At 35.4% G+C, this 67,741-nt stretch overlaps 6 protein-coding genes and 1 non-coding gene across 7 annotated transcripts; 3 read left to right on the top strand and 4 right to left on the bottom strand.

Moving 5' to 3' along the window:
• Positions 1-26,385: 26,385 nt before the first annotated feature.
• LOC116024472 (UDP-glucuronic acid decarboxylase 2) lies at positions 26,386-31,511 on the top strand. Its single transcript, XM_031265366.1, has 7 exons — positions 26,386-27,051; positions 27,153-27,300; positions 29,588-29,667; positions 30,148-30,231; positions 30,515-30,589; positions 30,680-30,772; positions 31,063-31,511. The coding sequence occupies exons 1-7, from the start codon at positions 26,446-26,448 to the stop codon at positions 31,291-31,293; spliced, it is 1,317 nt and encodes a 438-aa protein (XP_031121226.1). The 5' UTR covers positions 26,386-26,445; the 3' UTR covers positions 31,294-31,511.
• Positions 31,512-35,183: 3,672 nt separating this feature from the next.
• Positions 35,184-35,266, bottom strand: TRNAL-UAA. Its single transcript has one exon. It is a non-coding gene; the product is annotated as a tRNA-Leu (tRNA).
• Positions 35,267-36,297: 1,031 nt separating this feature from the next.
• LOC116025705 (small nuclear ribonucleoprotein Sm D2) lies at positions 36,298-38,562 on the bottom strand. Its single transcript, XM_031267039.1, has 7 exons — positions 38,474-38,562; positions 38,313-38,359; positions 37,865-37,889; positions 37,571-37,645; positions 37,242-37,346; positions 37,035-37,154; positions 36,298-36,575 (listed from the first exon to the last, which is right to left on the bottom strand). The coding sequence occupies exons 2-6, from the start codon at positions 38,315-38,317 to the stop codon at positions 37,038-37,040; spliced, it is 327 nt and encodes a 108-aa protein (XP_031122899.1). The 5' UTR covers positions 38,318-38,359; positions 38,474-38,562; the 3' UTR covers positions 36,298-36,575; positions 37,035-37,037.
• A 603-nt stretch (positions 38,563-39,165) lies between these two features.
• LOC116025891 (caffeoylshikimate esterase) lies at positions 39,166-45,124 on the bottom strand. Its single transcript, XM_031267266.1, has 8 exons — positions 44,949-45,124; positions 44,751-44,841; positions 44,206-44,238; positions 41,301-41,447; positions 41,005-41,135; positions 40,518-40,655; positions 39,904-40,002; positions 39,166-39,804 (listed from the first exon to the last, which is right to left on the bottom strand). The coding sequence occupies exons 1-8, from the start codon at positions 44,970-44,972 to the stop codon at positions 39,430-39,432; spliced, it is 1,038 nt and encodes a 345-aa protein (XP_031123126.1). The 5' UTR covers positions 44,973-45,124; the 3' UTR covers positions 39,166-39,429.
• Positions 45,125-53,102: 7,978 nt separating this feature from the next.
• Positions 53,103-56,879, top strand: LOC116024613 (U1 small nuclear ribonucleoprotein A). Its single transcript, XM_031265549.1, has 5 exons — positions 53,103-53,334; positions 53,456-53,628; positions 55,376-55,469; positions 56,087-56,175; positions 56,366-56,879. Exons 1-5 carry the CDS (start codon positions 53,247-53,249, stop codon positions 56,657-56,659), a joined length of 738 nt encoding a protein of 245 aa, XP_031121409.1. The 5' UTR covers positions 53,103-53,246; the 3' UTR covers positions 56,660-56,879.
• Positions 56,880-61,873: 4,994 nt separating this feature from the next.
• LOC116026108 (protein SENESCENCE-ASSOCIATED GENE 21, mitochondrial-like) lies at positions 61,874-63,683 on the top strand. The gene is made up of 2 exons (XM_031267557.1): positions 61,874-62,093; positions 63,270-63,683. The coding sequence occupies exons 1-2, from the start codon at positions 62,017-62,019 to the stop codon at positions 63,493-63,495; spliced, it is 303 nt and encodes a 100-aa protein (XP_031123417.1). The 5' UTR covers positions 61,874-62,016; the 3' UTR covers positions 63,496-63,683.
• A 2,871-nt stretch (positions 63,684-66,554) lies between these two features.
• LOC116024392 lies at positions 66,555-67,688 on the bottom strand. The gene is made up of 3 exons (XM_031265285.1): positions 67,438-67,688; positions 67,179-67,347; positions 66,555-66,980 (listed from the first exon to the last, which is right to left on the bottom strand). Exons 1-3 carry the CDS (start codon positions 67,686-67,688, stop codon positions 66,555-66,557), a joined length of 846 nt encoding a protein of 281 aa, XP_031121145.1.
• Between the last annotated feature and the right edge of the window lie 53 nt (positions 67,689-67,741).

Below are 67,741 nucleotides of genomic sequence, written 5' to 3'. Positions count from 1 at the left end.
AAGAGTGTATGATGCTATGCCTTTCGAAGTTAAGCTTTCTCGTCTTCTCGAGCTTTGCACTCTTCAGATAGTAGGATTACTTTGGCTTCTAACTCACTTACTTTGAGAGTCAGCTCCATGGAGCTGACTCTCAAAGTAAGTGAGTTAGAAGCCAAAGTAATCCTACTATCTGAAGAGTGCAAAGCGAGAGACGAGAGAGCTTAATCTTCGAAAGGTCATAGCATCATACACTAATTCCTCCAAAGCTATGGAGAAAATGGTGGTTGATCACAGACCTACAAGTGATAGAACCGGTCTAGGGTTCCAAGACCATCTCTCGAGAGATAAACAGACCAATGGTTTGGGAACTTCAAGAAATGGAGGATCTCAACCCAAACCAAATAAAGGTCATAAAGGACCAACAGAAAAGACCAGAGTAGCTATTCATAAACCGTCCCTATACACCAGCAATGGAAAGTATAGGAAAGCTACGAAGAATGGCCGGGTAAACAATATCGAGAGATCACCTTGCTATCTCTCGCAAGGCCATTCCAAGTACAAAAAGAGCCATATAATTGGTATGGTTGAGATCCCATTTCTTGAAGTTCCCAACATTGGTCTGTTTATCTCTCGAGAGATGGTCTTGATGGAACCCTAGACCGGTTCTATCACTTGTAGGTCTGTGATCAACCACCATTTTCTCCATAGCTTTGGAGGAATTAGTTATGATGCTATGACCTTCGAAGATTAAGCTCTCTCGTCTCTCGAGCTTTGCACTCTTCAGATAGTAGGATTACTTTGGCTTCTAACTCACTTACTTTGAGAGTCAGCTCCAAATTCTCTTTCGAGACGTTCTTAAGCATATCTCTTTCAGCAGTTAGCTTGCTGTTTTCATCCATCACTCTAGCATGAGTGCTATTGGCGATGTTAAGGTTCCTTCTGAGCGATTCCAACATCTCGAAGGGGTCCTCATCGCTTTTAAATGAAGAACAACGAGAGGTAGAAGTAGAGCAGCGAGATGTAGGAGTAGAGGTTACCTCGTTGTCAATGGCCATTAGGCATTGATTCTCCTCTTCCTCGGTGTATAAGCAGATGAGCCCCCTCTCATCCTCTGAGCTGCTGCTGCTTTCGCTGGAGCTCGACGTCTCGGACTCCTCGATTGTCCTCTCGAATTCTTCAGCAACAAGCGCCTTCCTGCGCTGATACGTCTTTGATGATTTGAAGCCACCTTTGTGTTGGCTTCTCCCTGGATTCCTCTATTCTCTTGGAATCCTTGCCTTCTTGGCCCTGATGCTTGCTTACTAGTGGTAAGGGCATTCGGCCTTGAAATGTCCCGGTCTTCTACAGTTGTAGCATAGACCCTGATTTTCCTCCTCCGTCCTTCTGGATGGATATCTCTCATTTTCCTTCTTGAGGAGGAAGGTGAACTTTTGTTGCTCTCCTGGTTCATCTTCATGTATTTCCTGAACTTTCTCACAAAGAGAGCAAAACTGTTCGTCAGACATAACATTCATAGGATTAGAGTCTGACCTTGAAGATGTGGATGGTTGCTCAGCAACAAGTGCTACGTTTCGTCGATCCACAATGTCCTCATCTCTTGGGAACATCTCGAACTCGAAGGCTTTGAGATCCCGGAAGTTTGTCTGTTGTGGTTTCCTTCAGATCTCGGTGATCTCTCATCGTGATCACCTTTACTTCCCACTCCTTAGTGAGGCCACGTAAGACCTTCTTCAGTGATCTCCAGGCCACGTAAGAGGTGTATAGGGACGGTTTATGAATAGCTACTCTGGTCTTTTCTGTTGTCCTTTATGACCTTTATTTGGTTTGGGTTGAGATCCTCCATTTCTTGAAGTTCCCAAACCATTTGGTCTGTTTATCTCTCGAGAGATGGTCTTGATGGAACCCTAGCCCGGTTCTATCACTTGTAGGTCTGTGATCATTCACCATTTTCTCCATAGCTTTGGAGGAATTAGAGTATGATGCTATAACCTTTCTAAGATCTTTCTGTGTCTCTCGAGTTTTGCACTCTTCAGTAGTTGGATTATTTTAGCTTCTAACTCACTTACTTTGAGAGTTAGCTCCGAGTTCTGTTATTAGACAAATAGGACTTTAGATGGCTAGTTCCCGCCTTAACGATAGATTCCTATTAGGCTGACCAAAGCCAAACAAAAGTTTCTAGGGAATTTAATAGGATATTGATTCATATGTAATGTATCTGGAAATCACTAAATGAACTTAAGGATATGTTCCAAGTGATATCTTTTAGATGAATCAAACTTGTTTCTCTCGCAATCTGTGTTCGAAAGGTAGTTCGAGAGGTCACCCGATCAGTTTGTCTACATACATTATGTCTCGAAGAAGGGTAGTTCGAGAGGTCACTTCGAAAGATAACAAACTGATATCTCTGAAAGGAGGAATAAGGAGGGTTAGGGATCAATGGGAAGATCCCTAACCAGATCAAGATGGAGGAATAAGGAGGGTTAGGGATCAATCACTCAGGGGGAAGATCCTTAACCAGATCAAGACGGAGGAATAAGGAGGTTTAGGGATCAATCACTCAGGGGGAAGATCCTTAAACTCATGAGGAAGATCATTCACCTTCGAAAGGTGAATTTGATAAGCTCAACGGATATATGAGGTGGAACGGCTATCTTTGGACATAAATGCTAGCCACGTGGTCATCGGTTACTGACGGTTTTTCGCACTTAAGGGCATTATCTTGATTAGTGGGAGCATGCTTATTTTAAAATATCAATACTCCACTGTCTCAAAGCTTAAACCGTTCTATACTTTACCGAAATACCCTTACCAAAATACCTTATAAGCTGACCGTTATCAGGGGTATTTCTGACTTCTCACATCTTTTAAATCAACCGGGATCCTTCCACGGGTCAAACTCTCAACCCTACCCATATATCCAACCCGAATCCGCCTAATATAAAAGCAAAATCCTTCTTCTTTACCCGGATTCAAACTCAAAACCATATACCCAAAATCCCCAAATCCTTAGACGCTGTACACATTCCCTCCAAAACACACAAACTTTCTTCAATGGCGTCTGAATCATCATCTTCTTCATCTTCATCTTCATCCTCCAGTGCATACCAGAGAGAGCTAGACCACATACGCTCTCAGATTAAACAAGTCAAGGCGGGAAGCATCCTTGACAAAGATGGCTTCATCACCCACTCGCCAAATCCAACAATGGCGGAGAGAGTCTTGAAGAAATTTGAGAAGGCAGGACTAATGCGGTACATGACGCATGACTACCGAACCATTCATGACCTCGACTACACAGAATGGTTCGCTCATGCCAAGGTCACGAAGGGCAAGATTGAAAGCCGCTTCAACGAAATAGACATAACAATCTCTGTGGGTGATTTACGAGCAGCATTCGACTTTGCTACGTCGGAGGAGGCAGTCAAGCACCTATCGGACTACAACATGGATAAGCAGGAGTTTTGGGACAAAATCCGATTGGAGACTGCACCACCCAGAGCATCCTCTGCCCTCCGCAGATTTCATTTGAAGGAGAGGTTTGCCCTAGCCGCCGAGCTCATCATAAAATTCATCCTCGGCAAGGTGTCCGGAACAGACGAAGTCAATCTGGACACTCTGAAAATCCTCCACGCCATCTGGAACAACAACAAGTTGGACTGGGCTCACATCATCTTCGACTGCCTCAAACACCAAGTGCAGAGCTCAGTTTCCAACTCCGACCTGACAATCTACAAAAAGGTTGGTTTTGGCTTTGTTGTTCAATTTCTATTGAGACTGAAGGGCTTCGAACTGAGGGAAGGGCGAGAGGTTCATCGGAATACCTATATGGGTAGAACGAAACCTCAAGCTAAGGCAAAAGGTGCTAAGGATGCATCTTCACCCTCAAAGCCTAAGGGAAGGGGCAAAAGGAAAGCCCCAGCTAAGGAGAAGCGCTCTGATGACGAGCTTTTGGACACCCTAGTCAAGAGGGTTGAATTGAAAAGGAAGGCCAAGAGGACCAAGACTGCTGCTGTCACCCAGGTTCGAGAGGTGACACCGTCCGTTATACAAGTACCATTTGAGGACAGGGCACAAGCCCAGGGGGAACCTCAGGCTACACTGGCCACTGAGGTTGAGAGAGTGCCCCCTACCAAGTCCCTGTCAGGAACTTTAAGTGTTGATATACTTGCTGTTGATGGTGCTGAGGATGTTGATGAATCTGTTGGTTTGCCTCAAGAGGAGGCTCGAGAAGTTGAAGGTACTGGGATCAGTGATCCAGTACAGGGTATTGTTGAGGAACCACGACAGGTGGTTCGAGAGGTAGATATTCCAGCAGCTGAAGATCTAGACTGTGTGGTGGCTGCTGATGGTCAGGGCACTGTGGTCAGGAACCCAGTGCAAGCTTTTCTGAATGATGGGTTGACACATGATCTCTCGGTTGTTCGAGAGATAACTGAACAAGCTGTGGAGTGTGCATCAGCAACAGAAATCCTACCTGCTGACTCTGATGAGCTGAATGCTGAAATCACATCTCGATTGAATCAAAGTGTTGAGAATGTATCGAGTTTGGACGACTTCTCCAGAGTACTTCGCTGGATCAACTGGAGAACAGGTCCCTTTGATCAATTGATCTCAAGAGCAGCAGAGATGGAGGCTGAGGAACGATTTGCACTAAACTGGTTAGATCTCACTGAAATCCCAGCCGACGAGCTTCAAAACCGTGCCCATGAGATGCAAGTAATCAGGAGTAATCTTGGTCGATCTGACAAAGGAAAGGGCATAGCTGTTGATGCACAAGAAGATGAAGCCGAGCCTGAAGAAGATCCTGAACTAGATGCTCAATTTCGAGAGGATATCGGGCTTGCCACAGCAATATCCTTGGGACAAAGTGTAGAACACACGAGAGGTCCAGGAGAGACCTCTGGGGTTGCTCGAGATGATGCTGACACTCCTACTCCAACTGCAGCAATCCCCTTGTCCCAAGTGAGTGAATCTGCTCTAGAAGACCAGGTAGCTTCGAGAGGTGAATCCGAGACCTCTGAAGCACATGAGGTGGCACCTAACTCTGTCTTACTACTGCCACCACCTGAGTCCACACCCTCGAATGCAACAGATGAAGCTCAGACAGTTCGAGAGGGTGAAATTTTGTTGCTCCAACTCCCAGGCTTTCCCATCGATATGGTTAATAGGGAAAGGTGGAGTGCACCAGTTGCTCCTGAGATAATAGATATTCCAGATTCACCAGAGCATACTGAAGTGCAAACAAGTGAGCAACAAGAGCAGAATGAGGAGAACCCTGCTGGTTCGAGAGTTGAGGTTCAAGAAGGTGGAAACCGGGAAGCACCTGCCGATGAATCAACTCCTCCAGTAGATGATCACGTTCCCAGCACTGGTTCGAGAGGTAGTGTTGAGGGGGAACCTCAATCAGATGGAAACCGGGAAGCATCTGATGCAGAGACTCCCACCTTGGCCAATCCTACCTTACCAGCAGCTGAAGCTGAGGCTCCAGGTTCGAGAGGTGAAGAGCAAGAAGTGATCCATCCCTCAGGTGGAAACCGGGAAGCACCTGATATGGAGCTACCTTCGAGCTCTGATCCCAGTGTCCCTGCTGAACCTCAGGAAGTCAGTCGAGAGGTGGACTCGCAATTGCAAGTCATGGGTGGAAATCTGGAAGCACCCAAGTCCCCTCCAACGAAAGGTACATCTCGATCCTCAACTCCTACTTCTGACTATGATCAACAGGCCGAAGAAGTCTTCATTGGCGAAGTGCGTCAATTCATGGCTGATCAATCTCAGAAGATGGCTCAGCTCGAAAGAATACTCGCTGTGGTCCGCAATGCTGCAATGCCTGCTGATGGCACAAGTGAATCCCAAGGCCGTCATGCCGAACTTCTCGAACAGGCGATATGGGCTGAGGATGCAGCACGGAAAGCCACTGATGAAGCCGCTGTAGCTCGAGCAGAGGCTGCAAGTGCGAGGGCTGAATTAGCCGAGATGCGAGCAGAGCTGCGAGCCTTCCAATATTCCAGTGAACTTCGACAGGATGTGATGAAGGCCATACTCGATGACCTGTCGAACCAAGTCCCTGCCCAACTTCAAGCTATTTTCGAAGGTATGTCCACCCTCCTCTCCCGTACTGATGATGCCAACAAGGGGGAAAATAAAGAGAAAAAGAAGGGGGATACAACGGGCAAGAAAAGGGCAGCAAGTGAACCAGCTGGACCACCTCCAAAAATACCAAGAATCATGAGCAAAGCAGTGGAGGATGCCAAACAGGCAGAAAACCTAAGGGTCCAGCGTACACTGGAAATGGAGAGAAGGAGAGAAGAGGACAGAGAAAGAAGAAGAAAAAGACAAGAACGACAGTCAGAAGAAGAAAGGAAGATAGATCTTCTCATGACAAACTTTAAGTTTGGGAACAGAGAAGACACTGAACAAATTCTGACTCTGGAGATATTCAAGCTTCTGAAAATCACTGGAATATCAACACACAGCAACATGTCTCCAGAAGAATGTATTGCTTGGTGGAAAGATGGAGTAATTGATGGTGAGTTCGTGGGGGAAGCCTACAGGAACTACAGGCATCTAGATGTCACAGATGAATACTTAAGCCTGGTAAATCCGAAAGACCCCATCAAGACACGAGAAGCCATTAACAAGAAAAGGAAAGGCAACAAGAAGTAAGCTCTCGTGGTCCAAACTCCATCTTATTTCAATGTATTGATACTTATGTTGTTCTTGGTCTTACTTCTTTGAATCTTTTCCACTAAACTCTGTTATGTAAACATTCCCTTAATCTTAATACATATATCTTCTGCTGGGGGTGTTGCGTGAGTTTACTTATTCATGTTTAGTAGAATTGTTGTCAAACTTACCATATGCGCTGAAAATAAAATCAATGCTTTTTCTTTTTCAAATCAGCCATATAAGTAAGTATAAGTGTTGGCATCATCAAAAAGGGGGAAATTGTTAGGAACATCATGTAATAGGTTTTGATGATACCAACTGTTAAGTAAGAATCCCCAAGTCTCGATTCATAGGCAAAACAATGTAAGTTCGATAAGTAAACTAAGAGCGAAAATACAACCGGGTAATTTGAGCTCAACTCGGGAAATATTTAAGCTTAAGGTAAACTTGTTTGAACAACTTAGAAGTTTTCGTGTTGTAAGCAAACAGATAGATCAGAAGCAGGCACGAGACAACTCTGGAGGAATAAGGGTCTACGAGACATCAACTAAGTCTCGAGACACAAGCCAAGTTCGAGAGGTAAGGACCTCTCGATATACCTATCGAGTTCGAGACGTAAAGAATATTCGAGAGATAGACCTCTCGATACATGGGATTGAAACATCAAGTGGTCGAGACATCTTTTATGGTCTCGATAAACCGGCACTTCTCCAAGAGGCTGAATGTTAGTCAACATGTGCAGATAAAATACTCTAAGTTTGGAGAAGAAGAATATCATGGAGATAAAATATTGAAGAGGTGCTGAGCGGGAGGTTTCAAAATGGACGGAAGTGGATGACACGTCAGACCTCCACCACAAACGGTCAAGAAGTGCACCAATCCTGAAGTGGTCAGATTCCCCAAACAAGGAATGATGGGAACATAAAAAGAGTAACTTTATCCAAAAGAAGCAAGTGAAGCATGAACTCAAGAAAGTGGAATATGGAATATTCACTACAAAACAAAAGGCTCAAGTTACAAGACCACTACTCCATGAAAAATGCTGAAATTGTGCAAAGACCCATGTTCGGCGTGGGAGACCAATTTCAAACGGAATAGTTTTCCCTCCAACGGAACTATTCTTCTACTCTCATATATAAGGACGTAAAGACACAGAAGAAAAAAGGGTTTTGTTTGAAAAAGGTCAAGAGGTTAACAAGAGGTGTCTGATAAAAACGTTCCAGTGCAAAGTGCTTAACTTGGAATATCATCCTGATATTCAATACAGCGAGAGAACACATCTTAGTGTTCGAAGAGAGTTACAAAGCTAAACTGTCATACATCCAGAAGGTGACCAAAGCTGCTCTACATCAAAGTTGATTCAACGATAGCTTGTGGTCAGATTGGAGATTGTTACATTCAACTGTGACTATCAACAACGTCTTGCTTTGGATTAAGCAAGGGAGGTGGAGTATCCTGGCTGCTGTCCGAGCGAAAGAAACCTGAGGCTTGACGCGGGCTTGGTGATCAAAGGTCAAGTGCTCGAGAGGTGGAGTAACTGGAAGCGGGGAGAAAAACCTGAGGAGAGGCGGAGTAACCTGGCTGCTGTCCGAGCGAAAGAAACCTGAGGCTTGACGCGGGCTTGGTGATCAAAGGTCAAGTGCTCGAGAGGTGGAGTAACTGGAAGCGGGGAGAAAAACCTGAGGAGAGGCGGAGTAACCTGGCTGCTGTCCGAGCGAAAGAAACCTGAGGCTTGACGCGGGCTTGGTGATCAAAGGTCAAGTGCTCGAGAGGTGGAGTAACTGGAAGCGGGGCGAAAAACCTGAGGCTTGAGGCGGGCTTGGTGATCAAAGCTCAAGCGCTCGTTATTGTACTAGAAAGGGAAGTTTTTAGTGCAATCCTTCCAGGGAGTTTCTGGAAGAAGAGTGGAAGTAGGCGGGTTGGCCGAACCACTTAAAAATCTCTCTTGCATTTACTTTCTGTTTTTATCTCTCGCTAACTTCTCGATTGCACTGCATCTAATAACACCTCTCGAACTAACCCAAACTCGTGCTAACTAAAAGGGGATAACATTTCCGCTGCGCATAAAACTTTGTCTTCACCTCGTGAGGTATCGAACCTAAACATCCTAAGTTCAATACACACGAGAGGTTGAAAAGATTTGCAAAATCTTATACAAGTCTATTCACCCCCCCCCTCTAGACTTGTACCCCATCCCCTTGGGACCAACAAAGAGAAGATCGGGGAAACCAGGTCCAGGTCCACATCATTTGGTATCAGAGCACACGGTTGTCTCTTCACGAAGACTCATGAAGCTTTAACGGTACCTGGAACGTGGATTCGAGGACGAATCCCTCTAAAGAAAGAGGGAATGTTGTGGGCACGGGAATCAATAATTGACCGTTCAAATATTTTAGAATTAGTTTTATTAATTAATTAGGAAGATTATCAGTTTTATTAATTATTTAGGAAGATTATCTTAAAATTATTTTATATTTAGTTTGTTGGAATTATATTATTTTTCATATTTTTTTTAGCTTGTTGGTTAGGATTAGTTTATCTTATATTTAATAATTATCTCATTCATGTGGTTGTAATCGGCTTCTTAATAGTTATTTAAGGTCATTGCGTGTCTAATGAAATATAGATTTGAGATGAATTTTTGAGTTAGAAAACTGAATGTTTTCTGCTGGAACTCGGAATGAGTTCGGCCATGAGTTGATCATGGAAAACCTGACTTATCAAGGAATTTATCAGCCTTGTGGCATCATCCCGGTTTTTATCGTTCTATAGCCGAGCGTGGAAAACCACTATACATCAAAATCCAAAAACAATCCTTTACCTAACCTAAATTAAACATACAAATTGAACACACCAAGCCAAATAAATCATTCTGAAAAGTCCTTTTTAAATTAGAGTGTGAAGAGAAGAACGGGGAAACCAAGTCCAGGTTCACATCAACAAAGCTAACATTTTTTTGAACTTTTAGCTAGGTCTCTAATATTCTGAATGATCAAATCAAAAAGAGTAACAACTTTGAGGAGTTGTAATGGCTTCAATAACCAACCAGCTGGCATCAGACTCTATTTGCACTTCCATTCCCGGGTACTTGAGCCATTTTAAAGCTTCACGTATAGCAATACCTTCAGCCAGTTTAGCAGTGAGATAGTCTTTCCCGTGGTTACCTTATCTACGTAGAAGGAAACTTGGGTCTCTTTCTTGATGACAGGCGACAGTTCACCTGTCGCCAGTCACCTTTTGCCTGAAATTTCACATACGGGTTATCATAATCTTAATTACATAGTGATAGCAGGTCATTAATCAATTTTTGAGCTTCATTGCGTCAATATCAATTTTTGATAGGTGTATTTTCACCTTTAAAAAGTTTAGGGGGTTAATTGACTTTTTAACTAAAGTTCGAGGGCGACCTTTTTTCCTTATTATTATTATTATTATTATTATTATTATTATTATTATTATTATTATTATTATTACTAGTATTTCCACCCGTGCGATGCACGGAATAAATTTTTTATAATATATTAAGAATATTTGGATCGATATATAATTATATAAATTATAACATTAAATATCATGGTTGCAGTAGGCGCTAGGCGCTAGTCGGGCGGTAGACTAGCGCCTAGCGCCTAAGCGGTCTAGGCGGCGCCTAGGCGGTACCTAGGCGGCGACCTATAAAAATAAAAAATTAATTCATGTGTGTGCATGTATGTCATATTATATATATATATATATATATATATATATATCTTACTTCTCTTACTTATATAAATAAATAAATTTAAATATATATAAATGTAATAATAAAATTAAAAAGGCCGACTTGCTCGAGTTAACTCGGCTAACTTTGCCGAGTTGGGCGAGTTAACTCGGCAAAATTCAGCCCAGTCGGCCGCCAACTCGGCCGATTGGCGCTAGGCGGCCGGCCACCTAGGCGGACGCCTAGGGAGCAATTCGCCTCGGTCTAGGAGCGCCTAGCGCCTAGGCGGGTGTCTAGGCGGCCTAGGTGGGGATTTTTGCAACAGTGTCAAATATTATATAATACAATTGAAGATATGTTTTGGATCAATTATGTTTTCTGATGTTATCGATCTTTGTTTGAATTCCAGCAAATAATTGCTTAATTAATAGCTAATGTGTAGATGTACGCATGCGGTGCTGGAATTTTAGAGATTTTATATATCATTGTTTAGGATTTTTATAAGTTGGGCAAATATGCTCGTTCTCTAGTAACTCAGTTATAGGAATCAATTGCTATTCTAACTCATATGTATGGAAGATATATTTTTGTGTAGATATATAGCAATTTTTCCATCTTGAAAAAAAAAACATAATATCACTGATTGTATTTACACATTATTGAAAATCTCTTTGTAGACAACATCGATAGTAGCAACACAATCTTGTCTATCCTCGTCTAGAACTAATTAACACTTTCAGACTATCAGGATGGGTGACTCGGGAGAAAGTCATGTACAATTGACTGTGATTAAAAACTGATTTTTCAGCAATAACCTAACGTGAGTTAGTGTTCGGCCCTGACTTTTGTTGATAGTCATTGCATATGCAAGCATCAATGGGAATTATTTATGCTGGAACTTGAAAGACAATCTCGTATCAGAAAGAGTGAGACATTCGAGGGATGAACTTTGGTTCTTTCATGTGTCCCATTAACTATTCTTGCTTCAACAATGTGATCTACCAATCTTGTGATGATGAGGCGCGTACCGTTATAAAGACCAAGAGAATGGTCTATCTTCCGCAATAACATAACAGGTGCACCGACCTTTAATTAATGTCAATGAATGATTAAGAAAATCATACAATCTCAAACTATTTAAGAATTTAGGAGTGTGTACTTCTAATAGATTTTCACCGTCTGGTTCTGCCTTACACAAAGAGTTACAACTTAAATATGTTCGTCCTTTTGCAATATATATGCATGTCGCACATGTACTGATTAATTTGATCAACGACATCTAAAGTCGGCAAACGGATCACTGACCTTCCAGCTGCGACTCATCAAACGTGTCATATCTTGAGCTTGAAATTTTTAAAAATCACTTTTAATGTAATCAAAGCATTGAGTCATAACAATATTGGCACTGAAATTTTAATTTTATAATCTACATGTATATATTCTGTGATTTTTTCTATAAAATTAGTTTTGATAGTCAAAATGTGAAACATATTGATTTTACCAATCACTAAATTTCAAAATGTTTTCGATTCCCATATATATATATATATATATATATATAAAAGTAAAACTCACATTTAAAGTCTAATTTTTTTTGTCAATATTTCATACATATAAAGCAAGTCCCTGACTATTGTGAGAAGTTAGTAACCTTGAGTGTAACATACAACACAAGGCATTGTGTGATAGTGGGTATAGTAGTAACTTTGAGGTAAGACCATTCAAGCATATAAGCATGTTTCGAGCTTGTTTTTATGCTCTCAAAATTCAAATCATCATACTGGCATCAAGGAATAAACAAAAATATATCAGAATGTATGAATGATATATCTAAACTGTTAATCCAAACTTCACTCCAGATTACCAAATGGAGTGTATAGCTTTTTGGAATGATGCACATCCAAACTTTTGAAATGTGATGTCCATAACCGTTGATTAGCAGGCTACTCATGCTTCATATTTCATCAAAGTATCTGTTTCTTATAATATTATGATGTTTAACATATAAGAATCGACAAATAAACTATAGTATGAGTCTTCCTTGCATGCAACAAATATCACAAAAATTCAGTGTTTTAAAATAAGTGTATAAATGCAATATGTAGATAATTTGCATTGCATTATATATCATTAATTTAATTACTTGTCGGTTAGTTATTGCAAAATCTTGAGGTACACTTATATTTTGATATTCTGTAAGTATAAATATATTAGAGAAAAATTTATCTGGGAGTAATAGGATAATCAGTTGAGTGATTGTTGGTTGACCGTAGAGCGTTGATAATATTTGGACAAATAACTGTTGAAAAAATAGCATAAAATGACATTTTAGTGGCTATATTGTGGTACAAATATATGTGGGTCCACTTTCAATTTGGGTGGGGTCAAAGTGAATTTAGGTTCTTCTTAGTTAGACGAAAAGATTGATATACTATACGCTCAAAACAGATAATGTGTGAATGAACAATTGGTTCTCAAAGTTGACCCATTTGAGTTTTTAAAAAAATGAAAAGAAAAAGCTTTGAAAGTAACTTTTGTCCCACATTGTTTGGGAAATGGGTTTGCACAACTGCTTATACAAGAATCTTTTTAAGGCTTATTGAATTGTATATCATAAATGCTCTCTCGCGCGCAGGGGTACAAATCAATTATTAGCTTAGCCTTTTAATTGAGATGGATCAAATGTTTCAATTACTCCCACCAATTGACTGCTGACCCATCTCTTTGCCTCTCTTGTATTGACAGTGTCAAAGCGGGAGAAGGTTTGTGAGAATACATTGCAAAAAGCTCATCATAGATGGCGGCGAAGGAAGCACCATTTAAAAATGGTAGATCTGATGAGGTAGCTGCTTCTATTGGCATGAAGTTTATTACGTCTGTCATCCATCATATGTGAAAAACTGCTGTAGTTTTGTTTGCTGTTGTTTGTAATAATGTTATATACGTAGTATCATTCTACTTTTTGGCATTCATTTCTATTATTTCAAACTGAGCCCCCCCCCCCCCCCCCCCCCCCCCCCCCCCCCCCCCCCCCCCCCCCCCCCCCCCCCCCCCCCCCCCCCCCCCCCCCCCCCCCCCCCCCCCCCCNATATATATATATATATATATATATAAAATTTTGGTTAAACGAAGTTTCAAACCGAATTAACCATTATATTAACCGGAATTTTAAAAACCTTTAGACATTAATCGAACTAAAAAATTTCGGTTGAAAAAGGGTTAATCGAATTTCAAAATTTATCGGAGTTTGCACACTCCTACTTTGGGATGCCCGGTCCATGGTAGACACAAGTACATAATAAGAGTTTTTTTTTTTTTTTTTTGGAATGGTACATAATAAGAGTTTATTATGCTCATTTGCAATTGTTATGTCATGGACCTGAGTTCACCTTGCAAGATGGACCTGAGTCAAAATATACAATTTATATACTGAATATTCACAATTTACAATTTAAATTTTGAACATTCAGTAGGTAAATTATGAATATTTAGCATATAAAATTATAAACATTTAATACGTAAATTGTGAATATTTAATATATAAAAATTATGAACATTCAATGTAAACTTGGGTCTACAAAATAATTTGCCACTCACTTGATTACAGGATACCCAATTCTTGACAAGTTTGGTAGAGAAAGTTACAGCTTTTAATTTGCCTGGCGTTCAGGGCAGTGCTTATCATGCTTTTTTTTTTTTATTTTTAAAGAATAAATTTCATACCTCTATGGCTCTATACACCATCTATGTGATGCAATGGGCCAAAACCATGATAAAAGAGATTAGAGTGCATTTGCAAGTTTCTTGTGGGGATCAAATGAGGGCAAGAATCAATATTGTAAAAGTCGCTATGCACCCAATTAAAATAAAAAAATAGATAATACAATCATTTTATGCACTGCCATTTTATATATTGACCTCCAAATTTATACATTGCCATTCTTCCCAAATACGGAGTATAAGGCTCATATTTGAACCCTAAAAACTATTATGCAAACGAAATTATAAAACTTGTAACAAAAATTTGAAAATGCTTTTTAAAAAATTAGAGGTTTAAATTTATTTGTTGTTCATTATTGGATTGGTTGGTTGACATCGAGAGGAGATTTGGCAATGCAAGTTTGGGCAAACTATTAGTACACATAACTGTGTCCCTGTGTGGACCAAGCTCTGTGGACCGCGATCCAAAACGACGTTGTTGAATTTTATAAGTTAAAAATTAGAATGATGTACATTATGTGTTAGACTACTGTAAATTATATGTTAGAATATGTACTTTATGTGTTAGAATAATGTATATTATGAGTTAGAATAATGAAACTTCTGGGATAAGATATTGTAAATTATATGTTCTACTATGTATTACTTTTTTGAAATCATACCATGTATTACTTTATTTCCTATAGATTGTCTATTAGAGTTTTACTATAAAATACTATATTTATATTATAAAATATTATATATAAGGGTTGCAATTATGTTATTTTAATATTTTATTTCTTGCAAATTATTTATTACAATTTTCCTATAAAGTATTGCATTTATGATATAAAGTATCATATATAAAGTTTAAAGTATTTATTATATTTTTAATTATGTTCTAATCGATTTTTATTAGTTCTGATCCTTCGTATGAATTGAAATTCGTGGGACGGTTTCACATGCGACCAATCTAAGTCTATGACATATCATATTATTAAAAAAATATTTAGTGCCCTTGAAACTTGGCGTATTTGGTTCGTCGTCTGACTTAAAGGTCAAGATTAGAGGCGATAGTGTTGAGTTCGAAAAGTGTCCAAGGATAATGAAAGACCTGAACAACAAAATTGGGATCACCTAAATATAAATTTTTATAATTAGCATTTTCGTTATTTAAATAATGGAGGAATGGTAAAATGGCAAATATAGTGAAAAAGCGACAAAACGTGGGAAATGGGAGTGTTGCGTAAGATGAAATCAAGTGCGACGCGCTACCGTCTAATGAAAGACTACAGTCCCAAACGTGGGACCCAACGCCACTTTTCCAATTTTCTAATCAGACGCTCGTTGTCCGCACTAAATCCTTGGAATCTGTTGGACTATCATTCACGCTAATATTCTTCTCTTTCTCCTGATTAATATGTTAGTTTATACCGATAATAATGAGGGATCTTTAACGAAAGTGCAATATGGATTTCTCTAAAATAAGTTTTGTTTTGTTTGGGAAGAAAGTTTTGTTTGGTCTTTAAAATATAAGAATGACCAAAATTAATTACTCAGACTTCAGAATAGTAGATAGATTCTTTATATTATTCAATTCAAATTCTTTAAAAAAAAATTGATTTGTATTTATACAGGTACATGATAAACTTATATCTCTTTCTATTGTAGAACAAATGTTACTTTAATTTCTTCCCACACTCCAATTTTTTAACTTAATGAGTAATTTTGAGAATCAATCTTTTATTCATTTATTATCAATTTTGAGTGTATAATATATTATATTCATCTTTTCTGTAGGGAAATAATATTACGAAAATATTAATTCAGAAAAATAAGCACAAGAAAATGAAAGGGTTATGGTTTAAGTTTGAGTCGTGTGATACTCATACTCTCCTTAAAATCTTATTTGCTGCATTCTTTACGTGCTATGAACGTTGTAGCCTAAGTTTCCCATGATAAAATGAACTTCTACTTAATGTTTGAGCACTAAAACAAGTAAGCACGATGAACTAGAACACATAATTTTTGGAGGGAGAAGAGCATGGTTTTTAATAGAAAAGGTTTTGAAATTGTGTATTCTAAATCTCATGCTCAAGTAAAGTATATATAGGAGAGGACGGTCAAATAGCATTAAATCAAGACATAAACACTGATTTAAAATCAGTTTTGTAACATTCAAAACAAACATGATTAATTTGGAATTGACACTTTCGTTACGACCATTAATTCTAAAAAGTACCCGAAAGGTGACACTGGGTTACATATGAAAACTGTAATCAATTTTTTTGGTCGAAATCGAAAAGATTTTACTTCTTAGTCAAACTCAGTTGACCAAAAAGTTGAGGTATGGTGCATGCAAACTCCACTCGTAAGGTTACGGTTTTTGAGATTTGATTGGTAAATAATCATTTAAAATGTCATTTTATGTTTTTTTTCATACACTCTCAACTAGGAGAATTCAATTCAACCGTGATCTAACTCAAATCGAAAATAGATCACAGTCAAAATTATATCTCAAAATAATTACTTAAAATATCAATTTATACTAATTTTTTTAACAAAAATGTTACATTAGAAAGTGATTAAATTAACTGGCTATGTATTATGTAACTAGTGCATTTAGTAGAGTAGTAAAGTGTAGTATTATTCTAAAATATAAGTAGATTAATTGTAGATTTAATTTATATAAAATATTTTAAAGTCAATGGCATAGGATTAATGATAAAATTAGTTAAGCGTGCTTGACAACCAATCTTTCTATGAAATAAAATTTATAATTTTTAGAAGTTATTAATAAATATGAAATAGTTAGAATGTAGGTGCATCTGCATCTGCATCTGCACGTTGACTTGTGAAGCTAGAAATATAATTGAGCTTTTGAATCACTCAAAGGATCCACCAAATTGCCTTTTGATTAAGAAACAACACGTGCCGTATTGTATCGATCCGAGAAGTTAAATCAACCAATTAATCCGTATAGTCAATGAATGGATTGCTGTTGAAGTTGAATATTTCATATTTCATATTTCATATTTTTTTTATTTGTACGCTAATCCCATCCGGCACATATACAAACATAATATATAGTCTACATTATATGTTTGGAGTAAATATTAATTAATCCGAAGTAAAAAGTTGTGGGTGGTAGATTAGTGCTGGTTGAGTGTGACTCAAATTAGCGTACATCAAGGATTTTGAAACATGATTTATCTCTTGAATTATTTTTTTTCTTAGTTGGTACCTCTGTGCCTCTCCTTGAAGGAATGTCAAGGATCTAACTCCAGTGGTGAGGTATTGAACAGATACTACATTGTAATAAAATTGATAATACTAAAAAAATTATAATTAGAAAAGGGTGCACAGAAGAGCCTCCCTCTATCACTTTGTCAAATATCTCTTTTTTAAAAAAAAACACACGTCAAAGTATTAATTAAGTACAATATATTTTATGGGACATAAAAAATATTAATATGTTTGTATTTGTTGGGGAAAACAATAATGACCCTTAAAGCTCAAAAGTCAATTGATAGCTCGGCCAACTCAGTCATGATATACAAGATCAAAGATAAGTGCTCACAATAGATTAAGAAGAAGATCAACTAACAAACTTAGGAGCCTAGATAGATCAACTCATATCTATTTTAACTGACATGATGATGTCACAAGCTGTTACAAGTTATCGGATTTCAGTATTTGTACAAAAATAACTATCTCTAGCCTATAAATCACTATAAATATCACTTGCCCATGCACCTAGAAAGGAAATTCACACTTTCAACTCAATATAATACTTGACATTTTGCTCTAGTAGCCTTGAGCTACACAGGGTCTTCTTCAATTCATTCGCGACCCATATCTATTTGCACACATTCATTGTCATGTTTAAACCTATAATTGTTGGATCACACTTGTGTGAGACCGTCTCACGGATCCTTATTTGTGAGACATGTCGGGTCGGGTTGAACCAACATGTAAATGTCATACTTATATGCTCAAATGTAATACTAATCAGAAATTTTGTCATTTAATTTATAAGGGAAAATGTAATACTTTTGAAAAAAATGTGTAGTAATAATTTTGCATTTTGATGTAAAAGTATTATATTTTCCATCAAAAGTATTACATTTTCCATAATAAGTAATGTTCCTCTTACTTATAATGAAAAATATAATACTTATAATACATTTAAATCGAAATGTAAAAGTATTACATTTACCATTATAAGTAACAAAAATTTTATTCCTGATTGGTATTACATTGAGCATATAAGTATGACATTTGTACGTATAAATATCACGTTTTCACATTAACCCGACCCAACTCGTCTCACGGTGAGACAGTCTCACACAAGTTTTTGCCATAATTGTTTATTGGGATTATAGCATTGATACAAACACTAACAGTATTGTTAATTTTTGGATCGGATCATTGGTCTAACACAACCATTTTAAGTACATGAGTATTCAATTCGCAAATTATGGAGGATATCTAAAGAACAATGCATATTGCTAATAACGTGTACGTAGATGAAAACAATTGAGCAATAATTACTTTAAGCAAAAATATTAATGTTGAAGCCACGTAAAGTCAGTGAAGTAGCATATTATATTTGTGGAGTGGCTACTGGTTCTTATACTTAACGGGTCATTGATGAGTTATCATGATTTATCCTTCAACAATTTTGTTGGGTCGAGATATGCATGCATGCCCTTGGAGCAAAGGGTTTCGCCTTATCGTGGACAAGTGTGAGCATTTCGAAGCCCTCACCAATGATATGTGAGCTCATATTTATACAAATTTAATGAGCATTTCCCTCTCCCGGATACAAAAGAAATATATTTGTTTTGTTTAATGTGTCATGCAATAAATTTTTCAATCAAGTTCAGAGGGCTCAATTGGATAAATTGATCCCAAGTCCAATCTGTATATATTATCCCAGTCTCGATCAATTAATAAATTTTGATTTTGATCTAGTTGTTTTAAAAGTTTATAGACAAATTTTATTGGGTCAAATCTAATATAATGAATCTTAGGATTATAATTCTAATTGGTATAGTATATCATATTAGGACATATATAGATGTTCATGCAATTGTTGCACATATGCATGGCAGAGACGTGAATATTATATATGTGAGTGCTCATGTGCTTTGTCAACCTAAAGGAAGAATCGAACTGCCATTTCTTGCCTTCAATCTTCACGCTCTTTTACAATAGTATGAATCAGATATTTTAACGGCCAAATCATTACATTTTGCAAAAAGAATGTTAAGTCCCTTTCTTTTCGGTTCAGACAATAATTTTGTAAAAAATAAAATTTAATATGAGGCTTGAATGAGTGATGTTCACCTAATTAGCGTGGCTGCTATCGGTTGGCAAAGAACTATTGCTTTTATACCAAAAGAAACACCTTTTTTTATTTTTTTTTTTATTATTATTTTTTTTGTGTACTCATCAGATTTTTTTTTTGTCGTGGGACACAATTAGTTAGGATGTATAAGTCTCTTCTACTCAACCACATCCCAGGTTGAATCACCTTTCATTAAAGCAAGAAGTTTGAATCTTTTCTAATAAAACACAAATATTATTTTCTCTTCTAAATTTACAATATTAATTTAATTCTTTAATTTATAAATTAGACAACCTTATTTTTGTGTTAAGAATTTTACTTAATAATTATATATTTAAAAAATCAATTAAGTAGTGTTACATAAATAAATATGTAAATATTTATTTGTATATTTTTTTTAAATAAAAAAGAAGTAATGTATGTAGCATCACTTTGGTGGTTAAAATCCTGTTCAGGGTGTCATTTTCAATTAAGGGAAGTGATAATTGTAATTTTATTCCTTTAATTATGCTCATTTTGTAGATATTATTACCTTAAATACACTGTCCAGTTTTTCCTTTAATTATTGTCAAAGTGGTAGTTTTAACCATGCTATTTACAAAATCAATCATATTCGATGAAAAACATTAGTTTACACATATTGTTAAGGGCAACCCAGTAATTTTAATATGTTTTCTCCCTTTCCCTCCAATAGATCACCTCTGATCTTATACATTAAACCCATGAAAATTACTAAAATTTCTTTTTCTAATTACTAAATTTGTAAACTTAACCTTAAATGATTGTATATCGTGATTGAAGATAAATTTAAGTTTTAAGTAAAGCAAAAATGATAAGCATGAAATTGATTAATTAGGCTATGAGAGATTGAATTGTATATTCAAATATGTTTAATACAACAGTTTTCGGAGAATATGATGAATTATGTAAGTAGCCTTGTTAAAATGACACATGCACGTTGAAGATAATTAAAGTACAAAATATATAGGATAATAATTCAATGATTAAGTCAATGCCCCACACCGGGATTCAAACTTGAGACCGCACAACTACAAAATTGATCATATAAACATCACTTTACACTACACATGTTTAAACAGTTGTAGTAGATTCTCAAAAATAAATTAAAAAATAGATCCAAAACTTTACGCGGCACCCGCAGAGTCTAGATGCCGCGTAAAGTGAAATAATAAAATATTATTTCACTTTACGCTGCACCTGGTCTCTGCAGGTGCCGCGTAAAGTCGACCAAAAATACGGCGAAAATATAAGCAAATTTAATAAACTAAAGTAAAAAAAAACCATTCGCATAAACGCACAAACGAACGAACGAATGACGTGATGTTTATATATATATTGAATATATATTGTGAATTTTTGAATTTTATTATTATTGTGAATGACAAAAATAATTAATAGTTAATAACCTTGAATTATGGTGACAAAAATAATTAATAGTTAATAATCTTGATAAAAATAATTTATCAAGTTATTTTGAATTTGTTGTTATTGTGCTATATTTATTTTGAATTTTAAAAAAAATTTTGAAAATAAATTGTTTGTTGTCAAACAATTTAAAATAATATTATTTCTAAGTATATTACATAAATTAGTATTAATTAACAAAATACTATTAATAATATTAATTTTGAGAGAGATAGAACTATTTGAATGTAAAATTTTACATTTATATATGATTAATTGTACAATATATTTTGTGAAATTAGTAGTTAGGTATGTACTTGATTAAATAGGTATTTAGAGACATTAATAATTTGATTATTAGTTAGGTATATATTTTGATAAATTAGAGACTTGATTATTAGTTAGGTATATATTTTTATGAATTAGGTACTTGATTAAATAGGTATTTAGAGATATTAATAATTTGATGAATTAGCTAGATTGAATTTGATGAGTTAAGTATTTTGATGAATTAGATTGATTTGGATTAGTTATATATAAACTATGTATTTTGATTATAAATTAGGTATCGTTTCTAAATGCATCCATAATCGAGTATCCATATCTGATCTTCATAGTATTATCAATTGACAAATATGGATCGGAGTTGGATGCATGAGAAACACATACACTACAGTCAAATATATACAAGGGGTTCAAGAGTTCATACAATATGCTGAAGAAAATAAAAGTAAAAAAGGCAGAGGATTTTATATCGTGCCCGTGTTGTGATTGTAAAAATTTGAGAAGATATCGTAATTATGACGTAGTGAAGGATCATTTGATACACCGTGGCTTTAAGAAATGGTACGATCGATGGATATGGCATGGTTAAAGCTTACCTCTTAGTACAAGTGTTAGTAAGAGTGAAGCTCATGTAGATAGTGAAACTCATGTAGAGAGTGAGACTCAAGCAAATAGTCAAACTCAGACAGATAACAAGGAGAATAATGAAACTCATGTTAGCAATGATGAGGATGATGAAACTAATGACCAAATAGATGAAATGATGCGTGATATGCAAGGAGATTTTAGTGAAATGCCTCTTGAATTCAAATGTTTGTTTGATAATGCTGAAAAACCTTTGTTCTCTGGGTGTACCAAATATACTAAGTTATCTGTTGTGCTTAAAGTATATAATTTAAAAGTAAAGAATGGATGGAGTGGTAAGAGTTTCACGGAATTATTAGAACTACTAAAAGACATGTTTCCTAGTGATAATGAACTTCCACATTCAACCTACTCAAAAACGGTGTATGTATTTGATCCTTTGAAATGTGAGCGCACCCTTGAAGTCAAACCTAATGTGAATATGTAAGTAAAAACTTTATTATTAATATATTTATATCAAATGTTATTATGTTATTTATAAATTGATATAAGTGTTTATTATATTACTAATATAGGGCATTTCGATCCGTTCTAACAAATGGACGAGGTCTTAGAAGTATGACTTGGAAGGAAAGAAAGATATAAAGTTAAAATTAAAGTTTTAGTACATATGATACTATCCTTGGTTTTTTTTTTAATGGTTTTAATATGCTATTAACATGAACTAATATATATCTATATTTTGTAGTGTCCACAGCAACCCGGAAGTTTTGAATGTGGATACTATACAATGCGATACATATATGATATCGTTACCAAGTGTTCAATGGTTGATCGTTTAGATACGGTAAGAATTTTAAATAGAGCTATATATATGTATAGTTAAACTATAATTTATAAATTAATATGTTGACTAATTTGATTAATTAATTTGTTTTGTATGCATTGGAAGAAACCACCTACTCTATGAACGAAGTAGAAGAAGTTCGAGAGTTGTGGGCAAAATATTTTCTAGAAGAGTGCGTTTAAACTTTATTTCGTTTTATAAACATGATTATCTCTATTGTTATTAATTGATATAAGTATATTGTGATGCATGTTGTGTTTATATTAATTGTGAAGTATATTGTGATGATGTTTAATTTGTGTTGGGTATGGTTTGAAATAGTTGTGTTGGTTTAAAATTAGTTATATGTGTTTGTTTGAAAATTGTTATTTGTGTTGGTTAATTTGAAATTAGTCATTTGTGTTGGTTTGAATATATGATTGTGAATAGATAGATATAGGTTTAATTTGTTGTTATTAGTTTTATAAATTTTGATGTTGATGAGTAGGTGGATTTGGAAAATTCTGTAAAGCTGCGCAAGTTTTAAATACAAAAAATTAGATAATTTGTAATTTTAAATTAAATATTTAAAAAAAATTACGTGGCACCTACAAATAAAAAATAAAAATAAAAATAAAAAAACTTTCCGCGGCACCTACTACGCTATAGGTGTCGCGGAAAGTCAAAAAAATAATATTATTATAATACTTTTTGCGGCACCTGCTCCGCTACAGGTGCCGCGAAAAGTGTAATTAAAAAATAAGGAAAGAAAATCATATGTTTCTCGCGGCACCTGGTGTCGTGAAAAGCCTACCCTTTCAGCGGTAGTACCATAGGCTACACCTGTAGAAGTGTAGCGAAAACACTTTTACAGGTGTAGCATATGGCTTTTATTGTACTAGTGCCTCTCATTTGAGAAGTTACCGCTATTCTGTTCAAACACAAGGCCTTTAGCGTGTACAATGTGACATAATTAAAAGACAAATTGTCATTTAATTTCTCCTAGATAAATTTTTTATTTGATAGATAATCGATCACAATGTCATATCGTGTAAAATTTTTAGTACTGAAAATAACTTTATCATTATATATATATATATATATATATATATATATATATATATATATATATATATATATTCAAATGTGCCCGCACCTTTCCGTGCGACCGATGCGGGATACACCACTATGTATACGAATATATACCACTTAATGTTAGAAAATGCACTACAATGAAAATACATAAAAACACCAAAAAAACACCACACACCCAAAATAATGCACAATAATTTCCCTTCCCCTAATGGTGCATTTTCTAACACTGTGTGGTGTATATTTACATAGCTAGTGGTGTGTTTTTTGGTGATGCGTACCTAACGGTGCATATTTGTGTGGTGCATTTTCTAACATTGAGTGGTGTAAATCTGTATATATAGTAGTGCGGTTGCACCCCACACGTTAAGGCACGGTCACGCCTGATTATGACTATATACATATATATACATATATATATATATATATATATATATATATATATATATATATATATATATATATATATATATATATATATATATAAGTCTANCCGCCACTCTGCGGAAAATTATGGCAATTATGTTATGCACCCGGGTCCACTTTGCAAGGTGGACCCAAGTCCATGTTCACAATTTTAAAACTCTATGATCACAATTTTAAATCTTAATATACAAAATTACATTACTCATTATTCACAATTTTTTAACTCTATATTCACAATTTTGTTATGTAGATTCAAAAATTGTGTTATACTATTGAATATAGAGTTATGAAATTGTGAATACAGAGTTATGAAATTGTGAACATAGAGTTCTGTAATTGTGAATATAGAGTTCAAAAATTATGTATATATGGTTTAAAAATTGTGAACATAGAGTTCAAAAATTATGAACATAGAATTTTAAAATTGTGAACATGGACTTGGGTCCACATTGCAAGGTGGATCCGGGTCCATGACATAACAACTGACACTCCACACTGACATCTCAATTGGTTCTGAGTTGTAGATTGTGGGTAAGGATACATGATGGAGCCCGGCTTAACAGTCACAATATGAGGCTTATATCCAATATGGCGATTCCTTGTAGGCAACATGTACGGGTCTTCTCACCTAATGATCGTTGAGTCTCTACCTTTATGAGCAAAAATATATAGTTTATTAGTCTTTATTTGCAATATATTTAATGGTTTATAAATATACAAATGATTGTAATTATAGTATGCATTTATTGCATTAAAACTATAATTTCACAGTTACATTTTTGGAACAAAAAGTGGATCCAGAATAATAATAATAATAATAATAATAATAATAATAATAATAATAATTATTATTATTATTATTATTATTATTATTATTATTATTATAAGGGTGGTACACTTAATTATTTCAATTTTAAAATACCTCATGCTTTTTCTAAGCCATATATTAGCTTCACATCTTCCACGCTCCGGACACCAATGTTCGCCCTTGCAATTCCCGTTGATATTTTCTCACACCAAAATAGCTATCTATTGTTAACATATACTCTTATTTTAATTTACCCAACACTTTTTTTAAAATCAGCTAATATTATATCCAACCAAATAACCTAATCAACTATTAGCTAACTTTGGCTAAAAAAAAAAAAAAAAAAAAAAAAAAAAAAAACTAGCTAACTTAATAAGCTATATGTTAGTTTTACGGTCGCAAGGTAGCCAGACGGCAGACCAACACTTCTGTAAAACAAAGGAAATAATGAAGTAAAATAGTGAAAATAGTAAGGCAGAGTAATTATTCTTGTATTCACAATCGGAACCCTTTGCAATGTGACCCTAAAGAGTATTTATATAAGAATAATGCCCCTTTGAAAGGAAAGCAAGAAAATCTTAACAAATTTGAATTTAGGAAGGTTGCCTAAACTACCAAACCGCCATAAACATTGTCTAAAATAGATTAGGAAAGTATTCTGCCAAATTTGGACAAGATCCTCAGCGAATCATGCTATGCCGCCTTTGAGTGCCGCATCTAGTCGGGCACCGTGACCAGACTGCCTACGTCACGCGAGCTGGTGAGCAATCGAACCCGACCCATCCTCTGGCAAAAGTGGTCGGTTGATGGGCTCCAGGCTGGGTACCCTACTTGGGGTTATCCATCACTATAAGCTAACTGTCATTTGCCAAACACCCCTACTAATTATGTGATCTAAATATGTGATAAGAACAATTCTTGCTTACAAAAAGTGAAATCCCTTACTCCAAGAGCCCCTACACTCTAGCTTGACATGATGGTGGAGAGTAAATTACGGTGACTCAACAGTCTCTTAAATGGTAAGACTAGTGGCTAGTCACCACAAGGAACTTATGTGTAACTCTCATACTACGATTGTCAAGTCTCGATCTTGTGTCTTTCACCCATATTCCATCACATGAGTTTTCCATGTGGGCAAGTGATAAGAACAATTATGCCAATGAATATTAATGAGAGAGAAAAAAATTAATATTCATTTTGATGTGGTATTCAGGGATGCGTAATATTATCGCCCCTTACATAAATCATTTCTTATTAATCACTTCATAATTATTGCATAGATTTGTGAGATCAGCCAAATCACGGGTAACCAATAATTTTTTTTTAAAAAAAAAGTTAATCAATATTACATCAAACGTGATTTTGGTTGGGGAGAATAACATTTTTCATTTTTAGAAACGAGGAAGTACTCTTTAACTTGCCATAGCTTAACATAAGTTGTGACAGTAATAGCTTTTTTTTTTTACGGTGTCTTTTTACTTTCTTTGTATAGTCCCCAAAGTAGTATTTTTTGAAATCTATATCTATATATAGAGTAGTGATAGTGGTGGTATAGAAGCGAAGACCCCCCAAAGACAAGGCAAGATTTGTAGAGAAACTAAGGAATGGGTTCCGAGTTGATATACAGAGGACAGGAATCACATCCCGTGACAGACGCATATACTCCCAAGCCTCCCAAGCCATGGCTCGCCGCGATTCGCCCCATTCGCTATATGCTCCGCGAGCAGCGCTTGGTTTTCCTCTTCGCCGGCATTGCCGTCGCCACGCTCTTCTTCGCCCTCCTCCCCTCCTCAAAAACCGCCCGCGTGTACGACGCGCTTTCCGACGACTCGTACTCGCTAGCGGACCCCGCTCGCCCGCACCGCCTGGTGTACCACAGCCAGGACGCGATCGGGGCGTTCAATTCCGGCGGGAAGATCCCGCTAGGGCTGAAACCGAAGAAGGGGCTGAGGATCGTGGTTACGGGCGGCGCCGGCTTCGTAGGGAGCCATCTCGTGGACCGTTTGATTGCTAGAGGGGACAGCGTGATCGTCGTCGATAACTTCTTCACCGGGCGGAAGGAGAACGTTATGCACCATTTCGGGAACCCGCGGTTCGAGCTCATCCGACACGACGTCGTTGAGCCGCTGTTGCTCGAGGTCGATCAGATCTACCATCTCGCCTGCCCTGCTTCCCCTGTTCACTACAAGCATAATCCCGTCAAGACTATTATATCCTTCCATTTTACTTCACATTTTTTATTTTTCTGATCCTTAAATAATTTTTCTGCAAAATTGAATTGGATTATTTGGGAACCTTGATTTGGATTCACAAGACGAATGTGGTGGGGACTCTGAACATGCTGGGATTGGCCAAGCGGGTGGGTGCGCGGTTCTTGCTAACCAGCACCAGCGAGGTTTACGGCGATCCTTTGGAGCATCCCCAGAAGGAGACGTATTGGGGCAACGTTAATCCGATCGGTGAGTGAGTCTTCTCCTTACGTTTTTCCGGCCGTGGTTTGTCGTGAAACCGTCTTGCCCCGCCGAGGGGTGGTTGACGGTGCACGTTAGCTAGCCTCTAGTCCTGGCCTAGTTAACTCTTTTTTCAAAAGCCGCCCTCGTATTTTTCTCGGTTTCCATTTCTTCTTATTCTCTAGAATAATATTTTTGGAATTTTTTTGCTAAATGAACTAGTCCGTAAAATTTTATCCTTCACTATTATACATGAATGGATTTGTATCATATTTGATCATATCGTTTAATTTTTTGACCAACTATTGCCAGAAGTATTCCTTTCAGAATGAGCAATGCATTTGCTTATTCCAGAAGGAGCACTACATTTGATTCTTCTTGAAAGAGCACTGCATTTGTTTCTCTCGGAAGAAGCACTTCTGGCAATAGTTTTGTCGGGTAATTGAATGAGAGGACCAAATGTGATACAAATTACATAGTTATGAACCTAATTAAAAAAAATTAATAGTTAAGGGACCAAAAGTAAAAGATAAAAACTTGTGAGAGAACGTCTCATAAATTCTTGTTGGTCACATGGATCCTTGTTTGTGAGAAATCGTGAGACGGGTCGAGTCAGGATGAAATGTAATACTTATAATAACAAATGTAAATATTAAATCAAAAATAAAATGTTTATTACTTATATGAGAAAATGTAATACTTTTATACGTATAAGAAAAATTATTTTTTCTTATGCACGATGAGCAAAAAATAGGTGCCCAATATTAATATTTTATATTAAAAATTTAAATTTATTTAGATTTTAAATATTTAAATTATTGTAAATAATAATAATAATGCAAAATATTTTTATAAATTTTATATTTATATTTTAGACAATAACTAACACATAACTCCAATATATAATGTGTATATATTATTATTATTGAAGAAAATAAGAAAATATATAGTGGATGCATGTGCATATTAACAATAGTGGAAAAGATAACGGAAGTTATAACGGTAGGGATATGTTTGTCTAATATATTCTAAAGTACAACTTTTATACCATAATGTACAACAAAACTTAACGGAAAAAACGGACATAAATGAAGGGTATAACTTTCATTCACACTTATTATGTTTTTAGATTAGATTAGATATAATATTTTTGATGAAAAAAGTAATATTTTTACATCAAAATATAAAAGTATTACATTTGTCATAAAAAATATTACGTTTTTCTTTATAAGTAACAAACATTTTATTCTTGATTTTGTATTACATTTGTTAGTATAAGTATTGCATTTGTATATTGACTCGATCATCCGACCCGTCTTACAGATAAGAATCCTTGAGACGATTTCACAACAATGTGACCCAAAATGAAATTGATTCTATATCACATACCTAATTGAGTAATGCTACACACTTTTCTTAATTTTTATTTTCTAATTTTTTTTCCTCTTATATGATACTAATTTATTAGATTTTTTTAGTATTAATATATGTACCCAGGCCTGTAAATGAGCCGAGCGGCTCGCGAGCGGTTCGCAAGCCGCTCGTTCAAAGTCGAGCTCGAGCGGCTCGTTTAACAATCGAGCCGAGCTCGAGCTCTAATGTTTTAGGGTCGTAGATCGACGAGCCGCTCACGAGCCATATATATATATATATATATATATATATATGTTTATATATATATAAACTTATAAAATTGAAACAGGTGAAAAGAGTCTAATTTCCAGCTCGAGCGGCTTGATAATTGCCAAGCTCGAGCTCAATCAAGCTCGAGTCATTCCAGGCTCGAGCTCGAGTCATTCCAGGCTCGAGCTCTGCTCGGCTTGTTTGTACCCTTATATGTACCAAATGAATATAAGTTAGGTTATATAGGAAAAAGAAGAACAATTTTTCTTCTTAATTGGGCGGGTGTACTTGTTGTACATTTTGATTTATTAATTTCATTTAATGAGAATTGGACTGGGATACTATAAGTACATTGTCCATGCCAAGTGTCACACTCTTTTTGCTTGAAATTTCTTTAATTTCTCTATGGACCAACCTTTCTCTCACTTTCATTCAAAGTCTTCTTTTGCCCTTTCGTTTTTCTTGGACCGCACACATAAATTTTACAATACCGTAGACCCTAGTATTTTATTTTTCTATAGTACTGCTTATATTTTTATTTTTATATTATTCTTTACTTAACTTGACATATTTTAATTTATTTTTAAAAATAAATTATAATATTTATTTATTTATTTTCCTTAATTTCTACTAATCAAAGAATGACAGTAGTGTGGGAAATGGTTGCATACAGGTGTTCGAAGCTGCTACGATGAGGGGAAACGTACGGCGGAAACTTTGACCATGGACTACCACAGAGGTGCCGGCGTTGAGGTTAGTTACTATATATTGTCTCCGTTCCAAAATGGTTGTCTGGTTCGTTTAACGAGGTTTGACTGAAGGAATTTTTAATCTAATTTTTCATAATATTAAGTTTAACATTAATATATAAAATTTATGTATTTAGAAACTACATTAAAAGTACTATTAAAAACAAAAAATTAAATTTAAAAATAATAAAAAATTACTAAAGAAAATAAGCAAAAAGAAAGAGTTGGTTTGACCAATGAATAGTAAATAGGACAGGTAAAATGGGACGGAGGGAGTATATGTTACGCTGCTAACTACCACGATGCCGTCCTATATCTGGACTATAATGCACATGAATCAAATTAAATTAAAAACTGAATTCATTAGTTAGTTTAATCATAGTTTTGTAAAATTATATGTTCTCTCTTAATTTTTTTATTTTTTTTAATGTGATATTCTTAACAGTTTAATGATATTAAAAAAAATTGTGTTGGTGGCATGTAGGTGAGGATTGCCAGAATATTCAACACCTATGGCCCGCGAATGTGCATTGATGACGGCCGTGTTGTTAGCAACTTCGTTGCTCAGGTAAACATTATATTGTTGCCTTTTGGGATGAAGAGATAAACTCGCAGTCACTATTTGAGGGTATGAACTATGTAAATCTTGCTTTATGATCATAACTGGCAAAGGAAATCAGTTTAGTTTATCCATAACTGAAAGGCTCAAATTAAGATGGTTGAGATTCAAATTCGTGAGCTTGTGATTACAAGTTTGTATCCTTAGCCATCTAACCCCTGCCCAGCCAGATCGAGTTGTGTCAGCAATGGATGCCAGCCAGATAACTGAGGATTTTTTGCAACTGTTGCAGGCCTTAAGAAAGGAACCTTTGACAGTTTATGGTGATGGAAAGCAGACAAGAAGTTTCCAATTTGTGTCTGATCTGGTGAGGAGCTGAGGCACTCTCTTTGCCTATTCTAATTTCAATTAATACTATTGTTCCAAGCTAGCAAACCTCATCTCATTTATTTATAAGGTGGAGGGCTTGATTCGGTTGATGGAAGGAGAGCATGTTGGACCTTTTAACCTTGGAAACCCCGGAGAATTCACAATGCTTGAACTTGCCAAGGTAAGAGGAGGATGCACGTACTTATGTGTAATATTTTTTTTTGTCAAGCCACGAGGTGTATGCCCTAAGTGTAGTGGTACCAATTCAGACTAATCCATATTCACACCGGGCCGGTCCAAGTAAAGGGCAAAATGCTAGTCAGATTGATTTTTCCATAGACGAGGGAGTTCAAACTCTCGACCTTTCTTAAGGGACAAGAGTACACAAGCTACTCACGTCAACCAAGCTTATTATGTGCAATATAGATTGATAGAAAAGTGATATATATATATTTGTTTTGGGTGGTGCAGGTGGTCCAAGAAACCATTGATCCAAATGCACAGATAGAGTTCAGGCCAAACACAGAGGATGACCCTCACAAGAGGAAGCCAGACATTTCAAAGGCAAAAGAATTGCTGGGTTGGGAGCCCAAAGTGGCTCTCAAGAAGGGTCTGCCGAAGATGGTTAAAGACTTCAGGCAACGCATATTTGGAGACCATAAAGAGGATGGTTCCTCTTCCTCCGTCCTCTCCAAGGAGTAATTATATATCACATTTCACTAAGTGGATGGGCGGGCGGGGGAAAAGAAGCACAATTATATTGATTGGTGATACCACCGTACCATAATATTTTTGTGTCTTAGACTAATGCAATTTCAATGCTTTCTATAGACTGCAAGGATGTTAATTTCTTTCCTTTAATATACTCACTTCATATACATTGGCTTAATTAAAATCTAAATGAGTTTTTCTGAGATAAATATCATTCTTCAATTCAGTCATATTTTATATATGTACGAAAATAGGTTGAGTCAAGCTGAGTTCTAGAAAATTAGGCATGTGCCTGTATGTAGGTTTTTTTGTTATGCTCAAACTTGAGCCTACAATTGGTATGGTCTGGCTTGAAGCCCTTTTTAAAAGTATGTTTAACATGTAGGCCATTAAAAAAACTTCAAAATTCTGCTTTGATCCCATATAAAGCCTACATGTTAAGTATTTTTAAGAACTTTAATAACTATTTCTAAATAATTTAATCATTGCCAAACACCTTGTGGTTTAGTGGCACCCGGTGTCCCGGTTTATATTCCCACATGGATGATGGGGTTCGAGTCTTAGTGGAGGCAACTGCTGTTGACTCTTTGTGCTTCAGTAGGAATAATTTAATCCTTTAAAGTTTTTTCGAAACAACTTCCAAATTATTATAAACACTAGCATGGGGATACACAGCATACCAATCCGCATCCACTACCTCCACCCAGGCGGTCGTACCACGACCCTTTTCCCACATAAACCTCTTGCCCTTAGCATCCAGGTCGAAAAGAAAACAGTCCTCCAACGCCCCATTAAACTTTGGCCATGCAAACCCCTGTTCTCCGATATAGTAAGAATCTCGTTAAAGTCACCCGCCACCAACCAGAGAAGTTGTGAACTGTTCCCAAGGTAGCCAGAAGGTCCCAAGAGAGGCGGCTCCGATTTCGTTCCTGAAAGCCATAAAAATTAGTGAACATCCATTCCATTGAATCGGCCAATCTCACAATGACATCAATATGATTTTTAGAATAGTTTAGAAGGCTAGCTGAATGTTTCTTACTATCCTTCTTATTTGAAATAACACTTAGGCAAAGATAGCATAAGGGCATCCCAAGAGGGATTTTTGGAGTAGTTTTTTCATAATAACAAATTTAGAGTGAATTTTTGGGTTGATGAGGGGTGGGGTTATTATCAAGTTTTCTCCTACAAACATAAAACGTTTGTGAGACCCAGCAAATAAGAATAACAATATAACAGACTTTGCACCTACTGACGCCTAAAAAGAAGATTATTACTGTACTTTTACTTTTTCTTTCTTCTCTCTCTTCACTCTCTTTTCTTTTTAGCATCTATCCATAAAACCATCTAAAAAATCCAAACTCTAGGACTTACAAAGTCACAATTTACATCCTTAGTGGCTCTAGAAGTTGGGTCATATGGATTTAGATTAGTCTGACGAAACTGAGATCAACTATTTAAAAAAAAATAAAAAAATCTTGGAAATGTTCTAACAATTTAAAAATTTATATATTAAAATATGATATCATAAGTTTTATTAAGTAAATAAAATTCAAATTAAATATTTAAAAAATAAGAAAAAAAATAGATTCACATTCAAATAGTAAATTAATATGGGTCACAAGAGTTTCTTTGAAGTGTTTTTTTCTTCTTCTAATAATCTCTATTGCACACAAGACTATCTTCCGAGCGTTTTTTATTTGGCTACTTCGACCACCATCACCAAGAAGGTAAAAGACTTATACATCCAAGTTGGTTAGATTATTAACTTTTTTTTTGGGTACTATTGACTTTGTTACAATGTAATATCTGTTCATAGCTACTTTCTCAACCAAATGAAGCACAAAGAGCTAATATCGCATCCACTGGGGTTCGAACTCACCCCCTCCCAATAATCACAAAATTGCAAGTTCAACTTCCAACGGGAGCAGTCTATTAACCTTCTTAGTTTGAGTCGGTCAATTATCGGTAACTTAGGGTAGTTACCTCCTTGTGGTTCATTGCTAACTAGGGTCACAAGGTAGGGTTTACACAGTACACACCCTTAAGGGATTCGTGGTTACGGGTTTTTTTTATCGCTTAAAAAAAAAACAAAAAAAAAAACAAAAAAACTTGAGGCAACGTGTGTTTGGTTCCTCTTCCACTGTCTCTAGAGAGTAATGGTCTATTCACACATTTGAATTTCGTGTTTGACTGGTTTTTAAAGTGGGGTAAAATCAGTAGTGGTAGAAGCCAGCAGAATTTATATGGGTGGACCTGTGGATTGTTGTTTAATCCGTTTGTGATATCCACCACAACATTTTTGTGTCTTTGACTAATGCAATTTCAATGCTTTTTGTAGACTGCAAGGTTGGCATTTAGTAAATTAGGGTTTTTGTTTTTTTTGTTGTCACCACATATACAATTAGCTTAGAATCAGAATAAGTTTTTCTCATAGAAATACTATTTTCCCAATTTCGTTCTATATATGATTGTTTTATCACTCATTAATTTTTATTTAATGAATTTGAACTTTAATATATATTTCGAGTTTATTTAATATAAACATAATAGTTTTAAAAAAAATAGAGGGGACTAAAAGTGTATTTTATCCTTATTATATTAATATGTATCTAATGTGCATACATATTTACTAAAAATTTTGAGGGTGGGGTTAGGGGTATGGTGGGGCGGGAGGCCCTGAGGGGGCCAGGACCCCCTTACCCCTAATGTAGCTCCGTCCCCGACAATGTTGATTATGTATAAAATTATGTGTTTTTTTTGTAGAAAACTTGAAGAAAAAATTCAAATTCTATTATTAAGTTTTTTTTTTTTTTTTTTGTTGAGTACTTACTTTATCAACCTATTGAAGGAGCCATGACTTCTTATTTGAGAGAGTCACTTCATGCTGCTTAACCACAAGATCTTTGGCAGGAAACATGTTTATTTCCTTGTCTAATTTTCATTTTTAAAAAATGAAAAATATTTTTCATTTAGTAAATGCACCATAATTATCTCTATTTCAACATTGTCAGGGTGCGTTTGGTTCGCACATGGGAATCGGAATCGGAATGGGTATCAAATACTTGGTAAGGGTAATGGGTTTTGGTGAAAGTATTTAGCATGTTTGGTCGTTGGGTGGAATGGGAATGATTATTAATAGTTGGGGAAGAAATGATGAAGAGAGATGAAACCCTTATCTAATAAGGGTATGAGTTTTGCCATTAATGGGGTATTCCAAACCCATAGTAGCATTCACAAAACCTATAAACCAAACACTAACAATCACTTTGATACCCATACCTTATGCCTAAACCCTCCAACCAAACACACACTTCATTTACTTTTACAGATCTGATGGTGTCATATTTTGCATGACTTAGCCCAACTTTGATAAGTCTTGTTAGATGAATAATGGTAGCATGAGGAGGAGGCTCAAGCTAAACTAAATTACTAATTCATGAAGATCTTTATAAGATATGAGGTCTCTCAAATTAGTTATCGTATAAAGATTCTTTTATTGCGAAATTGAAATTGAATTTCACCACTTTTAAATACGAATGATCAATACTACATTGTAACAGAGTTAATAGTATTCAAAAAAAAATATGAATGATCATGATAATACAAAAAATCCAATAATTGATCTAACATAATGTAATTGGACTCATTAATACACGATAGTCATGTGTGGCATGACATCGCTACTTATTTTTTCATTCCAAGTTTTAACGTAAAAGTTCTTGTAGTATTTTATCCATTTTTTCATGATTCCTTTTATTATTATTTGCATGGATTTCGACTAATAATATAATACATGATGGGGTAGAAAATGATGTGTTAAAAGCGTAAAAGTGCTGGCTAAGAAAAGCAGTTAATACGATGGTGTGTAAAAATCATAAAATTGCTGGCTGTGGGGTTCGAACCCACGCGCACTTATGTGCAGAAGATCTTAAGTCTTCCCCCTTAACCACTCGGGCAAACCAGCTACCTGTTATTAGTCTTGCTGATTATGAATTAATCTGATTGCTTAAATCTGAACAAAAAATTAATTCAGTACATATGTGAAAGTTGTAGGTAGGAATGAATGGCATTGCACCACTAGACCTTTTTTTTTATTATTACTAAGGTGATCTTAGGCTCTTAGTTTCGTCAAATTAATTCTAATCTCACAAGACCCTGTTCGTATAGTTATTATAGAGGTAGATCGTGAGTTACATAATCTGCCCACCGATTTAACCCTAGTCTTCATGCCCACATAAGGGAACTAAATTAATGTAAGGCTATCTGCTAGGTAATCAAAGTATTCCCCATGGTTTTCATGTGTTCAATCATGATCCAGAAGGCTTGAAGCCATTGCACTTTGTTTGACCTTGTTGGCTTGATGTGTCTATCCTTCATTTTTTCCTGTGCAGAAAAAACAACACCACACACCCAAAAGGCAAGGATATTATAGGAATTTTAAAATCTTATGCATTTAATTATGATATCAACAGTTTTTCTTTGATACAAAAAATCAAATTAATTTTTTAAAAAAGTTAAAAATAAGCTAGCAAATTAAGAAAAACAATTTTCACCTTTAAATAATAAAATAATATTGGATATAGAGAATTAAAAATTTGAATGAGATTTTTAACCTCTGAGTAGTATGATTTTGATGGTTTTTGATGATCAGACTTTAAAACTAACAATTTTCACCTTCAAATATTGATTTCCTACTACACTCAAATGGGCAAATGTTTCTTTTCCTTTTATATGCTCAAAAAACTCTTAGAGGTAGTGTATCCTAAATACACATTGGAAACTATGTTCGCCTTACATGTATATTAGCATAATTGCTTGCTCGACACATATGTTTAAAATTAAGTTAAAAATTTTTAAATATCACGCTATCAATTTTACTTGTACAGTACTAGTCAATTTGGTCTTATTACATGAATTTGACTTGTTATTTGTTAAGGGATTAATTGTACTTTTTTTCCAACATTTTCGTGTGTAGTTAACTATTTAAGTCGCTAATTTGAACATTTTTCCAAAATACTCCATACAAAAGCTCCACAACTGATACACATTTGATTCACTTAAGCATGATTACAAAATCTCCCTCACAAATCTAACACACATCCCGACAAATTCTTCAACTAAGAACAGTACACATAGCAGCAATAGCAAGACTAATAGTACATTATAAGGCAAAGTCAGCTCTAAAATATCATACAATGAGTCCACATTAAACCAAAATGCCATATTGCTCCTATGTAGGCCAGTGCCAGGAGAAATATTGTTGCAGTAGTTACCTGCATAGTAGAAAGGCATTACTATCACCCTCAAACTTATACCAAGTACTCACCTAAATATGATTATCATGAACAAACAACTCAGTCACAAAGATGTAGAAGAACTCAGTTTTAGGAAATTGCACAAGAAGCAAATATGCTTGAAAAAATTGGTCTGCCTTCTAACAAAATGATTCAGACAAGGCACTAATCCATACGGAATACAGGTACAATCAGGTAGTTACATTTACCTATATTCATATTAATAAATCAGTACTAACTACTAAAGCACAAATACAGATCTCAAAAGGTAAAAGTTGGTTGTATTTCTCCACAAAGACACACATCTACAAGGCACTCTCCATGATAACAACCAACCGAATTTTCATTTCATTAACATTAATTGATCTAGCAGAGATATGAAAAGGGTAATGGCACATTTCAAAAATGATATCAAGATTCAAGAACAAGAAGAAATACCTTCTATTTAGGATTTCTGAGAACAATGATCACTGAATCTCCACGAAGGAACATCTTGCTAATAAACCTGTCCTTGTTAACAGGAAGTGCTTTCTTTTTCCCTTTGCCAGTCTTTGGAACCTAAAGGTGATGTCAAAAAGTCTAATAAATGGGCAAAGTTTTAACCAGTAATGTTTCAAAACATCTAAATCAGTCCAAGGAACTAACCTCAGTCCACATCTCTCTAACATTTTCCAGCACCATATTGCAGTGACGATCAAAAGCCCTGACACGGCCCAGAAGCTTTCTGTTGTTCCGGCAGTTTATGAGCACCTGAGGGCCAGAAATAAAGTCAGAAACATATGCAACTCGGATACTTTTATTTACAAATGCACTATTTCATATCATATATGTAAGCTTAATCTAGCAGTTAACGTTCAGCTGTAATTATATACCAGCCTGCAAACACTTGGACATTTAGTGTGTGAGCACGTATGTTTTTTTAATTTTTATTGAGTGAGATGTAAAAGGTTTTAGATCACTATGAAATCAGATACCTGAGTGTTGTTTCTAACACTCATCATAAGAACAGAAAGTGGGCCAGTGTTGAATTCCTCTTCCTCATTCTTCGCCTGTCAGAAACAATACAGAATGGAATAAATTCAACAATCCCACAATCCAACACATTTGTTCACAAAAAAAAACAAATAAATAGATAAATTACAGAAATAAAAGGAGGAATACATTAGTATCGCTTAACAAAGAACTACTCTACAGGCAAAATCATAAAGAAAACTGAAAGTAAAGATGGCATAATAAAAATAAATCATGAAAACAGAAGGCTAACTTACAGGGGCATCCTCTTCCATTGGCCGACTGCATAAATCAAGATAAAATAAATAAATAAACAATTAGTAATCAAGATTACATCAAAATGAAAAAAAAAAATTCTCCTAAAGATAGTTTTTATGTGCTGAATGAGTTACAACAATACAATGTCAGAATATGTGAATGACTTCCTCACACTTAATCATGAAGTAACAATCCATGACGCCATTAGACGTCCATCTGGAATAATTAGGCAACTGTAAACCCAATTTTCTAAAGACAGCAGCTTCTCCATTCAGTAAGAAAAAAGAGGTTTCTCCTGGTTCTGGTTTAAAGTTTAAGATTATGCTAAAGAAAACTGTTTCTCATAAATCATATAGTCTATAGAATTTCAATACGACCTACGGAAAGAATACCCATCAATGTAAACACTTCAAAAAAAATGGAGTTAGGGTTAACAGATCAACTAACCTCATCTTGGATCGAAATATCGAATAGGAGGACTCCGAAGGTAAAAACTGCAAGAACCAGAACACGGTTTATAACAACTATAATTTTCGGAAGATAGATCGAAAAGCAGAAACCGACCGAACTTTAGAGCAAAATTGAGAGCGAAATGTATCGAAACTTACAGAATAGAGGGTTTTACGGATTAGGGTTTTGGAATCGACAAATTGAAGAGCGCGATGGTAAACGGCTCTTCTTAGTAGAGGGAAAGCGATGAGTTTAGAAACATCTCAGTGGGCCTTATGCAAAACTATATTGGGCTTATAGTCATCAGCCCGCTACAGTTTTTAATTATAATGCAAAATCATTTACTGGCCCATTTGTTTTACTGGTCCAGTAAATGAAGATATTATTGTTGGGTAAATCACAATAATTAGGCGTTTGTTTCGGATGCGACTTGTATAAACTTCACTACTTCAGATTAAGAAATCAAGTGTGAAGCCAAGCACCTTGATTGAGCCCTCTGTCCCGATGAAATCCCTGGTAAAGCCAGATAACGGGGTCTTTAATTGTTCCAACTGCTTTCTCGATAGGTCCAGCTGTGCGAAGGTATTATAGTACATGACATTCACCAATCTGCCCGTATCTCGATGGATAATGACAAATTAATAATTACTAATGCATCACGGTGGGGGAGGAGGCTGTGGGAGGTCACGTAATGGGCTCCCTCCTCGGCTTATTCTCGTGTGGGGTCGGACAACCTCACCCACTTATTTGATTTCAATTCATATTCACTACCAAAGAAAATGACAGACATTTTACTTAAACTCATTATGGTTATTAAGCATTTGATTTCTATTATCATTCTGATTCTAATGTTTAAATCAAGCATACCCTTACATTGTTATTGTTTTCATTGTTACAATGTTAAGCTACTTGTACTTGCAGGATATTAAGTTATATCTATGTCTAGCAAATACCAATTAAGATTGATAGAGTAGGCTTAATCAGCAGGAATCAAGATGTACTCCTTAGTAGTTCTCACTTCTTAGCATATAATTATAATAGTCTAGCTATTGTTATTCCATTTCCTTCAAAAACAACCACGATTAACATTGTGCAGGATAACATAGGTTTATGTTTATACTGCAGAATCGTAGTGCTGAAAGCCACGGCCCTTCCACCCACATAAATAATTCCCACGTTTCTGGGCCTTCATTGTACGGGGAGATGCCATTTTGGCGATCATCATCTCGGGAACGCTAAGGTTGTTTCCTTGGAATTGGAAACTAGTACCAGATTCCACTACACACCGCTTGTCAAGCCATGAAATGATGTCGGAGAAGACAATCTGAATGTTCTCATCAGGCTCGCCAGATGTCAAGCCGTGCCACATTCCTGGGTACAATTTGATGGTCTTGTCTTTACTGCTGGCTTGTTCATACAACGCCTTGCTAACCTCTGGATCAGTTACTGTATCGGCTTCCCCGTGTAACACGAAAAATGGGAGCGTAATCTGCCAAAAAAAATAAAAAAAATGAGTGGCTTAATTGCTGGATGGTATGATGAAAATATGCATGCATGTAGGGAGGATATGGAGTAGATTAGTACGTACCTCATGCAAACTTTCCTCAAGGTTCATGCTAGTTCTTAGCATTTCCAGAGCCGTTTTCAGCTTGGGCTTGTGTTGGTAGATCAACTTGTTGCTGCGAATCTGCCACTCAACATATATGGATGTGTTAGGATCAAGGGCTTATGCCAAAAGCTATAATGAGTACTGGGTGTAACTTTATTTCCTTATAAACCGTGGTCATCACATTTTTCAAAGACAGGGTATTGGGTTGCCCTTTCACCGGTCTTAGTCCAACAATTTTCTAGTCACCAATTAATAAATTTGGTTCTTATTGGCATCTACCCAACAGAATTATATTCTTGAAATAGCATAATAATGCATGCACTAATACAATATGTAAGATAACTAATAGCAAAGACACAATTTAGTTCGATGGCAAGATACTAGATTCAGCTCTCCCCTCTCCTTCCAACACATGTCAGTCTCAACTATATAACGAAAGTACAACTTTATTTTTTTTATACTTGCATAGTCAGTGTTATGGTCCGATTGCAGATGCTGGACTCGGCTCACCAAGTCGCATCCCGACACAATATAATAATGTTTCTTAATTGTTATATATAGTATTTGATTGAAGTAGTCGATGAGTAGCTGACCTCTTCTCGTTTGACAGGGTCCTTGAAAGCTAAATCGATGACGTCTTTTGTGGGGACTATCTTCCATTTGGGAATGACGTCTTCCACCTTGGTTAGCAAGCTTATTATCAATGGATGTGGCTTCACCTTCTCTGATATCTGCAAATTCATTCAACCCTTTAATTAATTTGCTAGCTAGCAACCTATGTAAGTAATTAACAAACATCATACCATATCGTCCGGACTGCCCAATAACAAAATTATATTGCATAACATAAAAATCAAATTCATACTATACTTATGCCAATTTTATAAATTAGTGCGAATTGAAATATACAACTACTTTTTTTTTTTTTTTTTGTAAATTGTAGGCAACTCTATTAAGTGGGACAAGCTAGTCTAGGGATTTAAAATTGTTCCATATTCAAAATCAATGATCAAATCCTTAAATATTTGGTTAAGGATAGATGACTCCCTTACCATTAAATTATCATATGGTTAGTTGTACCTTACACATAGGAGCAACCAAAATTCCACCGTGCCAAAAAGAAGGATCCTTCTTGTGTATTAGGAGAGCCACCGCCCCTCCCATTGATTCTCCATATAGAAATCTTCTCTTCTCTTTGTACTCCGGTTGTGCTGTGTGACGGAATTAAATATTTAAAGACGTATAAATAACATTTTGACTTTCTGTGTTTCATTAAATTGAGAAAATATATATAGATAAATACTACATTATGATAGAGTACTAAAAAAATTATGTAAAAACGTATAAATAGCATTTTTGGATAAACAATAGCTTACCAGAAATTGATTTGAAGAAGGTGGTGCAGTCATTTACAATATTTTCGAATCTTTTGATGTAACAGCGGCCACCCATTGACCATCCGTGCCCTTCATAATCGATTCCGAACACTGCGTAGCCGTAACTTGCTAGCGTCGTTCCCACAACTATTCACAAATAAATATATCAAATATTGTCAAAGATTTGGTTAAGCAGCATAACTGTGACTTTTTAAATGGGAGGTCACTTTAAATCCCATATTACTACATTGTAATAAAAATAGGAAAAAAAAAAAAAAACAGTGCTCACGAAAAAAAAATGACTAAAATTTTAAAAAGTATAAATCCCAATACGTCGAATAAACCAAAAAAGAAATAAACTCAAAAATAAAAGCATATAATCAACGAAACTTACACAACATATAGAAGTACTTGATTATTCCACTTATTATTAATATTAAGAAATTAGAAATGTATTAGCTGAATATAATATTGAGTATTTGTAATTATAACCCTATAGAATTTTGTTATATTTATGATCATTTTCCTATTCCTAGTTTGAAAACTTTTTAGGTTTATATGACAAAGACACTCATCTTATGTTCTTACTTGGTTTGTTAACCTAATTAAACCAACTAAGCTAGATAATTCAAGAATATTAGATAGATGTCAATTGCAATATTTTTATTTACTAGAAAGCTCATAATAGTTACCCGAAAGTTCACTTGTGGAAATTGAACCCGGATTCTCTCAAAACTTGCCACTTGAACTACCCATTGAATTTAACTATTATAGTACTATTGGCTAGAAATAGCAGTACTATGGGCTAGAAATAGCAGTAGTATTAATTACCACTCACCAATCAAATAATGCCATTTTAAAAAAAAATTTATTGTCCTGTATGAAAAGGGTGAAGCTATAATAATATAACAGTGCCACCGACTAAAAAACAAATGCATTGAATTTAAGTCATTTACCAATCTTACCAGCAGCAATAAATGGAAAAGGAAAGCAAGTCTTGTGGAGAAAGATAAAAATTAATTGAAAACCAAAATTAAACAGGCATGGTTGATCAGCTGTGAAGTATATATGAAATTAAGTGAGGGCAGTTGGAACAGGGGTTGGATGGCTACAACTCTGCCCATCTGTTACCCAGCATAATAATTACACCATTATAATATAATTATTAATTACACTTGGTACAACTTTAATAAAGTAAAATGTGATATTATTTTCAAATTTATTCTTCTAAAAAAAAGGTGATTACAAATTATTAAAAATATAACATATAAAGCATAAATGTGCAGTTTAATTATCAATTTAAACTTTTAGATGAAATCACTGTTGCAAAAATCGATCTAGGCAGCCGCCTAGATCTTGATGTCTCTAAATCGAGGCAATTACTCCCTAGGCGGCGAACTCAACTGAGTCAGTCTTGTTAATTATTTTTTTATATATATATATATGTGTGTGTGTGTGTGTGTGTGTGTGGGGCATACACCCACACACGTGCACTATTTTTTATTAATAGTTAGTCATTTAGGGATTATTCTACTATCCGACTACCGCTTATTACAACTATAGTTAAAATAAAATACATTTTTTAGTGTTGGAATTGACTCTGTTAATCAATACAAATTTTTATTTTTTAAAAAAACTATAATTTAGGTGTTGTTAAAAGTTGTAAAAAATTAAGTGGGATAGATGGACTACTTTTGGACAGTTTTACTATAGAATTAAAAAATAAAAAGTTTGTTACAATTAAAAAAATCAAGTGGTATGGTTGGTCAGCTGTGAAGTAATAGTAAAAGCAATAGAGGACAGTTGGAACTTGGAACGGGTGACGGATGCCCTGAGTTCAGTACAATGTTTGTTCATCCGTTCCTTTGCCTAATTAATTACTTTTGAGCTTTTCCTTTTTTTTTTTTTCCTTTTGTTAGAAAACGAACGGCACGTTTATTAACTGAAAATTTTCTCTAGTTTTTTTGAAAATTTAGAAAATTAGTAAACATAAAACAGAAAACATGTTTACTAGCACTGTTTACATTTTGAAAACATGCAATAAATTTTACTATTAAAAACTTCTTTTTTAAATTGAAAACAGAAACATCTATCATCTATTTAGATTATATGTCACTATAACCACATTCTCACCATTATCTACCTACATATTTATTCATTAGTATGATTACATTCATTATCATCTTACTTATTATCAACTTTTATCTTTTCTACTTATTTACTTATGCTTAAAATTATGCATCATTCACATTATCAAAAATTAAAAATTGAAATCTATACCACGTTTTATATTTTGATTGAACTCAATTGATTATTGGTTCGGATACTTTTAAACTTATTGTTCATTTTATAAAGTTAATCTAAAAAAATAAATTTAAAAAATAAGTGTTAGTAAACAAGTTTTTTAAACAGAAAACAGAGAATGAAAACTGAAAAATTAGAAAATAGAAAACAAATTTCTGTTAATAAACAGGTGCATATGTCTTGAGTAGGTTTTATTTAGAGGTATCTCGGACCAGTCTAATTAAGGGATAAAGTGTTAATAATATTAATTTTTTTATACGATGTGAAATTTTGAACTCTCGACATCTCTTAAAAGATGATAGTACACAACCATCTCAGACCAATCATGTTGATTTATTTTTGAACATTTTAAAGTTTAGAATTGAAAAAAAAAAAAAAGTCTTTTTTGTCTGTTTGTGATTGTGATAGTTAAGTTGCCCAACTACATTATATCTGAATAATTTTCAAGAAAAATTGTAGCCATAAACCATTCCAATAACTCTCTCAAAATAATGCTCAAGAATTTCCTGACCAACAATCCTAACAAGGTTCATTTAGAGAGAGAAGGAAAAGAGGAAATAGTTAAAAAAAAAAAATGAGAGGGTTCATCAATCGTCATTACCTTTCATGAAATAACTACATTCCATGCCATACCCTGCAACAACAACCGCACTATAATACTCAGTCACGCCCATTTAAACAGTAAATAATAAATAGGTGTTACTCACAAGAAATTGTGTAACTTTAATTATTATTATTATTTTTGAAATAGTGTATAGTAACTTTAATTATTAAGTTATGGGTGCCTGGCATGGCATTTTACACTAAAAACATTTAATGTAATAATAAGTAATTTTTACATTTTTAATCATGATCTGTTCCCATTTCACTCATGCTAAACAATTCTAAGAAATAAAGCGACTGGTTAGTCATATTCATTCTACTAAAGAATTAAGAACTAAATTGTATTGTTATTCGGTAAAGAATGTCTCATATTAAAAGAGTTTTGAACTAAAAAAATTTTTGGGGAGTAAAAGTCAACTTTTAAGGGGTACAGTTATCCAGATTAAATTGGGATTACACATATTAAAAAGGAAAATAATCCATATTTCCTAATAAAGGAAAAAAAGGAAAGGAGAAAGAGAGAGAGAAAGAGAGAGTAGAGACCATGACAGAGGAAAACAATGGCCTTTGGAGAAGACAAGGGCAGCCATCTGCAAGTAAAGAGCCTCACTCCTCTTGAATTCCTTATATATTCCTGAACATAATTTCGAATCATTTCACTTTATGCCCATCATATTCATATATATATAGCTACCAAGAAAGAAAAAAAAGGGGAAACTTTGGTGAAAATTACGAACGAACCTCTTGATATACAACTGCAGCCATATATTTTGGTAGCTTAATTAGGATGGGAAAAGGAGCAAATTAAAGAGGCAAGCAAGAAAGGGGAGTGGGAAATGGGAATGCCACTACGGCGGAATGGGCGGCCGGCGGGGTTCTGAAGGGATCGGAAGCACTTAAATAAAGCCTCTGGGGGGACGGGACTTCAGACTTGGGCTATTTATGTTTGTGACAGAGAAAGCGTGTGGCAAGGGCCTTCATTTTCTTTGTTTATACATTCTTTTTTCTTTGCTTTTTTGACTTAATGCATTAAATATATCACTTTACCTCTTATGCATGTTTTACTTTTACCCAATTACTACGCCCCGTTTTTATTTTTATCAAAGATTTTCATAATTTTCGCCTCATATTCGTCCATCAATTATGGAAACAATGCAACCTTTTTGGAAAATAATTGTTTGTATATATAATTAATAGTAAAAACTTCTATTTCAAAAAAAAAATAGTAAAAACTTCAATAAGCAAAGAATCAAAAAAGGTAATTTGGTCAATCATCTCATATAATATAGTAGCCAGCCATATATATATATATATATAACAGAGGCCAAGGACCTTGTGGTCCAGTGACATCAAACCCTTCCCTTTATACGGGAGGTGGTGGGTTCGAGCTTCAGTGGAGGCAATACTATCTAAGATGAATACGGATTAAAAAAAAAACGTTGTGACAATTTGATCATTTTGCGAATTATTCAAACTTAAGGTGCGTCGTGTTAAATGTTAATACTTAAGGTGCATCATTTTAATACATAATGAGCGTACGCCAGTTATAGACTTGAGAACTTAAGGTACTTTTTTTGTTGATACTTAAGTTGCATCATTCTAAAACTTAAAGTACGTCGTTTCAAAGCTTAAGGTGCGTCATTCTAACATTTAAGGTGCGTCAGCTATACACTTAAGGTACATAAGTTTTATATTTAAAGTGCGTCATTTTAACACTTAAGGTGTGTTAGGTCGTCAGCTATACACATAAGGTACATAAGTTCTATATTTAAGGTGCGCTATTTTAAAACTTAAGGTGCGTGATTTTACTACTTAAGTTGCGTCTTTGTAACACTTATGGTGCGCGATGTTAAGACTTAAGGTGCGTTATTTTTGTGTTTTATTTATTTATTTTAATTTTCATTGATTTGAGCCGTTGATCTAATCTATATCAACAGCTCAGATCTCACCGCATTTTTTGCACCTGGAGATTCTTTGCTCCATATCTCATCCATATATGTGTGTGTGTGTGTGTGTGTGTGTTTATGTATGTATATAATGTCAAGTTCCAGTGCGGCCGTTTAGTTATGCAAAAAAGCACCAATAGTGTTCGGAAACACACAACAAAGAAATGCACCAATGCACCATAAAACGCACCACACACCCAAAAAATGCACCATACCTAATACCTCATTACACCTAATGGTGCATTTTCAAATACGGTGTGATGCGTTTATGCGTACCTAATGGTGCGTTTTGTGGTGATGCATACCTATTTGTGCGTGCTTTGGTGCATTTCTTTATTGTGCATTTCCTAATACTATTGGTGCTTTTTTGCATAACTAATGGTACGACCGCATAAACCGGACATTAAAACATGGTCGCCTTTGAGCTTTTATATATATATATATATATAACATAGTGGTCGATATATTTTTAACATAGTGGTCCAGCCACATGTCGGACCATGCATAAGTACATTATTTTCTATGCAATTCTTTATAGTCCAATTACAATATTCAAAAGGCTTCGAATTTTGTGAATATAATATCATAATTATCATGTAATAAATTAAAATAAATAAACAATTAAGGTGACTACTGATATTTTTTTAGTACTACTGTCTTCGAACATGTAACCTCCCATTTGGAGAGTTACAGAGGTACCGTTGTACTACAAGTCTGCTACTTGGCAAGTGATTATTGAATTTGAAATAGAAAAGATGAGAATATGATTAGAGATTTTTTTTATTTTTTTTAAAGCAATATTGCTTCCACCAAAAGTGAGAATAAGGTATTTGATTATGATTCTAATATAATTAAAAATGAATAAATAAATAGTTCAATTGTAGTAAAAAAAAAATGGTTCAATCAGTTTAAGTTCTGTTTGGCATACCTAGCTTATAAGCTAGTTTAATTTAAAGCTAAAATTTAAAAACTAGTAGTTACTAGCTTAGCTTATTTATAATTTTAAATAAAGAGTTTATTACCGAAATGGTCCCTCGACTATTGTGAAATTACCAATTTGGTCCTCGACAATTTTTCGTGCCCAATTAAGTCCCTCGACTTTGAAAATTTTAACCAATTTGGTCCTCCGTTTATTTTGCCGTTAAACATCCGTTAAAATGGGGACCAAATTGGTAATTTTGCTATAGTCAAGGGACTAAATTGGTAATTTTGATATAATCAAGGGACCATTTCAGTGAAAATTTAATTACCAATTTGGTCCATTGAGTATAGCAAAATTACCAATTTCATCCCTTGACTATAACAAAATTACCATTGGTCCCGATTTAACGGATGTTTAACGGCAAAATAAACGGAGGACCAAATTGGTTAAAATTTTCAAAGTCGAGGGACTTAATTGGGCACGAAAAATTGTCGAGGATCAAATTGGTAATTTTGCCATAGTTGAGGGACCATTTTGGTAATAAACTCTTAAATAAATTATAAACTCTAAAATAAGTTCTACCAAACATAACCTTAATTTTGATTCTTACTTGAGAAATTTCCATAAGTAGGTTGGATTCATACACTTTTTACAACATTTAATCTACCATAAATTAAACTATATATCAATAAAATAATTACAATAATGGAATACAATCAATCTATATATCAAATTTTATGGACAATAATGATAAATATCTTTGATTTACAAGAAAGTTCACCATTGCTATTTGAAAATGCGCTTTGGATAAAACCAAGATGATATAAACTAGCATAAATTGTCCACAACCAATCAATTCAAATAAAAAAAACTAATATGCAACTCTCATCATCTCGTAGTTAGGGAATTGAACTTAGAATCTTGTGGTAAATAACTTCAAATATAGTAACTATAGCCATCAACTACAAAATAGTAAAAATTAAATTGTGTAATGCGTAATAAATTTGTTGCAACAAATAAATTGACCAAAAATAATTGCCACCTATATAGAGTTAATCATTGAATTTAAATTAGCTAGATTGAAAAAAATTGTTCAATAATATAATCCGTGACATAGGAAGAGCCATAGATAATAGATCTATGACAATTATATTGTTAATTCAACTACCACCATTTATGTAGAGTTGGGTCATCACGCAACACCAAAGAAATTATAACCCTTGCTATAAATAAACTTGGGCATGAGGAAATGCATGATCGTAAGAATGCTGATTATGAAAAAATAAAAATATCATTTTTTTTTGAAACATATCAGTTTATTTCGCAAACATAAAAGTCAACATTTTTGTTATTCGGTGCATGGTGGTGGATGAATAGTTTTAAATTTTATTTTACAAATAAGGATGTTTTTTTTTTTTAATACTACTAACTTTATTACAATGCAGTATCTGTTCATAACTACTTTCTCAACCTATTAAAGCACAAGAGTCAATATTACATCTACTGAGGCTCGAACCCACCACCTCCCGTATAAAGGGAAGGGTTTGATGCCATTTAAAACATACTCCGTATTTCTTAAATAGGTTCAGAATTTTTTACGGCCCACCTATTCTTTGCATTCTAATTAAAGATGTTTCATAATAATTTATTTGGCTAGGTACAGTTTGATTTCATGGGTTAGTTTGGGTTGCGTAAATGTGTTTTTTTTTTTTTTTTTTTTTTGTTGTTGTTGTTGTTGTTGATAATTTTTGTAAAATTTCGGCCACACGAAGTTATAAGGTGATATGTTAGGAAATGACGATGTCACAAATGGAGTTGACACTTCATGAATCTAAAACACCACGACTAAATCATAGCCGAATTTAAGAGTTCTAGAACAACTATTACAACACGTTTGGTTTACAAATGAATTTTTAGGTAATAGGAATGTTATTCCATAAGGAATGGAATAGACAAAGAATATAACAACACATTTGGTTCACGGAATGAATTTGGAAGGAATATGAATTCTATTCCATAGGGAATGGAATAGGTAAGGAATAAAACATGAATTGTATTCTATTGTTTGGTTCGCTGGAGGAATAGGCTTTAGGAATTGTATTACAACGTTTGGTTGGTTAAATGAATAGAAATGTAATATATGTTTAAAAGTCCTAAATACCCTTATACAAAATATATTATTATTATTATTATATATAATATTTTTATATAATATTATTCTATAGCAATTAAAATATTAAAAAATGATCTATAAATTATGGAAAAAAAATATTCATATAAATAACAAACAAATTTAAAGAGCATTTAATAATATTTAGAAGAAAAAATTATTAAGTATTTCAGGAAGTTGGTTTGAGATGGGTGTCTCTCCTTATTTCAAGGAGTCTTCCTGCAACAAATGATCTGATATTCAAGAGTCCTAATATTACTATATAAAATGTGATGTGTTTATCATAAGCAGAATACAAGTTATACACAGTACACACCATTCTTCTTGCAAATTATATTCTAATATGATTAAATCTCTTGTATTAAATTCTGTCTTGCACCAAGGTAACGCTTGTTTGTGCGCTCAATGCGCAGTTTATCATAGGCCTTGAATGATTTCATCTCGTCGGTAATCTTCACAAGTTCTAACAGATGGCTTCTCCCTCCCTGGTAATTGGCAAGTATGGACCCTGGATATTCAAAAGGGAAGAACAATACAATGGCGGAAGTGATGCAAGGGATCAATCTCTTTTTACGAGTCCCTCGATGAATTAGTATTGATTTCTTCTTTTTCCTTTTCATGGTTTTCTGCAATCATTAGTACCATTGGTGTGTATGTTTATAAAAGGAAATTAATTTATGAATATTATTTATTGTTGATCAATTTATTGTATGATAATCCTTTGAAAAATGATGTTGTGTGAAATGATTGCTGCAAATTTCATGCTACACTGCTTGGTTTTATTCGCCCACGAACATGGATGGATTATTTACCATTGTTATGAAATATTACTGATGGATAAATACGTACAAAGATTACCCGTTGAGCCGGTCCGCCAAGTGTCACCCGATCCGTCAATCGCCAACTGGCTGGTCCGTCATAGTCATCAACCCGACTGGGATAAATCACTTGTGATCAACCGGTTTGCTTGTACCGATAGGCCTCGTGACAAAATGCTCTCGGATCGCCCTTGGAGTCGCCCCGACAGAACACACCCGACTGATCCGACTGATCTACCGAAGGATGACCGGTCGATCAACAAAGTGACGCAACCTGCAAGCCGAAATCTTGACTTACACTACAAGTAACATCAGAATCCACTTGATCCGCAGTGCGGCGCCTGAAAACTTGCAGAGATGGCGGTGCTGATACCTCGAGCAGCTGGTCTACACGTAGCTGTAGATCGACCGTCTGACCGAGCCAGTGGGAAGGCACCACGTCAAGCCACCTGTAGCAGCTCATTAAATGCTCAAGACAGTCTTCAACTAGTATAAATAGGGGGTCTCCCTCCTTCACTGGGGATCCATCTCAGATTGAAATCTACATTCACCACTCACAAGCACCTCACAACACTACCAGTCGTTTGTAATAGTTAGAGCACCTGTAACGATCGCTTCGCGTGATCCACTTAATATTGCAATCCACTCAACAGATTACCATTCGCCATTTCAACTCGTGGCCTCGGACCGCTCAGTCGTCGCCCGTAGACGGACCGGCCGACTGACTCGCCGAGCGCCCCTTTTCCTCCATCCATTTGCAACATACGTATTCGTAGCGTAACCGTAATCCCAGGACAATTTACGCTATCAATTACTACAAAAATAATATTTTTTATAAAAAAATAAATTTGATTCAAAGAGTGTTGTGATCTAAATATATTTTAAGTTTAATTAAGGGTAAAATAGTAAATAAGAAAATTTGTCTATTCCTGAGAACTCAGGAATAGGAATACCAAGGGAGGGTCTAGTAATAGCTATTACCCTTGCAAGGGTAATAGCTCATTCCTAGGAACATTGTTCCTAGGAATAGAAAGCATTACCAAACAAAGGAATAGGCCTATTCTCGGGAATGCTGTGCCATTCCAGGCCTATTCCGCGAACCAAACATGCCGTAATAGATAGGAATTGTATTATATTGTTTGCTTCGCCTAAGTGGGAGTATTTTAGAGATATTATTCCTAGATAAATATGTAACAAGATGGAACTGATTATCCTCCATGAAGCTGAATAAGCCAAGGATGAGTATACTGGGCACTAAAAGAATCAGGTACGTTCTCTATCAGTCCAGCGGTATCGTGCGATTACTTGGGATGCTTCAGCTGTGCAGGATAATATCTGGGAGGCAATCTGGAAATTGAAGGTGTCGAACAGAATATGTGTTTTCCTCTGTTTAGTTAGACATGAGCGAATCCTTTGCAACGCTGAAAGAAAGAGACGACACCTTGAGGTGTACGACTGTTGTCCCAGGTGTGTTACAAGCAGTGAAATTGTTGAGCATATTTTTCAAAGTTGCCCAGTAGCTAGGAATGTATGGAAGGCGTTGTTGGGGAGTGCTGAGGCTCAGAGCAATGAGAGATTGGACTTCCAAAAGTAGTTCGACGACAACATAGTAGGGAGAGATCACACAATTTATGGAGAGGAGTGGAAGAGAGTATTTGCAATTGCTATATGGTGGTTGTGGAGATGGAGAAATAGAGTGGTATTTGGCGAGGAGGATTTAGAGAATGTTGACAAAGTTGCATGGATCCTTAACCATTATAATATAACCACGAGAGCATTCTACAAGGAAACTAATCAAAGGACATCATAAATGTGGGTGCTAATGAAACTCTCATATGGGAAAGGCCAAAGAATGATACCATTGCTATTGATGTGGATGGAAGTATTAATGCCATCACAAAGGTAGCTGGCTGTGGTAGAATAACACGGAAGGAATTTGGGAAGGGGGTTTCATGTTTAAAACTTCTATAACTTGTATTGCAGAAATTGAGGCTATTGTGGTCCTCAAAGCTATGGAATGGGCATGGAGGAAAGAGTTTAGGAATATTGAGATTATAAGTGATTCCCATGATACAGTAAAAAGACTTAATGGTGAGCAAAGGGCGAGAGGTTTGTTGAATAACATAATTGAAACATGCAAGAGGTGGATGGCTAAAGATTGGGACATAACCATTAAACATGTATATCGGGTACAAAATCACATAGCAGACAATCTGGCCAAGCTTGCGTGCCAAAGGGAGGATAGATGGAGCTGCTTAAGAGAACCTCCTACTATTATTTTGAGAAATCTAGAGAAAGGCGCCCTGGGCATCCCTAGTGCGTTTATGTGGTGTTAGAGTGTGTTAAGCTCTCTTGTTTCGGGGCTCTCCCTCCTTATGTGATAAATGTTATTAAATATTGTGTATTTGTAGTGTAATGTTTATGTGAAGATATATAATGAACATTATGAACCTACTATATAATAAATGAAAATACATATAATGTACATTCAGTCTAGTATTTTATCAACCTCAATAAATTTTTGGGAAAAGGGTCAAATAGACCCAAAATTTTACACCAAAAGTCAATTAGGCCCCTAAACTTTTAAAATGGTCAATTAATCCCTTAAACATGTCAAATTGAGGCAATGAAGCCCAAAACAAGTAAATGCACTTATTACAAGTCATTCGGCGACCGTCGACAACTTCCAGCATCCGACGACGACTTCCGGCATCCGGCGACGACTCGATCGTTGCCCTGTCGCCATCTCCGACGGAAGGCGAGGTCACCTTCTCTGGGCGAAGGCGGCCATTTCTGGTCGTCTTCAACCGGGAGAATGCGAATTGGTGCGTTTAACCTCTTGGCTATCGATAAATTTGATGTATTTAACTCAATTTGACATATTTGAGCGTTTAGTTGACCCTTTAAAAAGTTTAGGGGATAATTGACTTTTGGTATAAAATTTAAAGGTTTTTTTTGACTATTTTCCTGCTACGATTGGGCTAGACTATATTAATTGGGCCTTATTCTTTGGCCTACCCACAAAGGCGTGAATGCGAACCTCTGCTTGTTCAAAGAAATTGTAGCAGTTGAGCTAGTACGAGCTTGGAACACTGTTCTAACTTCTAACTTGGCTGGAAGCCTGGAACCCTCGACACAGAAGGGGTAGCAGCAAAGCAAAGCAAAGCAAATAACAATCCAGTTATGGCGGAGGCGAACCAAGCCAGCGGCGAGATTTCCCCAAACATGACAATTTACATTAACAATCTCAACGAGAAAATCAAGCTCGACGGTATTCCCCTCTCTGCCGCGCCGCAGCTATGCTCCTTATTAGTAACTATTGCTTATATATACGAGATTTTGCAATGCGAATGCGTATTTGATTGTTAATAGATTGTTGCTGGCTGTTGTAGAGTTGAAGAAGTCGCTAAACGCCGTGTTCTCGCAGTTCGGGAAGATTTTGGAGGTTTTAGCGTTCAAAACCCTAAAACACAAAGGTCAAGCCTGGGTAATCTTTGAGGATGTCTCATCTGCTACCAGTGCACTTCGCCAAATGCAGGGATTCCCATTCTATGATAAGCCTATGGTAACTACTTAATCCTTATTATCTTTTCTTTGGAATCAGCCACTCAAATTTGCAATGCGTTTGATTCTGCTAGTCCATGAAACAATTAGAACTAATTTTAGCCAATTGTAATTATGCCTTTAAACAATGTACTAATCATGGCTTAGCACAATGTGTCAATGTTACCTAACAATTCTCTGCAGTAGCTGACTAATGTAACCAATGACCTATGTGTGTTATAGTGTAATATTTTGGACGGCCTAGTGAAATATAAACAATAGAATTTTGATAGTTTTATGGTGAGCAGGTATAAAATTGCTATTTTTCAAATTGGAAGATATTTATTTGTTAAAATTGATGCCATTATCTTTCGTCATAGATAAACCAAAACTCATATAGGTATTTACTTCTTATGGAAACACAATGGATGTTTCAAAAATTCTTTCAGTTCTTTATTTTGAATATTTGAGAACAATGCCATCAGAATCAGATTGAGCAGACTAAAACAGTGGTTAAAGTAAGGTAAAAGAGATGCTTTTCTTCAGCTTTTCAGAAACTAGAATCATCTTCCATTGCTACTGTATCTATGGTCCATTCATTTGAGTCCTACTAGTGAGTTCATTAGTGAGAATCTGACAGTAAAACTTATGCTTGATCAAATATCACCTTGATGTGTCATTTGGAATATACTCTATGTAAGACCCCTCATTCAAGTGAAAGGTCACTTAAATGTTTCACAATATACATCAATTTTTGTTCTTATTGATTTATTTCAAGCATTAATTGAGAGTATGTACTGGAGTCCATAAAACATTTTGGACACAAATAAACAGTGAGTATAAAGAATTAGCTGACACTACAAAATTTGTAATTGCTGTTGTAGCTTATATTTCATAGTTGAACAGAAAGTATAAAGAATTAGCTGACACTGCAAATTTGTGCTGTAACTTAAATTTCATAGTTGGAACGTTTGATTGAGCATGTTTTATGTTGATAACTTTCATAACCAGTACCATGACGGATTTAGTAATCCAGTGTGTGGTTAGTTCTAAGTTATGTATCTTCCTACATTTTTTATAATATCATATCTGTTATAGGATTAGTTACATCTTATTTACTCTAGGAAAACTTCAATCAACAAGGAAATGAAAGTGTCTAATCATGTAATGCATTGCCCTATAAAAGTAAGGCCTTATTAGTTGTGATGGAATTATTCAAAATCTTATTCTTTGTGGTTTGATGAAGAATTACCATCATTCTATTGTAAATGAGATTCCTAGAAACCAATAGAGAAATGTCATGGTTATCATTTCCTTCTCTCTCTTATCCTTGTTTGACGATATCATTGTATGACCAAACCATTCTTTGCAGCATTTCTAATAGCTGATGTTCAGTCTGCTTGAAAAAAAATGGATTAAATTATTTGTCCACTGTTATATTCTTTAGATTTTGTGCTTTCAGCTGGTTACATTGTGAACACGTGGTATATCATTATGTTTTTTTATCAGCTGTTTATCATCAATAAGAATGTGGCACAGGCTTTGAAGAGAAGTGGATTTGTGTTACTAGCAAATTGCTGAACATTTTTGGTTTAGATTTTTCTGCTGCCATTAGTTTCATTTAGGGCATATGTGCTTTTAACCTGATTGATGAGAAAGCTCAGTATGTAAGGTTGAAACTATTTTTTCAGTCCTTTTATGCTGTCTTTTTGTCCCTCTTAAAAGTTTTTGGTTTATTCTTTTCATGCATATATGTATATATTTCACAGAGGATACAATTTGCAAAGACAAAATCAGATATTATAGCCAAGGCAGACGGTACTTTTGTACCTCGAGAAAAAAGAAAGAAGCATGAAGACAGAGGTAAGTCTGTTAAGGCATATTTTGTTGTTTGCATTTATTAAATCAAATTCAATGTATCTGCATTTTGTAAATTTTAAACCAGTTTTGCTTTAAGTGTTATTTGAATTTGACATATATGCATTTTGTAAATGGTAACTCTTGTATTAAAATATTATGTTAAAAAAAAAGATATTTTGTGTAAATTACAGTTACAATTCAATATTAATAGGCTTACATGTATTCATTGAAATAATATTCAATGGAATCAATGCCTTGCAATTTTATCCCTGTAGGCTGGGTGTTAGGAGCCTCTTTCAGGTAGTTTTAGTTTGAACAACCTCCGACATCTCACATTAACAGCAAGATGTTCCACAATTCTCTTTTCTCCTTCTCTTTATTTGCATCACTGATGTAACCACCAGTTGCTAGGAGGTGCTGCCATGCACCCTCAAAACAAGTTATGTAAATCTGTGCAGTGTTTTATGAGGACAGTCCTTTTTTTTTTTTGGTTATAATTCCTTCTTTAATAAAATCTGCATTTTATTTATAGTGTTTTTCCTTTTCATTTACTTGGTATGGAACATTTTTGGTCACTTGTATCAATATTTTTATTTAACTATATTATATTTATCTGGCAGGAAAGAAGAAAAAGGAGCAGCATGACTCTAATCAAGCCGGAATGGGTCTGAATCCTGCATATGTTGGCACTTATGGTGCAACCCCTCCTGTAAGCATTTTCCTTGAGTTTCCATTGAAATTTAACTAGTATTGATCTTTTGGGTTAAAAAAAACAGGTACAACAATTTAGTGTATTTTAGACCAGCTTGTCATTATCAGGGGTTTTATGAACAAGTATCAACACTATTGTTTCACCTAAAGTGATCTCCATACTCTTTCTCCTTTCTCAATAATTGCAGCTATCACAGATACCATATATGGGTGGAGCAATTGCTGCTGTACCAGAAGCTCCTGCTCCTCCAAACAAGATATTGTTTGTCCAGAATCTTCCGCATCAGACAACTCCCATGATGCTCCAAATGCTCTTTTCTCAATATACTGGCTTTAAGGAAGTCAGAATGGTGGAAGCGAAGCCTGGAATTGCTTTTGTCGAATACGGAGATGAGATGCAATCCACTGTGGCAATGCAGGCACTCCAGGGATTCAAGATAATGGGCGACAATGCCATGCTGATTACATATGCGAAAAAGTAAACTGGTAAACAAGTTACCTGCATGTAGAATTAATTGATGTTTTGATACTAGAATATGGATGTTGAGCAGCTGTGATGTTAACCTTATAAATAACTTTATAACTCGTGTCCTTTTCCCTCATTTTAGAGAAACAATAGCGATGTATCTGTTTCTTGTACTTGATTACATGGTGTATATGCCAAGCCCCAGTCCTACTGCCTACCTGGTTCTGGTTTCATGACCTACTTATCTTCCTATTGCTTGTGGCCTTGTTCTACCAAAAAAGAACTTGGGGAATTGCACTTTTGGTCTCTCAATTATTAGTGTATTTGCAATGTAGTCCTCGGTTTCCAATTTGAACATATTCGATCCCTCAAATCTATCTTACGTTAATCAAATTTAGTCCTTTTGTTATATAAGCCCATTAAACACCATTTAGACCATGGACATTTTTTAAATTTCAAATACCACTTAATATATTTACCTAATTTCTTCCCCCCCTTCTTCCTCCCTTCTGCCATTTACGCTCACTAGAACATCAACTTTAGCTTTTCAAAACTCTAACCTGTTGAAGAGAAGGACGTTCCCAAACCAAACACAATGACATACGCATTTATAAACGCTATTAGGTGATTTGAATTGAAACCAAATTACCTAGCTAATTCGTAATCAAAATACTTAATGTATAGTTAAAGTATACTTAACTCATCAAATTTCATACCTAATTCATCTTCAAATTCAATCTAATTCAAATTACATAATTCATATTCAAAATATATATATATACCTAACTAATCAAATACCTAATTTGTCAAATTACCTAATTCATCAAAGAACCTAATTCTTAATCAAAGCACTCAATTCATCAAAATACCAAATGTATAATGAAAGTATACATAACTCATCAAATTTAATCTAATTCATCAAACTACATAATTCATATTCAATATATATACCTAACTAATCAAATACTTAATTTATCAAACTAACTAATTCATCAAAATACCTATTTCACAAAAAAATATTGAAATTCAAAATTTAACATTTAAAAAGGCAAAATTCAAAATAGAATAATAATAGTAATTCTTGCCCCATAGGTATACACACTTTAATATTTAATCACAATAATTCACCTAAAAAATTATCAAATTTTGAAAAAAAAATTCAAAAGTATTAACATACACACATTAATATATAAGCACAACAAATAATCATAAATTTATACATATTTTTGCCAAAATTCATATTCTTTAACATAATAATATAAAAAAAAATATATAAAAACTAATCACAAATTAATATAAATTTTCTAAAAATAATAAAATATCACATTTATCAAAATAATAATAAAACACACATTATTAACCATTAAAAAACTATACCTGGCGGCCAGCGGCGACAACGGTGGTTGGGACGTCGGCTAGCTGAAGCTAGGGCGGAGGGGTCGACTGTGGCCGTGGTATCGTCAGCGCCAGCGTCGTAGGGGAGGCAGTGGTAGCGTCGGTCTCGCCAGAAACGACAGAGCATATCAGCGGTGGCGTCGGCGACTGTGGCAGTCGTTGCATCGCAGTGGTGGAGGCGTTAGATCTGGGAGAGTGAGAGAGTGAGGCGTCGCGCAGTGGTGCCATGTACACGGTAGATTTGATGAGAGTGAGAGTGAGAGAGTGTAGATATGATTTGGTCACGTTTTTGTTTAACTTAGAAACGGTAGCGGAAAGTAAAAAGAATTTTTTTTCTTTTAAAAAAAAAAATCCAAACTTTCCGTAGTCGCGGAAAATCTACCTTTTAACTTTTTTTTTTTAATATGTACTTTTCGAGACCGTTTCTACGAGGAACGGTCACGAAAAGTAAAAGCGTTTTTTTTTTAAATCGCGTCCATGTTAATTAACAATAGACGCGGATTCTTGATCAATTATTTACGAAATTGTCATTGCGATTTTTTTTAAAAATACACTACCCTTGGGTGACTAAAAATCAGTCTCCTATATTCTTTTTTGTATTAGTGACCATCATTTCTCTATTTCATTTTATTTGCCATGTTTATTTATTGGTTAAATAATTATTTTTCTTTGCTTATTTTCTTTAATTTTTTTTATAGTTTTTAAATTTGAATTTTATTTGTGTTTATTAATACTTTTAATATAATTTCTAAATATATAAATTTTATATATTATTATACTAAACATAATATTATAAAAAATTTAAATTGTAAATAGTTTCAATAAGTTCCCGTTAATGGAACTAACGGAAAAAAAAAATCACAATTTAAACATCATATCTTTGATATGACCCATGATTACATTGGTTTAGGGTGTAGACAAATAGTGACGATGCATGATTTGAAGTTTTAGACAACATCTAGTCAAGTTCACGTATCAATTTGGTAGTTAGTCAAGTTCAGATATCTTTAAGTGCATTGAAAACAACCAATCAGATTAGATCCAATGGACCCATAAGCATGCAACTGCCTTTAATCCCCCATACATATGTATCAAAAAGACCATGCAATACTTCCTGCTAAGAATGCTTCATCTCGATCTCGACATAGCTAGTGAATGTGTTGAATAATTGCCCATTTAGATTGACGGTTCGAGTATTGTATTAGTTCAATGATGAAACTATATAACCCGAGTATGTATTTACTCATATCAGTATATAAGTTCGCGAATAATGGGATAAAATGGATAAGATAGAGAGAAGAATTATAGTGAAATTGAGTTGATTAGAGCCTGAATATTACAAGTAGATTGTAATAACTGAACATGATGTTATAATAACTGGACAATGCCTATTGATACAAGGGAGTTGTAACTAATTGTGGCTAAATATATATGTGGTATAACCACATGATTAAATCAAGATCCATACTCTTAAGCTACGAAGGTTGGCGGAATCGGCCGGTCGCGGAGATTGGACCCTAGTTCCAGGCCTATGGGACTTGGGGGCTGGCCGCCAGGTATGCCCACCTGGGTGCCTGCTTGCCATGCGGGCACAATCATATAGGGTCCTTGATCGCCTTGGGCTTGGATCCTCTATTTTGGTCAGGGTCATCTATCTTTCGTCGCCCAGACCATCTTCATGGGCTCTCAGACTCTTGTCTCCATTATTCTTTGGCTGGTTCCAATATTTTCATTAGTATTAGACTATTAGTCTTGGAATACTTTATGTTTATGTATATTAAGATTTAGTGTTTATGTATATTAAGATTTAAATTTATGATCATATACAACAATATATTATGATGATGAATATAGTTCATCAATTGTTTACTTGTATCAACTTTCATTTTAAAGGGATTAAATTAATTAATTTATATCTTAAGATACAAAATTTACAACATGGTAAAATAATTGAGGACTACATTGATTAAAATTGAAAATGAGAGACTGCGTTTGGTTCGCACATGAGAATCGGAATCGGAATGAGTATCAAATACTTAGTATGAGTAATGGGTTTTGGTGAAAGTATTTAGCATGTTTGGTAGTTGGGTGGAATGAGAATAATTATTAATAGTTGGGGAAGAAAGGAGGAAGGAAAATGAAACCCTTATTTAATAAGGGTATGTATTTTTTCATTAATGGGGTATTCCAAAACCATAGTAGCATTCTCAAAACCTATCAACCAAACACTAATAATCACTTTCATACCTATTTCTTATGTCTAAACCCACCAACCAAACACACCCTAAATTGTATAATAGTAACGAGACAAAAAAAAAAGAAAAGAAAAAGAAGAACAAATGCAATTATTCCTTTTACTAAGGGGGTGTTTAGTAACTCGAAAAATAATTTTCGGAAATCATTTTCCGAGCTTTTGGTGTTTGGCGACATCCGGAAAATGACTTCCCGACAAAAAATCCAGAAGTCATTTTTCGGAATCAGAAAATGGTGTTGTGCGACTTTTTTTGTAAATTTTTTTTTATTTCTAATTTCTAATAAATATTATTAATTTATATATTTTTATATTTTAAATAAAATAATAAAATAATATAATTATACATTTTTACTCATTTTCCACTCATTTTCCGGAAAATGAACCAAACACACACAGACAGTTTTCCAGAGTACATCCAAACACCGAAAATGAACTCATTTTTCAGAAAACATTTTCCAGAGAAGTCATTTTCCTGTTTTCCAAACACACCCTAAATTTCATTGTATTATATTTATGAGCATTTTGAATATATTGGATTGAGCGAATTGCACTTTTAGTCTCGACGATTATAATATTGTCACATTAGTCACGCACTTTTAATTTTATTACATTATATCTTTGACTTTCATTTACTTGTCATAATTAATCTTCCTTCTAAAATGGAGTTAATTACCAATTTGGTCCCTCGACTATTGGGATTTCACCACTTTGGTCCTCGACAATTTTTCTTGCCCAATTAAGTCCCCGACTTTGAAAAAATTAACCAATTTGGTCCTCCGTTTATTTTGGTGTTAAATCAGGACCAAATTGGTGAAATCTCAATAGTCAAGGGACCATTTCGGTAATTAATTTTGACTGAAATGGTCCCTTGACTATAGTGAAATTACCAATTTGGTCCTGATTTAACGGATATCAAATGGTAAAATAAACGGAGGACCAAATTGGTTAATTTTTTCAAAGTCAAGGACTTAATTGGGCAAGAAAAATTGTCGAGGACCAAAGTGGTGAAATCCCAATAGTCGAGAGACCAAATCGGAATTAACTCTTCTAAAATGTTATTAATCCACCATTTAATAAATATGACTAACATGTAATTTAATATTCAATTAGAGGAGTTTATAAGAGACCGAGAGCAATTACATTTGAAAGATAAAATTATATGTTAACCATCTTTATTATATAGTGAAGTGGGTTGGTTTTCAAAAAAAAAAATTATATAGTGAAGTGACAAAATGTTAAATGGAGGACTAATTGTTGCAATCAAATAAAACTCAAGGATGTAATAAGTCAAAATTAAAATAGTAGAACTAAATGTGATAACATGTATCAATCTATAACTAAAAGTGAAAATTGCTTTATTGGATTAAAAAAATTAAGAGATTAAAAAAAAAAAAAAAAAGAAGCAAAACTAAACAAAACCTGTGAATTTCAGATTGATTATAACTGTGACCGGAGAAAAAGACGCTACGAAAAGGGTTGAAAGTTGAAACAGGTTGAAGCACCAACCACGTGTCGAACAAGCAGTGAATTGAGGGAAATGTCGATCTTCCCCACTCGATCAGCACCTATATATACACACAACCGTCTGCCCCTCATATTGCAGTTCCCGACGATCAGAGAACACTCAAACTAATTCGTAAGCCTGAACGTCGGCAAATCTTCCTAAACCACTCTTTTCGCCGCTGCAGCGTATATTGTACACATTAATTCATTAGAATTTTAAAATGGCTCGCAATTTCTCCACAGCCAAGCAGCTCTCTTCTTTCGTCCTTCACAGAATATCCGTCGCCGCCATCTGCAGGTACTACTCCATCGTTAATTATCCCATCCATCTTATTTCCGGTGTTGCAAAAATATTGCCCGGCCCTTAACCAGGGTCGGGGCTAAAGCCCATGATAGAAGGGGCCATTCATATATATATATATATATATATATATAGTGTTATTAGAAAACAAAAAATTAAGAATAGATGGGACTCCTGAAACTTTCAGGAATCGACGCTTAATTAAATAAATTAAATTTAGAAATAGAACCGACATGGGATACCTAATTATCTATTAGAATCAACACCCTACCGCAACATTCTACACAGACAACACAACAACCTATAAGGCATTAGGAATTTAGGGCTATAAATTTATAATCCTCTTATGAGTAATTCTATATATATATATAACTTTTGAATTATAATCACCTTGAGTTACTGTGTTCTGTCTAGGAAGTGAAAGAAGAAAAGAACAAAAAAAATCGGACTGAGGAGAACTTTTTAAAAATATTTAGGTGTTTTTGTTCTTTTCTTATACACAATTTTTAAAATTATTTTATATAATGTTATTCTAAAAAGCATTGAAAATAGAAACAATCTAAAGAAAATTTTAAATGATTACTTTGTATAATCTAAACAATCTAAAGAACATTTGGAACATCTGGTATAATTTTTTGTCATGATTACTTTGTATGTAAAAAATGTTAGAAAATTTTCTAATCCGGCCCTGAGCTTAACATATCACTACAACTGGTGGTGGTCTAGGGAGGCCTCTTAGGCAGTTAGGCCTAGACTAGGTCGCCAATTAATAACTCTAAATTGTTCAAAATCGTAAGTTGATATTTAATATTTTAGTATTAACTATTAAAGCATTAAATAATTTATAATTACCGGTCTTAAAAAATTAAACATTTTTAAAATAAAAAATAAAAAATAAAATACAAAAATATGCCTAAGCCCTAGGCTCTAGGCACCCTTTAGCGAATTTTAAATCATGTTTATTTTATCAGTCTTGTTTATGATTTTTTATATTTAATAATATTTTTAGGGTAGTTTTTAAATATATAAATTTTATATACTAATATTAAATTTAGTATTATACAAATTTAAATTAAAAATAACTTTTCTCCTAACCATAGAAACAGACACGGGATGAAGGGGGTATATTATAACGATATGGATGGTTTGAAAACGGCGGTGATATGGTTGCAGGAGGGGATATGCGGCGGAGGGAGCGGTGGCGAGTGGAAGGGCAAAGAGCAATAGCAATAGCAATGCTACGCCGAAAAGTGGAAATGAAGCGGTAGACAAGGCGGCGGCTTCATGGTATCCGGATCCTGTAACAGGGTATTATAGACCCGAGGGTGAAGATGATAAGGTGATAGACGCTGCTGATCTGCGTCTCATGTTCTTGAAGAACACACCTCGAAAACAATGATTTATGACAACGAAAAATCTGCTTAAACGACCAAAATATATGTTTTGTGTGTTGGATTAATTATAAATATATATATGGTGGAAATCTTTAGATTTAGAAATAGCGACTTAAGTATTATTGTTGCATGCAACTTTTTCATATGATATTGTGGATATAATACTAATTAATAATAAAATTCATTTTCATCATTTTTGTTGTATGCAGATGAATACATACATTACTGCTAATAGATTTATATTTTCAGTTTTAATTCTATTTTATGTATGTATTGGATCAAATGAAAAAATCTTTTAGAAAACAATGCGACTGGATTGAGTTCCATGATCCCCGGAGATTATTAGGGACCGTCTTGAGATAGACAGAGTTAACAAAGCGATCCAAAAGGATAGCTATTAGTTGTACTGGGTTCCCTCCCTTAAAAAAAAAAAAAAAAAAAAACGGATTTTAGAGTTTATGATCGAGTTTTGATTTTATTTGGTTTAGGATTTACTTTTTACTACTTAAGGTCTGAAGCATGATTTTTTAAAAGAACATTTGATTTTTAAAAGTTATACAAGGGGAAGATGACGATAATTATGAAAATATCACTCTTTAAAAATCTAATATGATCTGTTCGATTTTTATAGATAATTTGAGAGTGGTTCTTAATTTTTTTTTCGAGATTGTAACATGTTGAACCTTGAGGGACCACTAAGATCATTTTTCACTTTTCGAGAAAAATTTATGTTTGATACCATTTTTTCTAAGTAAATACATGTGGGTAACGATGTAATTTCATACTTTATTTCTTTGCATGCGATTGGTAATAATAATAATAATAATAGTAGTAGTAGTAGTAGTAGTACAGTTGACATTCAAATTAGCAACAAATAGATGAGTTGTAGTTCAAAAATCTAGTGTAATGTGTCATCCTAATTAAGTTATAAGGAGGTAAAAATATAGTATCATATTTTTCAAATTTAATGGCTTATTTAGAGCTTTTTAGAGTTAGATGACATATTATACAAATGGAATGGTTTATTTGAGCCATATCTCAAATTTATATTGTATCTTTTAGCCAAAAAGTTCTGCAAGAAACTTATTTTTATTTGGAAAGGCCACAATAGATCAGAGCATGCCGCATGATGCTTCACGTACGTAGGTGGAAAGTTTAAAGCTAGTTTAGTGTAGTTGCGGAACGAAAGGGGAATTGAAAGATGAGATGAAGTGAAGTTGCAGATGGAGTGAGGTCACAATCATACATCACATGATCGAACATCAAAGTGATAGTTGTTGAGTTGAAGAAATTACATGTACACCCTACCCACGTACCTCAAAATCAGTCCTTATACCGTGGACATGCATTTTGGACGAAGGTCACAAAACGACGTCATTTCAATAAGTACGAGAAACGCCTCCCTCTCAAATGATACTGCAGTTGTGTTGAGGCCGACTGCCAACCGTTTCAGAACTGATGCTACAGTTGTGTTGAACTGATATTGCAGTTGCGCGGAACGGAGACCGTTTCATCTGTCTGTTTTCATTAATCAAAACGACGTCGTTTTGTCTCCACAATAAAATTTGCGCCTAAAAATCATCCTCCGATCCGATCCACATCAACGCCAAGTTACACACGTAAGCCAGCTCAAATCCTACTCCCCTCTGTGAGACAATAGCTGCCGATGATCTAGTGGGTAGATCATAATTTTCATATTTGAATGGTTACAAGTCTAATTATTATCAACCTCCTCTTAATTAGGAACAGAATCAATTCACACATCCCAGTAATAGTTGAATGTTCCTTTGTCACAAAAAAAAAAATAGTGCTAAGATTTTAATTTTTTTTTTCAATTTGAAAAAAACAAAAAAAATTTTTGACGCAAACTCAAAGCTTAATTCTCATTATCAACATGTAAAGCATCCAAAGCGAACAAAGGTGGGATGGTAACCCAACAAATACAACCAGACAAAGAACTAGCCTCCCTAGCAATTAAGTGGGCGACTCGGTTCGCTGATCGCTTAACAGAATAGAAAAGCAGCTCGTCAATAGTGGCTGCTATGTCTTTTACATCATCAATTATTAAATCAAATCCTGAATCTCCCGAAGGCCCTAGCAAAGCATAGTAGACCTCCTGAGCATCCATTTCCACATCCACTTTAGTCACTCCCCGGGCCTTCAACCAACTCAGTGCTTCCGGAACCCCCACCGCTTCCGCCTCCCTAGCCGAAACTGTATGCAGTCCTGGAATGGCTTTGGCAGCGATAAAATCACCCCCCTCATCTCGTATGACCATACCAATGCTTGTCGTACCCGAACTCTCCTCAAACGCAGCATCCACATTCAGTTTCCACCGCCCATGTTCTGGCTTGCGCCATTGTTGCGGAGGAGTTGGTCCATTATGCTCCATCACCTCTCCAATACCATTAGCTTGCCTCCACCCATGCCATATATTCTGCGCATGGGTAATAACTCTCTCAGCCACAAAAACCCCTCCCTTCCACACAATCTCATTTCGACACTGCCACAAACTCCACCAAACCATAAAAATAAAACACCTGGCATCTTCCTCAAAATGTTGAAATATATATTGCAGCCCCATCCTCAGTGTCGTACACCCACCTGTATACATCGCCACCCCAACCTTCTGCCAACAGCACTTCGTCACCTCACACTGGAAAAACACATGCAACGCTGACTCCTCCCTAACACGACAGAACCGGCACTCCACCATGCATGACACCCTCCTACCTCGAAGAACATCCGCTGTGGGTAAACATTGCATGCAAACTTGCCACAGAAATATCTTAACCTTTGGTGGCAGTTGCATACCCCATATTGTCGTCCACCCACTCCACTCCTCCATCCCTAATTCCCTTGTTAGTAGGCGATAGCAACTCTTCACCGTAAACCTCCCCCGCTTATCGCCAGCCCAGAAAAGAGTATATGCTCCCTCCCTACGGCTCAACGGTATACGCAACACCAAGCCCGCATCCCTCTCATTCAGTATGTCCTGCACCACCTCCGTATCCCACTCCCGACGATCAACCTGCATTAGGGCCTTGAATCTAGTGCCCTCTAGCTACTCCGGCATCTCCGTCTCAACCTTCATATTCAACTTATTGGGAATCCATGCATCCCCCCACACCCTTATGGTACCACCATCCCCTACCCTCCAACAGCCCCCACGTTCCAACACAGCCCTCGTCTGCCAAACACTTCTCCAAATGAACGACGGATTATACCCCAGCTTAGCATCCATGAACTGACTTCTAGGATAATACCTCGCCTTAAACACCCGTGCCACCAAGGAGTCAGGGAATTTCACCAGTCGCCATGCCTGTTTACTAAGCATCGCTATGTTGAACTCCCGCACTCGCCGGAATCCCAGCCCTCCTACCTTCTTGGGCGTACACAAACTTTCCCACCTCATCCATCGCATCCCACCTCGCCCGCGACCATTCCACCAAAACTCATTTAGGATCCTTTCCACCTCTCGACACAATTCCTGAGGCAGCAAAAAAACATTCATCGTGTATGTGGGCAAGGCTTGTAAAACAGTTTTAATCAATACCTCACGCCCAGCCCGCGATAAAAAGCGGTTGTTCTAGCTATTGATACGCGACATGATCCTCTCCCGTAATAACCCCAACACCTCTCTCTTGTTCCTCCCCACCAACGATGGCAACCCCAAATAATGACCTACACTCTCCCCTGCCGAAACACCTAATAGTGTACTCACAGCCTCCCTATCTTCACGACCCACATTGGCACTAAAAGAGAGCGAAGACTTATCGAAATTTACCTCCTGGCCTGAAGCTAGCGCATATTCTCCCAGAATTGCAGCAACCACACCAGCCTCAAGAGTATTCGCACTGAAGAAAATAAAACAGTCATCGGCGAACAAGAGATGGGACACCCTAGGCGCCCCCCTCGCCACCGCCACGCCATGCACACCTCCACACTATTCCTGCTGTTTAACCGCAACGCTCAACCCTTCCGCCACCAGTATAAATAGATACGGGGACAACGGGTCACCTTGACGCAAACCCCTCCCCGGATTAATAGGCCCCACCTCCTCCCCCTCTACTAACACATTGTACTCCACAGTTCGAACACAGTACATAATCAATGCCACCCATCTCGCACTGAACCCCAGCTTCAACATAACTGCTTCTAGGAACCCCCACTCTACCCTATCATATGCCTTGCTCATGTCGAGCTTAAGCGCTGCAAACCCCCCCCCCCCCCCCCCCCCCCCCCTCTCTC

The sequence above is a fragment of the Ipomoea triloba genome, chromosome 7, assembly GCF_003576645.1.
Source record: "Ipomoea triloba cultivar NCNSP0323 chromosome 7, ASM357664v1".
Classification (NCBI taxonomy): Eukaryota; Viridiplantae; Streptophyta; class Magnoliopsida; order Solanales; family Convolvulaceae; genus Ipomoea; species Ipomoea triloba.
The sequence above is the reverse complement of the archived record's forward strand: the minus strand, read 5'-3'. Positions and strand labels throughout refer to the sequence as shown.

Bases quoted from the DNA above. Each gene is read 5' to 3' on its own strand.
- LOC116024392 (XM_031265285.1), bottom strand. From the start codon at position 67,688: ATGAGCAAGGCATATGATAGGGTAGAGTGGGGGTTCCTAGAAGCAGTT. The intron at 67,348-67,437 runs GTGTGGAGGTGT...TATTTTCTTCAG, and splicing joins GCGGTTAAACAGCAGGAATA to TGCGAATACTCTTGAGGCTG. The intron at 66,981-67,178 runs GTAGGTCATTAT...TTGCTGCCTCAG, and splicing joins GTGTTTCGGCAGGGGAGAGT to GAATTGTGTCGAGAGGTGGA.
- LOC116024472 (XM_031265366.1), top strand. From the start codon at position 26,446: ATGGGTTCCGAGTTGATATACAGAGGACAGGAATCACATCCCGTGACA. The intron at 27,052-27,152 runs ATATCCTTCCAT...ATTTGGATTCAC, and splicing joins ATAATCCCGTCAAGACTATT to AAGACGAATGTGGTGGGGAC. The intron at 30,590-30,679 runs GTGAGGAGCTGA...TTTATTTATAAG, and splicing joins TCCAATTTGTGTCTGATCTG to GTGGAGGGCTTGATTCGGTT.
- LOC116024613 (XM_031265549.1), top strand. From the start codon at position 53,247: ATGGCGGAGGCGAACCAAGCCAGCGGCGAGATTTCCCCAAACATGACA. The intron at 55,470-56,086 runs GTAAGTCTGTTA...TTTATCTGGCAG, and splicing joins AAAGAAGCATGAAGACAGAG to GAAAGAAGAAAAAGGAGCAG. The intron at 56,176-56,365 runs GTAAGCATTTTC...CAATAATTGCAG, and splicing joins CTTATGGTGCAACCCCTCCT to CTATCACAGATACCATATAT.
- LOC116025705 (XM_031267039.1), bottom strand. The intron at 37,347-37,570 runs GTATCTGATTTC...TCTGGCCCTCAG, and splicing joins GTGTTAGAAACAACACTCAG to GTGCTCATAAACTGCCGGAA. The intron at 37,155-37,241 runs GTTAGTTCCTTG...CATCACCTTTAG, and splicing joins TTAGAGAGATGTGGACTGAG to GTTCCAAAGACTGGCAAAGG.
- LOC116026108 (XM_031267557.1), top strand. From the start codon at position 62,017: ATGGCTCGCAATTTCTCCACAGCCAAGCAGCTCTCTTCTTTCGTCCTT. The intron at 62,094-63,269 runs GTACTACTCCAT...ATATGGTTGCAG, and splicing joins TCCGTCGCCGCCATCTGCAG to GAGGGGATATGCGGCGGAGG.
- LOC116025891 (XM_031267266.1), bottom strand. From the start codon at position 44,972: ATGGCTGCAGTTGTATATCAAGAG. The intron at 41,448-44,205 runs GTAATGACGATT...ATTTGTGAATAG, and splicing joins ATGTAGTTATTTCATGAAAG to TTGTGGGAACGACGCTAGCA. The intron at 39,805-39,903 runs GTACGTACTAAT...TTTTTTTGGCAG, and splicing joins TTGAGGAAAGTTTGCATGAG to ATTACGCTCCCATTTTTCGT.